The sequence below is a fragment of the Wolffia australiana genome, chromosome 12 (genome assembly GCF_029677425.1).
Source record: "Wolffia australiana isolate 7733 chromosome 12, ASM2967742v1".
Lineage (NCBI taxonomy): Eukaryota > Viridiplantae > Streptophyta > Magnoliopsida > Alismatales > Araceae > Wolffia > Wolffia australiana.
In genome coordinates, this window is record NC_135846.1 from 6,860,726 (window position 1) to 6,927,729 (window position 67,004).

The 67,004-nt window shown below is 38.3% G+C and overlaps 3 protein-coding genes across 12 annotated transcripts; 2 read left to right on the top strand and 1 right to left on the bottom strand.

The window, feature by feature from the left end:
* Positions 1–17,714: 17,714 nt before the first annotated feature.
* Positions 17,715–36,727, top strand: LOC144710027 (Major Facilitator Superfamily with SPX (SYG1/Pho81/XPR1) domain-containing protein). Of its 10 annotated transcripts, XM_078583683.1 has the most exons (13): positions 17,715–17,840; positions 18,901–18,978; positions 19,399–19,473; positions 20,945–21,027; positions 22,049–22,169; positions 23,789–24,100; positions 24,208–24,312; positions 24,383–24,837; positions 25,153–25,454; positions 29,115–29,299; positions 29,965–30,155; positions 35,271–35,404; positions 36,268–36,727. In XM_078583683.1, exons 5-13 carry the CDS (start codon positions 22,071–22,073, stop codon positions 36,504–36,506), a joined length of 2,022 nt encoding a protein of 673 aa, XP_078439809.1. In that variant the 5' UTR covers positions 17,715–17,840; positions 18,901–18,978; positions 19,399–19,473; positions 20,945–21,027; positions 22,049–22,070; the 3' UTR covers positions 36,507–36,727. The 10 variants fall into 10 exon arrangements, with proteins under 10 accessions (XP_078439809.1, XP_078439802.1, XP_078439808.1 ...); XM_078583676.1 differs by lacking the exon at positions 20,945–21,027; XM_078583681.1 differs by lacking the exon at positions 20,945–21,027 and having other exon boundaries at positions 17,759–17,840; positions 18,910–18,978.
* Positions 36,728–45,444: 8,717 nt separating this feature from the next.
* Positions 45,445–54,777, top strand: LOC144710524 (P-loop containing nucleoside triphosphate hydrolases superfamily protein). Its single transcript, XM_078584333.1, has 7 exons — positions 45,445–45,756; positions 46,504–46,628; positions 52,543–52,693; positions 52,767–52,877; positions 53,348–53,486; positions 53,568–53,683; positions 54,360–54,777. Exons 1-7 carry the CDS (start codon positions 45,496–45,498, stop codon positions 54,534–54,536), a joined length of 1,080 nt encoding a protein of 359 aa, XP_078440459.1. The 5' UTR covers positions 45,445–45,495; the 3' UTR covers positions 54,537–54,777.
* An 8,092-nt stretch (positions 54,778–62,869) lies between these two features.
* LOC144710640 (Ubiquitin related modifier 1) lies at positions 62,870–64,922 on the bottom strand. The gene is made up of 4 exons (XM_078584457.1): positions 64,722–64,922; positions 63,486–63,561; positions 63,306–63,388; positions 62,870–63,213 (listed from the first exon to the last, which is right to left on the bottom strand). The coding sequence occupies exons 1-4, from the start codon at positions 64,742–64,744 to the stop codon at positions 63,096–63,098; spliced, it is 300 nt and encodes a 99-aa protein (XP_078440583.1). The 5' UTR covers positions 64,745–64,922; the 3' UTR covers positions 62,870–63,095.
* Positions 64,923–67,004: the final 2,082 nt, after the last annotated feature.

Sequence of the window (67,004 nt, forward strand, 5' to 3'; positions counted from 1 at the left end):
GGCAATGGTGTGAATGGAGTGAGAGGATGAGTTTCATTATCATGCATTGCATTGGAAATGACTATGGATAGGGTTTGGGGATCCAGCTCTGATCCTTATCCAGTTCTGGTATGTAGCATGGACCTAGACCTTATCTAAAGTTCTGTCGGGTTCTGGTTTGGTCTTGTTTGGTCATGATCCTATATCGGTTTGATTATGTTGATTAGTCAAAGTCAAAGATGAAATATTGGCAAAAACTTTTTGTAAAGGAAAAATGCATTACAAGGAAATTTATAGTGTCCATCTTGGACAATAAAAACTCTGTTTAGATATTTCTTCATAGCTTGCATCAATTTGACTATCACACCGCATCAAACATAACATTGTATTAATACCACATTGCTGCTACAACATAAAACATGCATAGACATACGTCAAGATTCAAGAATAGACAATTTTAGAGTGTCATTGTGGGGTTCAATGCCTTGGTTCAATGATGGAAAACATGTTTTTCCTTGAAGCGGAAGCAAATAATCTATTCCAAATTGATCTTTAAAAAAATTGGGTGTCCCTTCCCCTATTTATTTTTTACTTAAGTTTTTCACAAAAACCCCATAAAGTAAAATATATTCACTAATGCCCCTATGATCTTATGTGTGACCCTCTAGGGCCATGTATCATTCTAGTTAATTACTTTAGTGGCCAAATAAAAATGATTATCCAACCTTATTAATTAACTAGGTCAACTCATAGATTAATTAACTACTTATCGATTTAATACAACCGATAGGTTAAGTTTCCAGCATTTGCCAAGCTACACCTCATGCTCAAGAAGATACCGAATAGTTTTTGAATTCTCTCATGGAACCTGTACCATCATCGATTACCATATATGTATAGTACTTCATTTGCGAGAGACTCTCGAACAAATTAGGGTATGGTTGATCATCAAACCCTAATTCATCATTCGATTGTACTAATGCTTAATGTAGATCATAAGAGAACACATTCTCCAATATTCTCACTACCCTGGCAAGGGGTTTGTTCCGTCATTTTACTTGAGTCAATCTCCTCTTACACCGAGGGCGGATGATCCTGTCTTGACCACTGAACCATATCCGTGAGCTTCTTACTGCATCCGAGCCATGACTTGTATAAATCCCGTGGTTAGATACTTGTAAGTTGGTAGTCAAAATGTAGTCATCCATCCACGAGATGTCCTTGGTGTCTCAAGTCAATATATCACTAATATAATTGCAACATGAATCAACCGGATTGACATTTGGGTGTAATACTATTCAAGGATTCTTTGGATCAATTCAGTGGACTCATTCTCCAAAGAGCACCCACTATTTGTCCTTAATGGCGCCACACTAATAGTGATATTCAATCTAGATAGTTCGATGTCCATCTCGAGTATCCATTGAATAGAAATATTTAAAATACCTGTTTAAAGACTATTAATCAATGTATTATGATCTCATCATAATCCACAATATCATTATATGTATTGATGGACTTTATTATAAACATCACATTGGAATAATAATGCATGTAATATTTTATTCATTTAACTTAAAAAGAACATGCTGGTGTGATTTGGCTTGACGGCCACTTAATATCCATTAGCACTACCATAAATTGATCATAAAAGGTTTCAGTCTTCATCAGCACCCTCAAAAATTACATCCACTTCACTCTCTTCCTCTTTGTACTCCTCATTGGCTTTATAATCCCAACATTTTAAATCCATCTGTGTGGATATAAATTCTACAGATATACATCCTCTTTTTAAAGTCACAATTCCTCTTCCTCGAGAAAAAAAACACTCTAAGGGTGCATTCGAAGCAAAAATAGAGAAGAATCCTTTGCAACCACTACAAGCCATGGATATTTTGTGGACCTAACTTATGACCACCATTAGAGTGGGCCATCACGAGGACTAATGCAATGCTCTTTGAAGTATTCATATAATTCATCTCAAGTAGATATTTGACCTGGACTTGTGATTGTTTTCTCATGCTCCACCAACCCAATCATTAATGTTGAGCACTTTTGAAGTATAGATGGTTGATCTTCAAAAATTCTCTGGTTCGTTGAAGTTTAAGAGGTGGATAATTTATGTAAAAATTTCATAATAGTGTGATGATGAAAAAAAAACATCATCAGGGATAAATTCAAGCTTCTTTCTTGGGTGCATTCGATTGGAATTCGTAGAATAAACCAAATAAATTTGACTTTTATTTTCCTGATCCCGAGGTAACTCTCATCAACTAGCACTTCATGTGCTTCAACTTTAACTGTCACAATGAAGAACATATGCTTCAACTTTAATTGGTGCTGATAATCTATCAATGTCTCCTTCATTGTTCCCTTCTTGGAGACATTGAGAGCTCGAGATTTATATCATCCATAACATGAATTGTAGAGTCCTATTAATCAAATAGAAGTTGATGCGCCCTCAAAGTAGTAGATGTTGTAATGGCATGTGACTGTGAAAGGATTTTAGTAGCATCATGAAAGCCTTCTAGTTCATCAGAAAACTTTCTCAAGAGATCATAGTCTTTAGCCATGATCGAATAACAAACTTTGTTTGTATCTAGGTAATCATGTACCATCTTGTCTAATATAGTTCTCTTCTCATAAGCTGCTTCAACCATTTCATAAGTAGAGTTCCACCTGACAGGCACATCTTTAATGAGAAAGTTCTGATTTTCGGTGCCCAAATCATGACATAAAGTACAATAGGGTCAAACTCTGTGTAGTGAAGCTCTAACTGCAATGACAAATCTTCGAAGTCTATACAAAATTTCTTTATGAAAGCTGAATATTACTAGAGCAGAATAATTTGGTTCTCAATGTCTTGACAAAGTGAGCTTGTCTCCCCTATAACTTGAGTCAAAGTATGCACTAAATGTTTTTGATAAGAAGCACTTGAATTACAAAAGCTAATAACCTAAAATACCTAGCTCCATGCCTCATCACAACGTAAAATTTATAACATGTGACATGCAATGGTGCATGATATTGGTCGGTGAAGTCTAAGACAGAACCTATCATGAACCTTTCTAAAGTTTCAACCATGGCTTTATGATTACTAATGTTGTTAGTTGTGATAGGAAGCATCGAGGAAACAACAAAAAAAACATTTCAATTAAGTAATCACTACGCTATGAGTTTTTCATGAGGAGTTACCTTGTTTGTGAGATTACAAACCTTCAGCGTAATGTGTGCTATCTCTGCCATATCTACCTTGATGAAAACCAATTCATTACCAAACACAAATAACTCTTTTCCAAAGTACCCATGTTTTATCAATCCAATGCAGAGTGATCCCAAGTATGGCTACTCGGTTTGAGGTTGTCCAAATGTCCATCGTGAGTGACACTTTTTCTATTTGCTTGAGTACCTCTTTCAGATTTGAATTTTCCTGCGTAAATTTTTTAGCTACTACTCATCTCACAGTTTTAGAACTTAGAATATATGCATAGAAAGATTAAACTTTCTTAAAGTTTGTATGATCAATAACTGAGAATGGTAGATTCACACTTACAATGAGGTCCAACAAAAGTGATTTTGCTTCCTGAGGAGATCTGCCTGAATACTTTGTACTAAGTGTGAAGCTTTAATTCATTGCCTTACTTGGTATGACATGATCTTAGGTGCTTACATAACTTCTATGTGCTCCCAGGTGATTATTCTAACCATTCTTTTACATATTTTGCATTTATAATTACCATCACTATTTTAGTATAATACTGCAGTTCAAGTGATGAATTTTTACGATGGGACACGCGGGCATCATCATAGAGATATCATCCATTATCTCTAAATCAGTTATTTAGTGTACAACACATGATCTTCACCCAGTTCCACGAATTCCAAGCTTCTTAGACTTGAAATTAAAGAGAAAAAAGTAGAGAAACTAATCTGGATAAAATAGTTGCAAGAGTATAAACCAACATAATAAGAAATAATAATACCAAAAAACCAAGTGGAATAGGAAGTAAATATTAGGAAAAAACTAAAAGAAAGGAAGGTGAAAAGAAAACTTAAGGGAAAAATAAAATGAATACTAAAATAAAAAGAAGAAAAGAAAAATAAAGGAATATAAAAATAGGAAGAATAAAAGAAGAAGAAGGAATGAAGATGTAAAAAAAGAATAAAAGAGAAGAAGAAGAAAAGAAGAAATAAGAGATCCAGAAGAAGTAATTAAGATGAAAACAAAAGGAATAAAAGAGAAGAAGAATAAAGAATAAAGTAAGATGAAAATAAGAAGAACAAAACTAGAAAAGAAGAAGAAAAACAAGAGAGGAAGAACAAAAGAAGACGAGAATAGTAGAACGAAGGAAGATAAAAATAAGAATAATAGGAGGAGAAAAAGAGAAAAAAGAACAAAGGAAGATGAAAATAAGAAGAAGAGAAGAAGGAATGAATACCAAGATAAGAATATATAGAGAAGAAGAAAAGATCAAAAAATCAAAATAAAAAAGAAAGATGAAACAAAGAAGAAGAGAAGGAAAAAATAAGAAGACAACAAAATGAAAAAAATGAAAAAGAAAAGAAGATGAGAAAGAGAAGATGAGAAAAAGAAGATAAGAAGAAGAAGATAAGAAAGAAGAAAGGAAGAATGAAACAAACAAGGAAGAAGAAAAGAAGAAGAAGAACAGAAAGAATAAAAATCACAGTTAAAAAAAGAGAAGAAGAGAGGAAGATCAAAATTAAAGGAGCAGAAGAATAAAGGAAGATCAAAATTAAACGAAGAGAAGAACAAGAAAACAAGAAAGAAGAAAAGAAGAATCAAGAGAAGAAGACGACGATTGTACTTTGACTATGGCCAACAAGTTTCTAATCATGGGATAATAAATAGTCTTAGTTCGGGTGCATCAAGAAGTTCATAAAGACGATTGAGTGGCCAACATGGGATCGTCCACCCTTGATATAACAGGTAATAGCTGAAGGAAGACGATGCAATGAAGTCCTTGGGCAAGGTAATGAAATATCAAAGAAGAGTTCAATGATTTCCAAAGACATCAATACTAACTCGGATTAATTGATTAGGGTTTGACAATTGACCATGCCCTAAGTTGTCCTAGGAGCGTCAAGTGGATGAGGGACTATATGTACGCAACAACCGATGGCAAATAGGTTCCATGAGTGAGTCAATACAAACGCCTTTTTATCTTGTAGAGCATGAATTGTAACTTGGCACCCCACGTGTTGGAGACTCAACCTGTCGATTGGGTTAAATCAATCCAACATTAATTAATCCATATGAAGATATAGTTAATTAATTTGGAAGGCCAATAAAGATTATTGGGGTGTTTGAGTCATCAACTAGACTGATACATGGCCCTAGAGGGTCACACGCAAATGGTCTTTAAACGTCGGAAGATATAATTAACTTTGGGGAAGTGGTTATGAAAAGTACCCACTTAGTATAAATAGAAGGAGGCCCAAAAAAAATTCACATAGGCAAGAATTGTTCAGAGGTATTTCCCTTCTTCTCCCTTCTCCCCGCACCTCCTATCCACTCCCAATGCAATCGGGGTGGCGTAACAATGATGACGGAGGGTTAACAGAATTCACAAGTATGAAGGAGGAGAGACGACATGTCGAGGATCACATGGATATGTCTAAAGGGTGCACACTTGAGCAGCTCGACTCATCTCGCTCAGGAATCCAAGAAATCAGGGATGCTTTCCGTGCACAGGTTCTTTGTTTCATGGTTTATTGATCTTGTTCAATTCCGTTATGCATCTTCCGCTGCATGGAATCCTCGTGTTCATTCAAATCTAGGCCTCTAGAACCCTACATATTTTACTACCACCATTGTGATAAAGATTGAGGCAGGTACATGCCAATGAACAATGCAATTGGAGGTGGCATGCCTTATGTGACAACCTAGAATATTGTCAGTGTAACCTATAAAAAAGGATGAAGATCAGACTATCATTGTCATCATGTGCTCTAATGGCCGAGTGGTGCTTTTTCCTCACCTGTCATGTTCATCTTCTCAATTGTTTAATCATTTGACCTTAGAACATGAGAATAGAGCCAAACAATATTATGAATGAGCAAATAACTCAATTTTTTACAAGGGCACATTTTATAATAAGCAACCCTCAAAATTTTAGCCTCTAACTCATGGATCGTCAGATATCACAATTTGAAGTTGGAACAATCTTGGCCCTGCAATTTTCTCTCACCTTGTCACAAATTTTGCTTGGGTGGCAAAAAATCATCAGATTTATTGAACATTTTTTCTTAAGATATAGTAAAAAGGGTGATTTAATAGGGTGAGGATATGTGTGTACCCTTTGATTTTTGTCAAATCTCACAAAGGATTGCCTCATTTCAGAACTTAGAACCTTACACAAACATGTGTCCTAGAAATCTCTGAAAATGTATGAAATGTTGCATATTAATTTATGTGCTTCAAATCACATGGCACCACAAGTACCTGTGGAAAAGGAAAAAATATAGGAAGTAAAGATGCATTTATTGTGCCATTTTCTTGTCGTTAAATCCCATCATAACACGTGTACATGCACCTTTAAAAAAATACAATCAATGTCAGAGTCCATTTGGTTGAAAAAATGAATTATTTTTCTATTTTTCACACTTTAAAATGGTGAAAAATTAAAGTTGTATATTGAAAATGTCATCAAAATCATAGGCCGACATAAATGATTGGATGTTGTCAATCATTCCCCGTATCCAATGATTGGCTGACCCTAATCATTCGATACAATTTGACCAACAAGACTGTACCACCTGGCGGAGAATATTTATTCAAAAAAAGAACATATTATACCCTCAACATTTTAAATAGATAAATATATATATATTTATTCCCTTAATAAATATAACATAGAAATTTATTTTCTTCAAAAATTCCATAAAATCACCAGAAAACTAATAAAAATCAGAATATTATTTTAACTATATATATATTGAAACCGTAATAATAAAAAAATAGAAATATATATTTATGACCAATAAAATTATTCTTTAAAAATTAATGTTTTAAAGTTTTGTTATAAATACCATAAAATCATGAAAAATTGTAAATTTATTCTTAAAAATGTAATAATTTATTTTAACTCTTATAACATGCATGTATGATTCTTTAAACAAAAATAAACACATATAATAAGTAAATTAATATTAAAAATACCAGGTTGGGAAAGATTATTAAATACCTTCCAACTTAATCATTTCTAGTCCCTTAGGAATGCCCATTTTGTTATTTAAAAGTTATACATTCATGTTGAAACGAAAGAAGATGTGCATAAAGTGTAAGAATTATCAATCATGTGTTACGCATTAATACTACTATGATAATTTAGAAACTAACCTTTTCAGAAATTCAGGGAACAGTTGGCGGTCATGAGGACTGAAGCCTACTTCTTGCAGAGGATGGTACTATAGCCTTGGAATTTCTTCACTTCATTCATTGAAATGGTGGGCCTCACACCTCTCACAAACATTATCACTCTCTCAAGGGTGGTGGCTGCTAGGTGTTTGGGATCCCAGCTAACTTCTTCCTTAATGAAAATAGGTAATACATATTGTTGTCCTTATGTTCAAGCACATAAAATCAAATCTGTATTAATGAAACATGGGTGATGAGGTTCCTATCAAACTATGGGTGAAGAAAGAAGCGAACGATTGATGGCTCAAAATAAAGTATTAGGGTAGTAAAGGATAATGGATTGAGAAATGATACACAGATGGTTTACTTCCAAGAATATATAAATGAGCTCAATATAATGGAAGGGTCTTGAGATAAGATGTTGGGGCTGGATAATATAGATGTGTGTCCACCTAAATAAGTAATGACTGAAAGAATGATATAAAATTTCTTTGCAAAAATAGAAATTATATTGAGGTGTGCTTGATGTATTTTATGTGTCCATTAAGCAAATCACACTTCCATATCACGTGTAATTTCATTGAAATAAAGTTTTGTACATCATTATTCCCATGTGATGTTTAAAATCAAGTCATTGAATATATCTAATGACATAGTGAATTATGATGATATCATAATATAGGGATCACTAGTATGTAAACATATATTCTAGGCGTTCCCATTCAAAAGATACTAAAGATAAACATCAAGTTATCCTTTAATAATAACACCATCTGATCCTACGTAAATGATAAATATGGTCCATCTTGTGGCTATTAGTATACATATGCTAAGGACATACAGTGAATGCTCTTTAGGAAAATAGTTCATTGAATTGTTCGATATGAATCCCTGAATGGGATTATACTTCAACATTAATAAGGCTTATTTATGTCAATCAGGTTGTCCTTAGACCGGAGATGTGAAATATATCTTGTCGATGTAAGGCTATATTTTTTTCTATGACTCAGTAGTCCCTGACCAGAGGATTCAAATCAATATTATCTCAAATATAGAAATAAATACATGAAGGTGATTGTGGGGTCAAGATAAAATTATTTTCCCTAGATATATGCTGAGAACTTATCAAGGAAGAAGATGGATTAAATCACTGGCCAGGGTACTGAAAGATATTATATATGACATTCTCCAATGATCCCCATTATGTATTAGTACCGACTAAATGAAGAATTAGGACTTTGACAATTAACCATAACCTAAGTCATTTGGGATTCTCACATGGATGGAGGATTGTACATATACAGTTGACTAATGATGGTAAATTTTCCATTAGAGAGTTAAATTAGTACTATAGATTTTCGAAAACACAAACTGTAGCATGGCACCCCGTGAGCTAGAAACTTAACCTATCGATTGGGTTAAATCAATAATTATTTAATTTATAAATAAGTTGGTATAGTTAATTAATAAAGTTGGACAATAAGTATTAACACAAAATTAAAAGAATTATTTAGACCAATACATGGCCCTAAAGGATCACATGCAGTAGATCTATGGACATTAGTGGTTATACTTGAATTTAAGGACTGTTAAAAAAAAATCCTTAATAAGTATCAATAATGGAGAGCACCCATTATAGGTGCCCATGCCAGCTAGAGCTGCTCCCCATTTTTTCCCTTTTGCTCATTCTGCTTACTCCACCGGTGAGACTTGGTGGTGAGAAAATCCACTAGATCTTTAAGAGGAGTTGGATAATATGAAGGGGAGATCCATTATTGCATTGGTTGTGTAGATAAGTAGGGTTTAGGATGGCTTAGATGAACTTGGATATGTCTACGGACAAATTTGTGCGCATAACTAACTATGATCTGGAAGACAGTGCACAAACCTCAATTTGATGCTTATCCTACAATTAGGTGTCCAGGACCTCCATAACTCCTTGATCCACTTTCAACAATATCTTCTCTAATACAATATTAAAAAAGAATGGAATTATGGAAATATCTTTTTCAAAAAGATAGCCACTGCCAATGGCAAGCCCAAAATATGGCAATGAGAGGGAAGAAATAAATAAATAAATAAAAATGCCTCTTTACTCTCATCTGAAAACTTGGAATGGACCGGATACTAAAGACATTTCTAACCTTCATATCTAAATCCTTCAACTCACGAAGATGTGGATTTTAGAGCCAAGTAGAGTCCAATATAAAGTATTTCAGATCCAACTTTAAGGCTCATTTTGACTACTTCTTGGGTGCCCTTTACTGCCTTCAAAGGGTCTTGGAAAGCTTTGGATGCTGGAATAGGATTGATTTTTGGCCTTACTCATGCATTAAACTCACTTTTCTCCCCCATATTCTATTGAAAGTCCTGATAAAATATTTATTATGCCCTTACATTTGATAAAATGGGAGAAGAATGCCACTTGACTTCAAGGAAATCTGCTGGGGTTATTTTAAAAAAATGAAATAATAACCAGGAAAATTTAAAGATGTTGTATATTTCACGTAGAGTTCATGGTATAATTCATTAAACATCACACAATTGAGAACGTATACTTTAATGAATTTATCATTATCAACATGGATTGATATTGAGTAGAAATATAATGAATTATAATTCTGGTCTCCATTTTTGCTTTTCAACCTAATTATAATTATACAAATTGATAGTGATCTATAACATCATTATAGCTCATTATAATTCCCAACACTTTTCTATCATTTAATACAAGTGAAACAACCTTGATTTATCATACAACTAAATTTTCATGGTCTTCTCTTCAAACATTTTATATGAAATCCTCTAACTTACACATTTTTTATTAAGAAGCTCTCATAAAATAACGGTTTATGACTAAATTTTTATAACACTTAACACTTTTAAAATAACTAAAAAAAAAATCAAATGAGTGGGAACAAAGGAAGTATACATATGAAACATAATTTTTGAAACATAATCTAATGCCTTGGACTTGTAAGATATGTTTTCGCTTTGCTAAGAAATTCCAAATGATAAAATGCATATTAGCAAGAATTTGGAATGTTACCAAAAGTTCTTTATTTAAGTTTTTTTTGTTACCGATAATTATGATTCAATAAAAAATTATTAAATGTGATATATATGTTTATAAAATTGGAAAACTTAGAGTATTTTAATAATATCTTGAATAAGGTTACATGTCAGGAAAGAAAAAATTAAATTAAAATCTGATGACTTTCAGATACATTAAATATATTATTTTAGTTATGTCAAATAATGATCATGAAGTGAATAATATAGGAACATATAGCTTGAAAATATTTCCTTTAATATAATTAGTTAGATTATTTAAAATTAAAAAAAATCCAAACATGTATGTAGATACATTGAAAACTGAAATGATAGATTAATAATTATCACGGTCTAATTCTTCGAAAATATAATATCACAAGAAGTTTATCAAAAATAAAATGTAATCAAGCCTATTGACTCGTGATTTAAAAGCTTCATATTATCCACGTCCATCTCTATATTTAATATAGCTAAATGGTAACAGTATTAGTTATGGGTACATAGGGAGAAAAAGGATAAATATTTTATTTGAATCTCAATAATAAAAGAGAAAAAAATAAGGCACTATAGACCCAGTACAGATGGTACAGAAAACTAGAGTTTTTCAGCTTATTTTTTTACTATGAAATTATGTAATGGTATCGAAAATGAGTAAAATTATGCTTTTGAGATCGAGGCTATCTATGAAAATTTTATTTGCATCAATATCTAGTTAATTTAGATTCAGAAGAGAGATTACAGCATTAAATAAATACTATATAAGTTTTCTGAAATATAAAATTTAGAATATTTATAACTTAATAAAACATCAACAGGGGGCATGTGCTTGGCTTTGATGAACTTTTAACAATCAGAGGTACGAAAGATGTGCTTTTGATAATGCTTTTCTGTAAAAAATATATCCTCAAAAATATGGATAGAAATCTAGCTGATGGGTGTGAACATATGTCAAAAGTAAGCCAAAATTATGCTTTTGATTGGAACATATAAATCAACCTCCACATAAACTTACAATATCATGCTTCACTTAAGTTTAAAGAGGCAAACTGATGGCTTTGACTATGTAACAAAAATAAACCCCATCAATAAACCACAATTATGCGTTAGATTAGATCATCCTTCTTTGAAAACACTAATATCAACATTCACATAAAATATAAATATTATCCCCTACTTAATGTAAATGAACCAAACTGATGATTTTGAACATGTTAAAAGGAAATCAAAAGAATAAACCAATGTTCTTTGCTTCTGATTATCATCATTCACTTAATACCTTAATATCAACCTTCACATAAAACTGTTATTAGCGTCCTTCAGATATTTTTTGGAATTAGTTATGTATACCATAGCGAACACTGATAGAATTTTCTTAAAGCGGAAGCATAAAGACATCCATATTAGATCCAACAAACCCAAGGTAACTAACCCACTTGCTAAACATATTTTCACCCATATCCCTATGAACAATGCCTTCATCACAAACATTACACAATTACTTTAATTGGGATGCTTCACTTTGTAATAACCCTTGATATACAAGTATACGTGTGTTAGACCCCGCATATTAGATCATCAAGTCCTTGGTAACAGACTCACTTTCTGCACATATTTGCACCCATACCTCTATGAAGAATGCCTTCATCCCAAACATTACACAATCACTTTAATTGGGATGCTTCGCCTTGTAATAACCCTCAATGTACAAGTATATGTGTGTTAGTCCCCACTTATTGGATCCAACAAGCATTAGGAAGCTGAGCCACTTTCTACACATATTTGTACCATACCCCCCCTATGAACGATGCCTTCATTCCAAACTTTACACAATTACTTTAATTGATATGTTTATCCTTGTAATAACTGTTGATAAATAAATTTAGGTGTGTTAGTCCCCACATATTATATCCAACAAGCCATACATATCTGCCCCAATTTCTAAACATATCTGCACCCATACCCTATGAATGACGCCTTTATCCCAAACTTTACTCAGTCACTTTAATTGAGATGGCTGACCTTGTAATAACCCTCGATATACAATTTTATGTGGGTTAAGTCCCCACATAATAGATCCAAGAAATCATAGATAACTGACCCTATTTCTACACATTTCTGCACCTACACCCCCCAATGATTGATGCCTCATCCCAAACTTTACACAATCACTTATACTTATGTTAGTCCCCACAGATTAGATCCAACAAACCCTACTGAACTGACCCAGTTTCTACACATATTTATCCCCATTTATGAACAATGCCTTCATCCCAAACATTACACAATCACTCTAATTGGGATTCTTAACCATGTAATAAGTAATAACCATTGATATAAAATTATACACATGTTTGCTCCCCACATATCAGATCCAACAAAACCCATCAGTCCATCACCATATACTCGTCCACCTTCATGCTAGGGATCGGCAATCGTCATCCGTCACGTCACGCGTCATCGTGACGGTCACGTGACGGATGACGTGACGGTGACGGTGACGGTGACGGTGACGGATCGCCCGTGACGGTGACCTGACGGTGACCGGGTGGTCCGGACGAGTGACGGTGACGGTGACGGATCGCCCGTGACGGTGACCTGACGGTGACCGGGTGGTCCGGACGAGTGACGTGACGAATAATCCGTCACGGATGACGTCCGTGACGGAATTTTAATAAGTCTCTCTCTCTCTTTTGTTCTCTCTCTCTCTCTCTCTCTTTCGTTCTCTCTTTCGTTCTCTCTTTTGTTCTCTCTATCTCTCTCTCTCGTTCTCTCTTTCTCTCTCGCTCTCTCTCTTTCGTTCTCTCCCTCTCTTGTTCTCTCTTTCTCTCTCGCTCTCTCTCTTTCGTTCTCTCTCTCTCGCTCTCTCGCTCTCTCTCTCTCTCTCTTTCGTTCTCTCTCTCTCTCTCGCTCTCTCTCTTTCCCGATCTCTCTCCCTCTCTCCCGATCTCTCTCCCTCTCTCTCGCTCTCTCTCGCTCTCTCTCTTTCCCCATCTCTCTCCCTCTCTCCCGCTCTCTCTCTCTCTCTCTCTCTCTCGCTCTCTCTCTCTTTCCCGATCTCTCTCCCTCTCTCCCGATCTCTCTCCCTCTCTCTCTCTCTCTCGCTCTCTCTCTCTCTATCTCCCGATCTCTCTCTCTCTCAGTCCCTCTCTCCCAATCCCCTCTCTCTATCTCTGTTACGGGAATTTTACGTCACTAGTGACGGTGACGCCGTCACCGTGACGGTAACGTGACGAAATGAGAAGGGGAGGACGAGTGACGTGACGGTGACGGATTTTTTGAAAATCCTCGGACGAGTACGTGACAGTGACGTGAGAACATTTCGTCACATCATTCGTCACAACCCGTCACCGTCCCGTCACGTCCGGGGCGTCACATCCCTACTTCATGCCCACGTCTTCCCACGTCCAGAAAACTATGGCCAGAATTCCAAAGAACTCACCGCCCACGTTCTAATCAACAGCATATATACTTAGAATCTCGCTGGCCGATCTCTTCTGACCCACCTCCGTTTCGTCGTCTTCCTCTTCCTCTTGCTTACGAATTCAAGATGAGAGATTCCAGCCTGGCGATGGTTTTGCTGGTCTCTCTCAGCGGTTTCCAGTCACTCGCGGCGGAGCTCACCGCCCTTAAACCCTGCGACGAAGTCTACGTCGTCGGCGAAGGGGAGACACTTCACACCATCAGCGCGCGGTGCGGTGACCCCTTCATCCTCGACCGCAACCCTCACGTTGAAGACGCCGACGACGTCTTCCCTGGCCTTGTCCTCTTCATTTGTTCCCACCCTTCTTATTCCCATTGAATTATGTTCTTTTGAGCTTGCATGTGTAGAAAAAATTATAAAGTTTTTATCAAAATAGTTGGTGTTGCACGTCTAAAGAGATTTGAGATTATTCTTATCCGGGTATTTACCAGTGGAATAATTTTTGTGTCTGCATATTTATCAGTTTTTTGGCTTATAAACTTTTCTCTCTTATCCCTATTTATTCTTATTGAATTGTGTTCCTTCGAGGTTGCATGTGCAGAAAATTTTGTTTTATCAAAATACTTGGTGTTGCATGTCTACAGAGATTTGAGATTATTCTTATCCGGGTATTTACCAGTGGAATAATTTTTATGTCTGCATATTTTGCCATATGTTGTCTCACTTGTCTATAAAGAGAGAGATTGACCAAAGTTTTATCCACGGTATGAGTATATTTACCAAATGTTGATCTTGGGGTGATAACACCAGCGCAGTTGTTTTGCGTTGTAAATTTTATCTCCTCTCCTTTTTTTATTCCTAGAAATAATTTTTAAACGTGTCCGTGTAGACGTAGAGAGAGATTTATAAGATGTTGAGCTCGGGGCGATATCACCCGCGGACTTGGTGGCATTTAAAGTTTCTCATCTCCTTTCTTATTCCTAGAAATATATGTTTATTCGAGTATACAGAAAGAGAAATTTGCAAAATGTTCATCCTTGTTATTCGAGTAAACTTTCTTCTCTCCATCTTTATTCATAGAAAAATTATTTGGATATGTATAAAGGGTAATTTGCAACGTTTTATCCTTACCCACTTATGCACCAAATGCTGAGCTTGGACCAATATCATAAACACTCTCGGTGTCTTATAATCATTATTTTCCATCCCTTTCTTATTTCTAGAAAAATATATTTATAAGAGTAAGTATAGAGATGGGCAGAAGTTTATCCTAACCGAATGTTGAACTTGGGCTGATATCACCATCGCGCTTGGCGGCTAATAAACTTTAGTCTTCTTGCTTTCTTATGTCTAGAAATGTATGATTATATGAGAAAGATTAGCAAAGTTTATCCCGTCTTTTTTTATTTACCAAATGTGGACTTTGGACAGATATTACCAGCTCATTTGGCGGCTTATAGACGACATCTCCCCTCCCTTTTTGTTCCTAGATTTATATATTTATGTATTTTTTGTGTTCATAAGAGAGATTCGTAGAGTTCTATTCTTTGTTCGCTTACTGTCTAACGTCGACCTTTTTCCAAAATAACCACCGTACTACTTATAAACTTATCCGCTCATCCCTTCTATCCTTGAAATATACATGCGTATGTGTTGAATGAGAGAGAAAAACGATTAGTTTTATCACGTCTTTGTATATTATAGAATACTATTCAAGGCCGGGCCGATTTTCTTGCACATATGGTGGCGTACAAACTTCTATCCATTATACTCCTAGATATATTTATTTTATTACAGAAGGGTAAGTTTTATCTTTTGGCATACTTACCGCAAGTTGAGGTTGAGCCAATATTTCCTACTTGATTGCATATAAACCTATTTTCCCACTCCATATTCAGATAAATATTTGAGTTAAGAAAGAGATTGATAAAACTTTGACCAGGGTCTTTGGCCACTTTCACTTGCGTATTTGGTGGTTTATCAACTTACGTCACCAACATTTTTACTCCAAGATTTATTTATGTAGAATTAATTCCTAGATTGAGGGCCCAGAAGTTTTACGCTTCATTCTCATAATTATCAAGTTTTAAGCTTGGGACGGTGTCAGCTGGTTTGTAAAACCTAGAATTTATTCTAGAATAAAACCTAGAAGTTTTATTTTTCGCATGCCTATTTATCAAAAGTTGAGTTTTCATAAAATGTCTTGTAAAATTACCTTCCCTGGTCTTACAAGGCCCCAGTAGGACCCACCTCAATTTTCTCCTGACTCCTCACGGCCCACAGCATGTGACTTTCTCCCCCAAAGATAATCTAATATAACATACAATTATAAACATTTGTTTATTTTACAAGTTGTCCTTATCTGAAGAGTAAGTGAGTAAACATATATCATATATAATACATTCTGGAGAGTGAGTGAGTGAGTGAGTGAGTGATCGTGTGTGTGTGTGATATATAGTATATATACAGAGATAGATATATAGACAGATATATATATATAGAGAGATAGATAGATAGATGGCTAGATTAGAAAGATTACATGGGGTTGCTGTAGGGTAATTTTAGATGGAGAAGTCCCTGGAAACGTTTATCAACAAAAATAATTAGTGGGTTTTATGTGCCATCGAATAAGCTGGTGATACTCTGTGGATTTTATCAGCTGGTCATCCTTTTTCCGAGAAAAGACAAAAAGAGGCTGCATTTTTTGCCTTTAGAGATAGATTTATGTCTATCTACTATACATGGAGTGCGTCGCTGGTGAAAAATCCACTAGAGAGAGAGGAAGAGATAAAGAGTGAAAGAGATATGACAATCACATGGAATACCTGTTGGATAACGAATCCACAAGGTTTTTCTTGTCTGCAACATAATTTTGAAATCTATGAGATCTTCCCATTCTTTTAAATATATATATATGACAATCACATGGACTGCCTGTTGGATAAAGAATCCACAGATTTTTCTTGTCTGCTACATGATTTTAAAATCTATAAGATCTTCCCATTCACTTATAAATAGAGATATATATATGGATAGATTGATGGATATAGATAAATAGATAGATAATCACACTGGGTGCATGTTGGATAAAGAATCCACAAGGTTTTTCTTATCTGATTCATGATTTTGAAATCTATGAGATTTTTCCATTTCATTTGAAAATAGAGATATATCGAGAGAGAAAGATACTCACATGGGGTATCTGTTGGATGAAGGATCCAGAAGGTATTTCTTGTCTGCTTCATGATTTTGAAATCTATGAGATCATCCCATTCGTTTAGAAATAGAGAGAGATAGATAGTCACATGGAGTACCTGTTGGATAAAGAATCCACAAATTTTTTCTTGGCTGCGACATGAATGTAAAGTCTATGAGATCTTCCCATGATCCCATTCTTTTAAAAATAGAGGGAGAATGAGAGATAGATAGATAGAGAGATAGATAGATAGAGAGATAGATAGATAGATAAATAGATAGATAGATAGATAGATAGATAGATAGATAGATAGATAGATAAATAGATAGATAGATAGATAGATGGAGATAAATAGAGAGAGAGAGGCATCCATGCAACGCGTCGGCTTTGTATGTGGCACACACAAACTGTTGGATAACCCTGTGAGATTTCTTATTAGACAAATACATTAATTGTGATCAAAACTCTTTCCTTTTATATTTAGAGATGTCCAATTCCAGAGGCGATAGATGTTCCCCTTTTCCACCCTGAAACGACGTGTCCCATCCCTGTCCGTCGGATCTGGAGATGGACTCGGAAACCAGAGCTTTTAACTTCTGTGGAGATGTTTCTTATAATATCTAATAAAGGACCCTGCAAATAATTGTTTAAGTTTGGGAGGGGCTGACGGGAATTATATTTTAGCAATTATGAATGTAGATGCGGCACTGCAGAGTTTATCGCGCCGCGTGGCTGGCGTCGTCTTCCTCGAACAGCTCCCGCATTTCTCTTTCTCTCCTGCACCGATCGCAGTGGCCGCTTCCAACACTTCGGTATAGCTTTTCTCTCTCTCTGTATCGCTAGGTTTTTCTCTCTCGTTCTCTAGTCGTAGTGTAGTGCATGTCCATCGTCGCGCGGTGGCGATCTTGGCGTCGTTCGAGGTGCTAGTTTTGGAATTTCAAGGTAGAAGATGCAAGTGAGAATTGCGTTTCCTTGCTGAATTTTAGTTTATTATCTTCCACTTTGTTGATCGGTTCCCGCGGTGGCGATCTTGGCGTCGTTCGATGTGCTAGTTTTTGAATTTCAAGGTAGAAGTTGCAAGTGAGAATGGCGTTTCCTTGTCGAATTTTAGTTTCTTATCTTCCTCTTTGTTGATCGGTTCCCGCGGTGGCGATCTTGGCGTCGTTCGATGTGCTAGTTTTGGAATTTCAAGGTGGAAGATCCAAGTGAGAGTTGCGTTTCCATGGCGAATTTTAGTTCCTTATCTTGCTCGTTGTCGAACGGTTCGCACTGGTGACGTGGCGTTGTGATTTTTGTGTGGCTGTCTCTTGTTTTGTGCTTTGTTGCCTGATTCCCCGTCTTTTTATGCATCCGGTATTCACAATTCAACTTCCGAAACTTCGATCGTGTCGAATTACTGAGTTTTAATTCGGAAAAGGTTGAAGTAAAGACAGAGATTGAAAGTCGATAGTTTGCCTTGTGGTTTTTATGTGGCCATTGTTTGTTTTGGGCTCTGGTACCGGATTCTCCGTCTTTTTATGCGTCCGGTGTTCACAATTCAGATTCTGAAACTTCGATCGCGTCGAATTGATGAATTTCAATTCGGAAAAGAGAGAGATAAAAAGTCGATAGTTTGTATTTTTTTGTGTGGCCATTGCTTATTTTGTGATCTGGTGTCGAATTTTCCGTCTTTTTATGCATCCGTTGTTCACAATTCAGATTCTGAAACTTCGGTCGTATCAAATTAATGAGTTTTAATTTGGAAAAAGAGAGAGAGACTAAAAGTCAATACGGAGAAAGTTTCATGGACGATGCCTGAAAGGCGATCCTCATCTCTTTATTTTTTATGGCACTTGATATTGTTTCTCATTGAATGCCGGAAATGGCTGGCAGAGGTGACAGTGATGCAGGAGAAGCCATAGATTGCTCTCTCGAGGTATCTCCACAAGGTGTACGCAAGCTTCGTTGAAGGTAATGATGGCCTCATCTCTCTTCTAGTGTAGATGATTTTTTGGCCTTTTTTTCGGATCAAGCTTTCTGCTTTCTTAATTGTTGCATAGTTTTGTATTTATCTTAGAAACATGAGGTAAATATGGTTTATATCTCGATTTTTACTTCACTTACTGTTGGTAATTTTGCCTTGAGATAATCATACGTGTTATGCCAAAATTGCCTTACAAAGCATTCAGCTGCCATACTAAGTCACTTCAATTAGTTCTCGGATAGCCATACCCAACAGCAATATTGACATTTTGATAACCTGCGAGACATGGAATCTCTCCGTTCTTGGAATGTTCATTATTAGTTTTATTTTTTTGTATTTTATTGAATTGCTCATGATGTCGAAGATATTTCTTTTCATAAGTCTGATAGACATTAGTTTGGTTCTAGATTTGGTTCCTCATCAGAAAAAATGGTTCAATTTGCGAAGAAGTTGAAAGCTGATCAAATTGAGGAATGGAAAGGGTAATGGCACCAACTTTTTTTATTGCATTTCATACTCAGTGTAAAACATCCTCCTGTCCGGTATTTCAGTAAGTGAATTTTTAGGATGATAGCTTGATGTGGTAATTGTTAGCTTCGAAATCCTTTATTTTTTATTTTTAAAAAATTTTAATTTTAATTTTTTTAAAAATCAATTTTTAATTTGTTTAATTTTTTATCTTTAATTTTATTTTATATTTTTATTTAGATTTTAAAATTTTTCATATACTTTCTGGAACGAAGCTGCCATCTGCTTTCTGGAAATTCTTAGTTTCAGAATGAAAAGTTATCCGCTCCTGCTCATAAACTCGCTTTAGCTTGTGCTGAAGAAGACCTCCTTTCTCGGCAGACCAATAATCAGTTCACATATTCCAATGCCTTTGATGAAATTGTGACTCGTATTGGAGCCAGTCATGTAGGATTGGACTGCTCCTTCATTCCTGTAGTGGAATGAGGACATATTTTATGGAGAGCACATTTATAAAAAGTGGTTTGTCACAGTGCAAAGCCACTTCTGCTTCTATCCTTGTTGTGGTTTATTTAGATCTGGTGCAATTGACCTTAATTTTTTTTTTGAACTATAATCGACCTTAAATAGACGGCCCCTCAATGTTCATTGGCTGTAGTATTCAAATGTGAAGATCATACATTATTAATGGGGCACATTTTTTCTGACTAGTTTGAAAAAAGAGAGGATTTCAGTAATTTGGATGTCGTAGATATATTGATCTCAATATTGTGGTTCCTCATTAATGTGTGAGGCTTTCTACTACAAAGGGCTTTTCCGAGGGAAAATCTGTTGGTTGTGAAGTTACTTCCCACCAGAATATAAAATTAGGTACTTGAGTTATTTGGACATTTCCCAACCTATATCTCACTGTCGGCAGCATCATAATATGGTGTCAGCTGCCAGCTAGTTGACCAAGAAAGTATAAGGTCCATTTCTAAGTGAGATTGGTTTAAATACTGGTTATGATGGTAATGGCTTGGCCCATTAGAAATTAAAACCAAGGGAACAACTAGTGATCTGCATTATACGTTCTCAGATTCGCATAGATATACAAGTAAAATAAAGGAATCAGAAAGGATAAAGATAGTACAATGATGAAAATTAAGATCTTAGATATTCCATGAATATCTAACACTCCCCTGCCAAGTTGGGTATGGATGCTAGACATGCCCGATTTGGACATCAATTCATATAAAATCCCAGTCCTGGTAGGCCTTTGTTAATATGTCTCTCATCTGCTCAGAAGATCCAACAAATGGACTCTATTGTACAAATCAGGAACTTCAATCTTCTCTTTGATACAGTGACAGTCTATCTCAATGTTTATTGTTATTTTATGTTGCCTAGAATAATTAGTCATGGATATTCCTGATTGGTACAATAGAGTGTGGTACATCATGATGGACACACTCCGATTTCTGACACTAGCCTTCTTTTACACAGTCCGTTATAGATCCTGTAAGCCATTGATGAAAATTTGGCTTCTGCTTCAGATGGAGAGGCTACCTTTACTTCTTACATGCCAGGTAATCGAATTCCCGCCAATAAAGGAGCAATAATCAGAGGTTTTCTTTTGTCAATGGCTGATACTACATAATAAACATCTGTATACATCCCAACATCGAGCTTTCCTAGGTTTGTATGACATTATAATTGGTCCTTACTCTGTTTCAACATGCCCAAACCCGATGGGTGAAAAGCTTTTGGAGGGGAAACCTTCCAGAGAGAGGGAGGAAGAAATTTTGGAGGTCTTGAACCTGCCAGATGGAGCAGGGCGTCTTCTAGCCTTATGCAGGTTGGGAGATACAGAAAATAAGCACAATACTTCTTAGCCAAACCCTAATCGTCCTTGCAGGGTACTTATAGCCAAAATAGAAAGAAAGGGAAAGAAATAGGGTTCATGGGCCTTTTTGCTTGGCCCAGCCCAACAATTACTGTAGTTCAATCCGGTGGGCGCCGGCAAGCTCCTCTGCCTTCTTTCTGATAAGTCCACCAAAAGATCTTATGAATAGGCTGCCAGGAAATATACCTCTCTAGGCCCAATACGCCCGCAGCATATTATACATAAATTTCTTCAAGAAAGGCATATTCTATATGAATTTGAGCATGGCTCAAGTATATTAGTTTCCCCATCAACCTCCAGATGGAATCAATATTGAACGCAAACTGAGTAGGAATGCCCTCCTGACGATGATGGAGAATCTCCGACTTCTGCCAACTGTAGTTATCTTGAAAAGTGTCCCCTCTGGTAGCTCCACCTTTAGTTATATCAAGAGGCTCCCGCCCAGCCTTATTCGAAGACGGCACATGTGGCTTCAGGTTGCACGTGCGGGATGACGTCACCTCCTATTAGCCTCATGATAGGTCCTTGGAGGGACCTTGTATCAAATCATCAGGATCATTGGAGCAGTACTCAATTTGATGTGTCTTTTTGAATGTTTATGCCTCTAATGATAATTTTGAATTTATGTTAAACCCTGTTTTGGTGTGTTTCATATCTTTGAGAGTGTGCCAAATCATTTAAGATTGGAAACATATTTTCTTCAGATTCTATATTAATTACAAGCTGATGAAGAAGAAAGTGAAGCAATATTCTCAACAATTAAAAGTTGGGGCTCTAGATCGTCGGCATGTTGTAAAGGAGTTCTCCAGGATTTTAGATGATCAGGTATTTGATGTTTTAATATCTCTCCTTTTTACTTCACATGCATCATTTATTTCAGTGCAACGAAAGCTCAAAGGCATTAGTATAAGCCCTTTTTGCTGTTATAATTCAACTTAATCCACATTTGATATTCTTAATTTTTCTCATCTCACTTAGTTGTCGGGTCTTTTTTTTTTTTGAAGAAAGATAGGAGAGATCACACAAAGTACATAGATAGCCAATACTGTCGGCCCGTGCCCTTGTAATGGGTCTTTAAACCATGCAGAGGTAAAACACGTCATTGTGTGTACAACATCGTCCGTTGACGCTTCACGTTTGTTGATGATGACTTCATTCCTTTGGAGCCATAATTCCCAGAGTACTTTGAAGGGTCGTCCATGGCCCTCTCGCCCCCTGCATATACTGCCTTGTATAGAGTCCCAAAAGGCCTCTGAGGAGACATCCACCCCCGGGATCAGCTGACGGGTCCACATGACTTGGCCAAATGAGCACTCAAAAAATAGATGGCCACAGTCTTCTTCGCCGCTTGTGCACGAAGCACACTCTGTCGAGGCGTTTGGGAGCCATGTCTTCCTGGTGAGCTTCGTCGAAGCAGAAGCCAACAGAAAAATCTCACCTTAAAGAGGAGCTTTTGTCTCCATATGATGTGACACCTGTGGAGGATCCTCGGTTCTTCCGCTATATGGCTGCCGCAAAGTCTTGCATATGCATCTCGAACAGAGTAGGGTGTGCCTATCCACTCCCGCCTGTCCTGTGTTCCTCCCAGGGGGCGTAGGTGGATCAAGGTCATGTTCAAGGTTCAAGGTCTTATTTGAAAATGTTATTATTGATATTATGTGAGAGGTTAGAGAGTTTGTTTCCTTCTGGATAAACTTGGTTCTTAACTCTTCAATTTGCTTCCTTATTGGGTAACTTGGTTCTGCATTTCGTGAAAAATGTAAAAGAAATCATTATTAAATTCCTTGTGCATAAGTCATTTCTCTTCCTGATATTTTTTTCTGATCCACACCTACTAGTTTGTGCAAGGTTGCAAGTCATTAAGGTTTGGGAAGGAACGATGTTCAGTCATCCATTATGGGGCTTGTGGTTTAGTTCTGTTCCTGTCTAAAGAGTTGGACAGAATGGATGACAAATCGGATGGAGGGACGATTGTAAAATTGATTATTTTAGGAGAGTTTAATGACATGATGGAACTGGATCCAATTCTGTTTTTTTTATTGACAGATTGGGTTACGGCTCATTCAATTTGTCATCTGTCCACAAACTTTACTAGTCAGTAATATCCAGCTGAAGTGAATATTTTAGAAAACATTTATCTTTTGTCAAAAAAAGAGTTTGTGATAACATTATTGAATTGCATAGCATCAAGATGACATTGACGATTATTGTGAGGGGCACTTAGGTTTTTGGATATTTTATAAGCTTTTCGTGGCGTGTTTACTTTTCTATGAATGAAAAGAATACCTTGGCTTGATTGTGTTATACATATCATGGGGAGTTTTGTTGCCCTAAAATGGAACTGGGAATTTATTTGACAAGGACATCTCTTTTTGGTCTAAGCTTTAGTGACTAGGCAAGCCATTGAACATCCCAAGAAAATGACTTATGCCCTTTTATTTCAGATTGAGAAAATTGTTCTTTTTATGCTGGAGCAACAAGGGATCCTTGCAAGCAGAATCAAAAAATTGGGAGATTATGGTGAAGTTCTTTTACAGGAGCCGGAAATATCTAAGATTTGTGAACTACGAGAAGCATACACAGATGTGGGTCAAGATCTTTTGAAGTTGCTGAAATTTGTCGATATTAATGCTACGGGCATCCGAAAAATTCTGAAGAAATTCGACAAAAGGTTTGGCTACAGATTCACAGATTACTTTGTGGCAACCCGAGCAAACCACCCATACTCACAGCTACAGCAAGTATTCAAACATGTGGTAATGCTTCTTTTACTTTACTTACATCATATAATTCACTTGTTGTTTAGTACGTGAGTCTTCTATTTGGCCCTCCCATTTTTTGCATTTTTACTGTGAAACTTCAGGGAATAGGAGCTGTAGTTGGGGCCTTATCTCGTAACTTAGCAGATCTTCAGGATCGTCAGGGAAGCTATCTTTCGATTTATGATCAGCCGTCTGTAGTTCCTAAGGTAACCTGTGGACCAAAATTTTCATTATATGTTTTATTTACATTAATGTTATGCTTTATTTTAATTTTAGGATCCTATAATTGACTCCATACAAGTGGCTGTAGATAAGGTGACACATACAACAAGTTTGATTCAGTTTTTAGGGCAGCATGCTCTTATCATCCAGGAAGAACTTCCGATTTCAGCGGAAGAACAGATTGACGATCAAAGATATCACTTTATGTCTCTTCTTTTGAACTTGGTCAACACTTTCCTGTACATGGTGAATACTTATATTATTGTGCCTACGGCTGATGACTATGCTGTGAGCCTTGGAGCAGCAGCTACTGTCTGTGGTGTAATCATTGGGTCAATGGCAGTAGCTCAATTGTTCTCGTCTGTTTACTTCAGTGCTTGGTCAAACAAGTCGTACTTCAGACCTCTTGTTTTCAGCAGCATTGTTCTTTTTCTGGGGAATATCCTATATGCTGTGGCATTTGATCTCAATTCAATTGCAATTCTTCTTATTGGTCGCGTGTTATGTGGGTGAGTCTTATTTTACTTGTTTGTGAATATGCAAAGCTATCTACTTCCTCCATTTAAGACTTCATAGAATATACAAAAGAACCCTGGTTCCAGAACCCATCTTTTATTCCTTTTTTGTGGTAATGATATTAAATAAAAGATTGGATAATAAAGGCAATGTAACTTAGTTTTTATTTAAGAAGATATTAAATTCGTGATTCCTTTTTCATGTGACATAGTTTTTATTTTTGATGCTATCCTTGACCCATAATCCACATAAACATCTTTCCAAATTGATAGTATGCCGCTTATTTTTATTGATTTATGACTTGGCAGTTTAGGATCAGCAAGAGCAGTCAACAGGAGATACATTAGTGATTGTGTTCCTCTTAAAATACGTATGCAAGCGTCAGCAGGTTTTGTCAGTGCAAGTGCTCTGGGAATGGCATGTGGTCCTGCACTCGCTGGATTGCTTCAAACCAATTTCAAAATTGCTTCCCTGACATTCAATGTAACCACACTGCCTGGATGGCTTATGGCCATTGCATGGCTCAGTTATTTGGTTTGGTTGTGGATTTCTTTTAGGGAGCCTATCCCTCATGTCGATGTTATCCCTAACCAAGTTCAAAACAACTCAGGTAATGTGTTTTCTACTGGTAAAACCTAATTGTTTCAGCCTTCCCTTCTTAAAATTAGGGGTTATTTCCGAAAATGTCATTTCCTGTTCTCTCAAATGGACTATTCATATGATAACGAATTTCAGAGAACGAACTGTGCTATTTGCTATTATAGCTAGATGAACTTCAATGGTCATTACGGCTTTGAGAAAAAAGGGAACTATTTGTATTATGTGTGAAAGTGGAGTTGAAGTACAATTAAAAAGGCAGAGGCGGTGGAAGACACGTAGATTTAACCAAAAAAAAACATTTCATTACTCGCAAAAGGAAAGAATATATGCAGGCACAGTTACTACAGTCAATTATGATGGTAATATATAACTGATAACACTTCCCTTCTGGCTGAGAAATAATATCCTTCACTCCCAGCTTGGGCACTAGAAGCGCATGCTGGTCCATAGGAAGAACTTTAGTCAGGAGATCTGCAACTGTTGCTTTGTAGGCAATTTCAAGAATCTTTGCCTCCAGCTTTTTCTTTGGTGAGATGGTTGTCAATCTCAACATTTTTGGTCCTTTCATGTTGAACAGGATCATGGGTAAGGCTAATGGCAGGTTTATCACCTCAAATTGGCTGGGCCCAGAGTGTTGAACGCCTAATTCCTGGAGGATACCCTGAATCCAGAGAACTTCACTGATCCCTTGTGTGAGAGCTCTAAATTCTGCTTCTGTACTAGAGCGAGAAACAACATTTTTCTGCTTGCTTCTCCAGGTAACAAGGTTGTAACGTAGAAGGGAGCAACATTTTTCATGCAAGCCAGCATTATCAGAATCAGTATAAATTTCTAGAGCCAAAGGTTTACACCACTGGAAATTGAGGCCAAGCCCGATTGTCCCCTTCAAGTACTGGAGCATTCTGTGCACAGCCTGCAAGTGAGAAAGTTTCTGTTGATGCATAAATTGGCTAACAATACTGACAGAGTAGGAGATATCCAGACGGGTGCGAGCGAGATAGATTAGGTTATGAATCAGGCATTTATAGTGCCAGAAATAGGTTTCCAAGAGAGAGAGAGAGAGAGAGAGAGAGAGAGAGAGAGAGAGAGAGAGAGAGAGAGAGATGCAGAGAAAGGGAAGACAAGTATTCTTTTAGGGCAAAAATAACTAATCTACTATTAACATTAGACTTGACCTATATATAGGTACATGGTCCGACGGATAGTTTACACTGAAGGAGATATCACGTGGCAGACACGTGGTAGATACGTCATAACAGATAGGACAATGGATCAGTATCGGGTTTAGTTTCATCAAAGTTAAGGTATCAATTTACATATATAGAGGTGACCTGATTTGTCTGATAAATCGTAAATATATTTCTGTTGGGAGAGAGTGATACCACAGGTCGAATGGGACACCTCGATGCCAAAAAATATTTAATGGGGCCTAAGTTCTTAATATCAAGCTGGGAATGAAGATGCTGACCCATTTTAGTGATTCCAAGGGAATCATTTCCAGCAATTATAATGTCATCTGCGTATACAATAAGGATGAATACATTCCCAGGCAAGGTAGGTTGATAAAAAGAGTATGAACGCTACTGCAGTGGTGATAGTCAGGCGTTCGCATGGCTTGAGTTAATTTCTCGAACCAGGCTCGAAGAGATTGTATCAGACCATATAGTGCCTTTATCAAATGACAAACTTGTCCTGTGGATGTATCCTATCCAGGAGGTGGCTTCATATAAACCTCCTTGATTAAGTCACCATGTTAAAAAATGTTTTTTACGTCAACCTGTTATAGTTCCCAATGTTGATGAGTCTCTAAAGAGATGAGAATTCTGACAATGTTTGTCTTGGCAACGGGGATGTTAGTTTGGGAGAAATAGAGAGATGTTGAGGAGAGGAGAAGCTCCAGCCAAGGGCGGCACCTGAGACAAAGTCTTGTAGACAAAAAGAACAAAACAAAGAAGTGTACTCTTGATGGCTAGGGCTTGGGGCCTTTTAAGAGGCCCCATTACAAGGTCCCACGTGTGAGTCACTTAAAGGCTCACACGTGGGATTTTACTTAAGTGAAATTCGAATAAAAAGGAAGAACTCCCACGTGGGCCACTTATAGAACGTGGCCCACTCACAATGGAGAAAGAAATAAAGTGAAAAAAGAGAAAGAGAGAGAGAGAGAGAGAGAGAGAGAGCCTCGGTTCAACAGGGGAGAAGTTTCCACATAGTCAATGACATATTTTTTGGTGCATCTGATATGACGAAATCAAAATTCTGGTATCACGACCAAAGAAAGGTAACAAACATGGTTTATCTCAATGTAGTTCATCTGCGCGTCTTGCTTTCCTGCCATTCCGATATTTGTTGAATGACCTCTTGCTATGCCCGAGATCAAGAACTCCGAAAGCCTTCATCCCCCTCGAGCGCTAGGGGAATGCAGCCTTGCTCCCAGAGAACGCCTGACTTCCCCAATTCTTGAATCAGCATCCAAAAGCTCATTTTCCCCCTCCCACTCAGGCCCGAATATTCTCTTATTCCAAGCCATTTCTCCTTACTGGGCCTGTGTTGGCCCATCTTAATGGGCCGGTCCATCGCCCTTTATTCCTATGTCATCACATGTGGCCTCACTCGTGATGACCTTCTACAATTCTCTACGTTTTTGGCCTAGGGTCAACTGCTACTTGACCCTCATGCTGAACCCACATTGACCATTGCCTTCTCGTTATACGCCTGACTTTTTCGGCCCCTTCTTCGATCTCTCTTATATTCAATGTTTAAGTATGTATCATTCCCTTCCCATTGACTACCACCTTGTAGGTGGATCACTGAAACTGGCTCCCAGGATCCATCTGTAGTCTGTAGGCCTTTCCATCTGATTAAGCATTCTACCACTCCTGACTTTTCTCTGGGCATTCAGTACTTTTTCTGGTTGTAGCTGCCATTCCAACTCAAGAGATAGTTCAGGCAGAATTTCTTGTGCAGTCTCTGTCAGACCGAATGCTTTCTTCATCTATGAGATATGTGGATCACCGGGTGCAAAGAGCATCTTTCCGGTAGCTCTAACTGGCAGGCCACTCCACTCACCTTCTTGACCACTGTGAACGCTCCAGAATTTTTGGAATAATTTCTCATTTATCCTTTTTTGCCAACGATTTCATCCAATAAGGCCTTCATCACAGGTAGACTTTTTTGCCAACACAGCTAGAGATCACACCAGTGGCGATCTGCTTTTTTTCATTTAAGTCTTCCTAATGGAGTCAGGTATGTGAGCTCTCTCCAATAGAAGGCTGTCTACATACGCAATATGGCTCGATGGTGATCCATAACGGAGAAATTGGTGGGGAGTCCGCCCATATAGGACCTGAAATGGTGTAGACTTCAAGGGCAACTGAAACGAATAAATCATATTTAATGCTTTACAAACAACTTGATGGTTCTTCATTGATAGACTTAACTCAGCCAAAGGACAGTCTTCGATATGTTTATAGCAAAGTATCAGAATGTCACTAATCATTGAAGAAAATATCAAAATTTCTCTGTTTTGTTCTATGCTTTACAAACTTGAATATATTTTTCATAAAATTTGCATCACCGATTGTTGTGTATCCGTATTGTACTGTGTTATGCATGAGTGAAGATATTAATGCGTTCTATGGGCATTCAATCATAAAATGTTGGATATTTCTAGGAGATGTCGAGGGTGGCCAAGTGGAGGAAAATCTTGTGCAACCTTTACTTCTAACGTTGGAGCAGAAGCACGATGATGCCGACGAGGATGCAGATTTCGAAAACCATCAAGAAAAATATGTGCTTTCACACGGCCCTGCCAATTCTATTCGATCCGCTTATAGATTGCTCACTCCATCTGTAAAGGTTTGGTTGCTTTCCCAATTTCTTCAATTTTTTTAGAAAACCACATCCTTTTTAATTCGTAGTGATGGCATGGATTACAATGACTAAGAATGATCTTTTCTCTATGGGTGGTATTCTTCCCTGAAATGAATCTCCATGAGACTACCAGTGTTAGTTTTTTTTCTTTGTACAGCCTTAATGATGAATTTAACTAACGGATGATAAATTCAACTCATCGTGAGCCTTGTGTTGCTTCTTTGATCAACCACAATAATGATGAAGAATTCAAATGATGGAGGATGATGACGACGAAAACCCCTGGAAACAGGATAACGGTGATGACGACATGATTAAATGCTCTATCTTAGCTTGGAAACTGATGGATGACTATGAGGGTTCATCAACCAATGGATGGTGATAATGATGATGATTCATTATTGACTGATGGAAGACAACGACGATGAGGAATTATGATCATCATCGTCCACCTGAAATTGTCTTTATTGACGCCAAGCCTCACCATCTATTAAATTACAAAGACACAGCGTGCCTTTGACATCCCTGATGGATAACGTCAAATTAATTTCAGAATAGTGAATCACGTGGGATTTCTCACAATAATAATTTGGTTTCAGATTGTTATCATTTTCATAGGATTTGACTTTCTTCTGACCTTTTTCTTCCAGGTACAACTACTGATTTATTTCATGCTGAAATATGCCATGGAGATTCTGCTGTCAGAGTCCAGCGTCGTCACACTTTACTACTTTGAATGGAAGACCAGTGCGGTAGCCATCTTTCTCGCATGCCTTGGGTTAACTGTTCTCCCCGTCAACATCATCGTTGGCAGCTACATCAGCAACATGTTTGAGGACAGGTACCTGTTTTATAACTGCTGAATTATTTTATAGCATGTTGCCATGGTTTAATCAGTTCAGCTAAATGTAATTATATTAGTTATACTCTATGACTTGGCCCTTTAAATTCTTCTTTGCATGAGACTGTGGTTTAATTTTATTAGCAAAATCTGATTATATTAATTTTACTCCATTACTTCTGTCTTTTAATAAAGTTAGAAGATTTTGATTAAATTTGTTACACTTGTTGATGCCTGCTCTTTACAATTTTATTGGCCTGAGATCGTAGTAATATTTGTAGTACTCAGCCTCAAATTTTCCCACTCAGCCCCTTTTCCTCAATCTGATTGTCACTTATCTTCGCATAAACACCCTAGACAAAAAGGGGGGTAACGCCCACTTCTAATCATCTTGTGCCCCGTTGTCACGCGGTCAAATCCGTAGCTAAGAACAATGCTCAGATCAAACGCATGCTGGCCTCAATGCTGGGGCAGAAACGCTAAGCAGTCTTTGCTTGTGCAGCGAAAGTCTCTTGAGATAGCTTTAGATTGCTTGGAGGATAAGGAGAGAAAGTAGGGCTAGGCCCCATACATAAATTGGGACATTGCATTATAAGGAACAAGATTACATCGCAGGTCATAGCCATTAAATGGGGGAAGACCAGGGATGATACTAAAGTAACGATTCGAGGCACAAAGTGCACTTAGGTAGTGGCGCTCCTGCGCCTTGAGGCTCACAGCCCCGCGTGCGCGCCTGCCGACTCCGCCGCCACAAGAGTGGCCCTGGGCCTGGTGCTGTGCGCCTGTGAGTCATGGCTCCCAGCACACCCGCCAGTCTGGCCTAGCCTTGACGCTCCACCTGCCACCAGCACCCGCGCTGAAACCTCCATGCTCAGTCCACAGTGGTGCCGCCGTGCTCAGCGCCAAATGCCATGACGCTGCACACCACCACACTACACGCAAGGACGCTTGGCTCCCTGCAGCCATCTCGGCGCTCTCTGGGCCAATGCCTTAGCTGTCTACCGCCCTGCGCCCCGTGTGCAGCGCATGTGGCCTGCCCTGATCTGCCACGCTTGTGTGCCAACGAGCATGAGCACCTAACTGGCATTGGCTTTAAAGATCAGGGTCGGGTGTTGCCTCCCGTGATGCATGCAGTGTCCACAATTGCGGACTCGATCTCCAATTTTGAGTCCATGTATACGGAAAGAATCCTTCACAATAGATTCCACATGCCATCCCAAGAATCCCAAACTATGGCCCAAGGGTCATGTGCAAGGGCTAAAAGCAGAAAAGACTCTTAACATAGGATTCCCCTAGTCGACAAATCTTCAAGCCAGTAACAGAATTGTGAGCCATCCCCTAATTTAACGTCGAAGAACTCCCACACTCGAGGGAAGATCTGCCTCAAACCCTACGAAAATGCAAATGCCCTTCTGACCCGAGTGACCCGGCCCTAACCTTGCTGCCTGCCATAGGTGTTCTTCAGGACTCCCAACGTACATCAGATCCGCCTAATTTTTCAACGTACATCAGACGCACTTTGTCAGAAGCGCCAGGTTCATTGTTCAGAATTGCAGAACCCCCCAAACCCCCTAGGTTGACAGGTCTGAAAATCACATCCCAATAGACCAGAGCATCAACCAGCTTCTTTCCAACTTCCGCTGGTAGCTTAAAGACTGAGAGATAGAATATAGGGATCGTAGAGAGGACCGACCACTTTCCTCTCCATCTTTTCGATCACTGACTGCCATTACATGCTTGAAAGCCGACCCCTCATCAGTGGTAGGCCCAAATAGTGCATGGGCAATGTCCCGATTGGCATCCCTAGGCCTCAGAGTATTAGATCACCTCCCCTTGCAATAGTGCAAACCCTAGGAATGTTGATTCATGGTTAATTTGGAGACCTGAAAAAATCGCAAATAGATCCAATAGCATGGGGAGATTCTTAGCTTTCTCCAGGAGCCCTCCACAAAAAATGTGGATCTGCCTAAATAATGTAGCACAGGATATCCTCTGGGAAGCTTGCCCATTGGAAACCCCTCAATAAACCGTGTGAGCAGGTCTTAGTCATACTTATAACAAAGGCATCCATCGCCAAGACTAGCAACAGTGCAAATCTCTGACTTTTTCAGGAAGAATAAGTGTAATCCATTGTGTTAAGAACCCAATCATGATGTATCAAAGGCAGCAGGGGACCAAACAGCCCTCTGCATTGTGGCCCATTAAAAGGGCCAACCCCAACCCAGCCCACTAAGGGTTATGACCCGCGGTGCGCCGTGAGTCATAAGAGAAGGCAAGATCTATCGAGAAGGCAGGAAAGACCCTTACGAGTACTCTGCCTCCTCTTCCCCGTCTTCCCTTGCTGCATCTTCTATACCGGCTCAACCCTAACCCCTCTGTTACTTTCTTTACCCTGTGCTCACCTTCAGGGGTATCGACAGTGCAGACGCGGGCACCCATGGCCACTCAAGTAATCAGTGGCGGCTTCCCCTGGACGACTATTTCTCTCATTAATGTTAAACACCTAGACGACTGTCGGACATTGGTCGATTGGAGAATTCAAGTGTAATCTTGTATGAGCGAGAAGGGGGTTCTATCAAATTGATACTCTCCATTCTGGAATTACCATTCCTGAATTCCTCCAATGTAGTCTTACCTCTGTCTTAAAGGATTCCCAGAACTTGCTAAAGAAAAACATGTGAAAGCCGTTTGTTCCTTGAGCCCCTTCTCCATTAAACCCCTTAATGGTCGGCTGAATCTCGTATGCTGAGAAGGCCCTCACCGGCTGAACCTTGTGTCACCCTGGTTGCACCCCTGACACACCACCTCTAGGAACTTTGTGCCCTTCATTGTAAAACCTCCGATAATGATCTGCTAAAGCTCAACTGACTGCTAGAGTGCCCCTTCTCGGCCCTTTGCACCCACTGCAACCTCATTACCGCTGCCTTCGCCATGGCGCGACAGTTTGTGAGAGGATCCTCCTCCACCGCTCAGTCTTGTCATCCGCTCTCAACCCCCTTCTTGATCACCTCCTCCATGTCGTCTGCAACTGGATTGGCCTCCATTTTCCTCCTGTGACTCGTCCTAGTTTCCTGAGCTGCAACCCCTCAACCTTGCAGATCTGCACTCTTACGCTCTTCACGGAATCCACCCAAGCCTTTACCCCATTGTGTTCCTCAACCCTAACTTTTACCTCTTTGACACCAAGTCTTGCAGCACAGATCCTTCTTTTCAATCGGCTTGCCCACCTGAGGCGTTTTCAGTCTCTAGTCCCTGCGGACCCCTCCAACAGTCTCGTCGCCTTTCCTGCCACCACAGAGAAGGCAGTTCTCCATGGGGTACCATCACTGTCCTTCGGGGGCTCCCCTTCGCCACTACTACCTATGAATGAGGCTACCCTTCTGCCAACAGATGTTCATGCGTCCCTAGTCAGCTGTCAAGTGGAGTGCATAGGAAATTTCTCTTCATTGGCATGCTCATGTCGATATTGAGATTCAGTAATGTCTGCCTCATTGACCCTGACTCCTGTAGAGCTAGATCTGACTAGATGGGTCTGGTTTCGACAACTGCCCCACTTGGGTGTGTTGCATATGCTAGCGGTTGCCTCCCCATGTGCCCCTCCAAAGTCTTGGAAACCTTCGTCTGATGAGCTGCTGAGGATCTTAAAGAATCCCATGCTGTCATCTCCTTTTGCCCACCCCCAAGGATATATCCTTTCTAAGGCTCCCCTTCGGCATCCTTAATCCCATGGAAGTAGCGGCACTGGCGAAGGCAGCCACAAGGACAGACGAATCTTGAAGGTTCGTTCTGGTCCTCGAAGAGTAGGCACAAGTGGCCGCTAGAGGCTCCTGAGGGTCTCCACCTCCAGCACCATGATGTTGGGGTCTATGGACTCTCACCTCCTTGAGAGAAGTTTGCGGAGCCTCCAGAAAGCCTCAATCATAGTTTCCATCGACCTTCAGGAAAGCTCCAAGACTAATGTGATTGGCTTGCCTCCCACTGCCCTGTCAGTCATGCGAACGCATTGCCACTGTACCTCCACATTCTCACTAACTTTATGGTACCATTCGGAAACAGATATATATGCCACCATGGATACCCATCACATGAATAAGGCACCTTATCCAACCTCAAAAAGTCTGCCCAACTCGGCCCTGGGAACTTGGTCAACATACCATGCGTTACCTCCTATTCCCTTGGGAGACCACCCATAACTTCCCCTGCCAGGCAACCCCAGAGGAGGCTGCAGCATGGATCCATGTCCCCCTCCACCGCAGAGTCTGCCAGCGGTACTCGGGACGCCCCCCATCCTTTTCCTGTATTCACGTGGACTCCCTTCCCCTTCTCATGTTGTTTCTCCCTGGGCACAAGAAGTGGCAATGGCCAACACCTCTGCATCTCCTGTGTGCAGTGCCCTGGCGCCAAACATCGGAAGCATGACTCCTCAATTCAGCCTTATTGTGCTACTTTGGTCTTCGCGTGTTCCCCAAGCTCCGCTCAACCTCACATTCAACCACCCCTCCACATCCGTTGTGCTAGAGAAAGGACCAAAGAAACTTTGCCTGATTGCTTGACTCAGCTTTTCCAGGAGCTCACCCATGTTATACAGTGCCACTCCACTGTAATTCTTCTTGACCTGATACCGTGGTTTAATGTTTTGAACATTTTTCTTATTAAAAAAAAAAAACATTATTACCACTCATTGACATCTGTCGTGTAATAAAGCTAGAAGATTTTGATTACATTTGTTACACTAGTTGACGCCTGCCCTTTAAATTGTCTTTGGCCTGAGACTCTGGTCCAATATAATTTTCTAAATTTGATTATATTAATAGTACTTGTCAGCATGTGCTGTTTAATAAAGTAAAAAGACTTTGATTATATTTTTTACACTAGTTGATGCCTGCCCTTTAAATTCTTTTTGGCCTGCGTGGTTTAATAAAGCTTGCCAAATTTGATTATATTAGTACTGATTGACATCTGCTGTTTAGTGAAGTTAGAAGATTTTGATTGCTCATGTTACACTAGTTGATGTCTGCCGCTGAATTTTTTTGTGATTTGAGGCCTTAATAAAATAAGAAGTATTTTAAATCACCTTTGTTCTTATTCTCTTTGTCGCCTGGTTTCTATGCATAGGCAAATTCTGCTGGCGTCTGAGATCATGGTCTGCATAGGCATTCTTCTGAGCTTTCATGTCACCCACCACTACTCGGTGGCGCAGTATGTATCCTCTGGTTTCATCATGTTCGTCGCAGCTGAGGTCCTCGAAGGTACACATAATAAAAAATCTTTTTCTTGGGGTTTATTGACTTTTCGATACTATAAAATATGTGAAAACACTTTTAAAAGTCTCTTATAATTTTTGATGGAATAAAAAAGCATTTGAAATTTTATTACGAGGTGTAAAATTAATTTTGTAAGCATCCGAGAATTACTTTGTACAAACAAATAAAAAAAAGCCTTTTAAGGGTTTAATAGAGTTGTAGCAAATCAATTGTATGAAATATTTTTTGAAAAATTCTACATAATCTCATGAATCTTGTAGGAAAGCTTTTGATAATACTTTAATAATTTTTTAATAGATCGACATTTATAGATATTGTTTTCTTAAGAGTGTCTCGATATTTATATAAAATAGTTTGTCAAGAGTTACTGGTTTTTTTATTAGAATAAAAATTAAAGATAAAACATTTCATGAAACTTTAATTTATGTTCGTACGACACCATACAGACATGTTTTTTGATGAGTCTACTAATTTTTATGAAACAAAATGTATTTGAAGCTGTTTTGAGGTTTTTGTTTCTTCTAGTTGAATAAAGTGCTTGAAAGACTAATTAATTTTTTTAAAAGAGTTCACTGGATTGCGTGACATTTAGCTCGTAACATAAAACGTTTTCCCAAGAGTTTCAAAATAGATTGACGTTTATATAAAACGTTCTGTTAAGAGCTATTTGAGTATTTTATTATAATTTAAAAAAACTGTAAACCCCTTGTAAAATTTTAGATAAGTAATGGAACCAAAGACATTTATAAAAAAAAAACTATTTCAATGTGTATGATAATCGTTTTTTAACTAAAAAAAAAAGCTTCTTTAGAAATTCTAATCTTTTGTCAATATACTTTGATCTAAAGGGGTCAACTTATCACTCCTGTCGCGGGTAATGTCGTCACGGTTGGCCCGTGGGACGTACAATGGGGGGCTGTTATCGACAGAGGCAGGGACCATAGCGAGGGTGGTTGCTGATGGGACAATCACGCTAGCCGGGTACTTAGGCCAGGGAAAGCTCTTAAACACTACTCTGGTTCCTTCCTTGCTTATATGTGTTGCGTCCATCATAGCCACCTGCTTCACCTACAACTCCCTCTACTGAGCTCACCGAGGTCAGTTGTGCGACTTTCTCTCTCAATTTTCTCTATTTTATGCTTATTTTTATATTTATTTAGTCCTGTGTATTTCTTTCTCCGCCCTTGTAATTCTTTGGGCTGGAATGTCTTCTTCGGTGGCGCATTTTTTTTTGAATTTATTTTTTACAGATATTCTGTAATAAAGCATGTTTCTGTTGTTATATTTTGTGTGTTTGATTTGGAATGAGCCTGGTGTGCCTGTTGGATGAATTATTTCTCTCTCTCTCTCTATGTTTTCTTTCTTTCCCGCTTTCACTCTCTTATTCCCTATTGATCCCTCTCTCATTCTTCTACTTTACTCTCCCCACTCTATATCTATTTCTATTTACTCTCCTCCTCTGTTTCTCTTTCCATCTCTCCCTCCCTCTTCCTATTTCTCTCTATGAGTGTACTTATATTCAAAGGCATAATTCATTTGATTCATTTAAAACTGTAAACTACTGGTTCTGGATCTTTTAAGCAGTTATGTATTGAAGTATCCATTAAATATCAGGAAATGTGTGAAAAATTGTGACAAATCAGCAGTTTGATCGCTAGGAACTCAATGTAGTTTTAGTTGAATTTTGCATATTTTTTTCAATCGGTCTATTATTTTTCACAATTTTCCAAATTAAAGCTAGCCCTGAAATAACTTGGAAAAAAACTAAAAACAAAAGTTGGGCGCTCAAGTCATGTTAGCACAGGCAAAAGTAAAAGTTTGGGTTGAAACAGAATAAAGTGTGATAGATGAATCTAAGTTCGAATGTATAATTTCATATCATCAGAGTGAGATAAAATTATAGAGATTCAGGAAAATTCAGGTAAGTAATTGTACAGCTCTGCGATATGCGATCTGTGATATTGTTAGTTGGTGATTTGCCATTTTTCAATCATATCTTGCGCTGTCATTTTTGTGCTTAATAAAATCAAATTAATAGATGTTTGATGGTTGGAAATCTCTCATTCTTATTCTCTAATAGGACCAAAAATATTATCTTACATTAACATGGAAGTAAGTCCCTAATAATTTAATGTCTTTCTTTTAACTTTATACTTCAAAAAACTTTATATGATGGATCTTTCGATAAAAAGGTGTCCGTGTTAAAAAACTTTATATGATGGATCTTTCGATAAAAAGGTGTCTGGAAGAAGTTTCTAACCTTCCAATAATGTCATAGTAAAATTAAAACAAATAAATAAAAACTTTAAGGTCCAACATCTTTTATTGTATTAAATTGATGAAATATTTTTTAATAGCCTTCTAATCTATGAATATATTACATTCATATAAAATAACATTTAAGAGTACGCTAACATTTAAGAGTATGCGTTCGTAGGCCACATTGGATCATCCTCATTGTGGGCTTCACCACATTTGACAGTGACCCACTAGCAGTTAAAGGTTTTTGAAAAGAAAGAAAACTTTATTTAATGTGTGTATAAAATCTATATGTTATCAAATAGTTCCTAAGGTCAAGATAAAGTCTTCATTTTTTCATGTTAAATAAATTAAAAACCTTTTTAAGAATTTTAGAAAAATTTCACTTGTTCAACTCTCCCTTCTCTGTTTTTTTCATACCACTCGTACCTGTACATTGAAGATTTGACTTTTATTATTAAATTGCAATAAATTTATGTTTCATGAGGGAATAAGTATCACATAAATTGAGTGTTTTTTACTAGATTAAAAATAAGGTTTGAGAAGTCAATTGATGTGTCAACAGAAAAACATTGAGAAGTTTTTGGGGGAAAATAGAATAAATTATTTTAATAGCAGCAAAATCATTTTTCCTCAGGGATTATTTCACAAGAACATCCCTAGAAAATTTATATCATTGGTATATCAAATATTTATGCCATAAATAAATGCTGTGTTACTTTATGTATGCAGCATTCTATTGCGAGAAAAATAGGGTCAAAAATTTTAATCTCTGAATAGCCATGCTGACTACAGAAAACGTGTATGTTTAAGTGTAAATGCAGAAAAATGGCATTCTCAATCCTCATCTTTGGTCCCTATTTCAGTCCTTGTGCCAGCATGTTTTGCACTCTGGCCTCAAAGAGCAATCTAAATTTTCGGATGGTCAATTCAATTTAAACGTCTATTTTTAGATCATAGTGTTTCATATTGTCCGAAATGTACATTCCAAGATATAACCCATCTAAAAGAAATAGGAGGGGCATTTTAGAAGCTATCAGATTTTCCATCATGAACCAATGATATTTCTTCGGGATCTGAAATATATGATATATTATTATCAGAGAATGTATTGAGGAATTGATGAATTTGGTAATTTTTTATATGCATGCAACCCCTATATTTGAAGTGGAACAGATTCAAATCCTAAGTCTCCAAATGGCCAAATTTGTAAGCATGTATTTTAATCTTGAATTGACTCTTTCTGTTTATCTCAAGTACCTTCAAATATTTCATTTAGATAAATATCTAGTAGTTAAATTTGCAGTATATTTTTCTATGAACTAAAAAAAAGTGTTCAAGAGATGTCTTATGTGGCGTATTACTATCTGTTGCTCAAGGACTAGTTCATTTTTTGCGCAAATGAGGTTTAGCATGTTTTGAGGAGTCATTATAAGTAGAAAAAAATTTTGTTGATGTATGCAGAAATATATCGCAAAAAATAGGTTTAAAATATTAATCTTTGAATAGATATTAAAGTTTTAAATTTAAAACAGTATTAAATTTAAAATAATTTAAAATTTTATTTTAGAGGTTTATTCTCCTTTCCTTGATAATCTCTCCTGTGGCCCACTAATGAAGTTCTATTGTTGGGCTAAATTTGGCCCAATACTAACCAAGGTATACTCTAGGTAATCCAGTCAAGACATTGAACTTTCTATAAATTTTCAAAGTGATCTGTTAAATTTTCCATGTGATCTGTGATTTCAATTATTTTATGCCCAAAATAAACTAAATGTAAATTTTCCAATAAATATAGTGGGAGTGCACTCATTTTTGCAACTTGCTTCATGGCAGTGCACTTATTCAAGTAGTGACATGAAATTGAGTGATGAATCAAATTTAGAATGTTTGATGTTTGTTGATTTGCTTATGTTTGGAAGTTGAACAACAATCTCAACTATAATATATCTGTGTGGATAGAATATTCATTATCCTATGTTGGTACTGAAAATCATGTGTGTATTTCCATAAACATATCTATTATGAAAAGATTGTTTATCTGGATACCTAAATTTTAGCTGCAGTTTCCTATAGATAGCACGCTAATTATTTGGTTAAAAGTTGAAATATATATGTTCTTCTGCATTAAAATGATTATGTTTTTGTCTTGTCATGCCTAAAATGATTAAATATATTTCAGAGTGATATTATTATTATTATTTTGGATTTTTGGGTATTTCAATGATTTTTTGACATCATATCCTTAAATAAAGTATTTTCTAAATCAGGATGATTTAGTCTATATTGTTCTGACATTAAATCCATATAAATAATAATTTATTACATTATAAAACTTTGAATTTATTTCATGGAAATTATTTTAGAGTCCATGTTGTTATGTTTCCACCCTACTATGTATCACCATTTGAATTGCTAACATGGCAATGAAACGCATTTTTCTGCAATGTTTATTACAGGTAATCATTGTGAAAATATGTCATTATGGCATCGCAAATAACGAAGTCATTATGACCAATCACGAGTTGATGCATATTTTATTTTTTATGCATATGGGTTGATGGAAATATATGTGGCCAGCAAGCCAATCACGCATTCCACATCTTGTTCCATGTTCATTAGTAGAACATATTCATTATAGTGCATGTGTGATGCGTATAATGAAGTCCATAAATACATGATCGAACTTAGTGAATTATGATAAGATCGTAATACGGAGATCACTAGTCTTTAAGCATGTGTTCTAAACATTCCTATTCAAAGGATACGTGAGAAGGACATCCAAGTATCCGGATAGAATAGCACTATCTAGCCTCACTCATATGATGAGTATGGTTGCTCCCGTAGCCATTAGTGTGGAGACACTAAGGATATATAGTGGGTGCTCTTTAGTGGAAAGAGTTCACTGAATTGATCCATATAAATCCCTGAATAGTATTATACCGAAATTTCAATCAGGTCAATTCACGTCACGGTTGTGTAAGTGGTCCTTAGAACTGAGACACCAAAGATGTCTTGTGGATGGACGGTTGTACTTTGACTATGGCCAACGAGTCTCTAATCATGGGATTCTAAACGGTCTTAGTTCGGATACATTAAGAAGTTCACGAAGATGATAGAGTGGACAAGATGGGATCCTCCATCCTCAGTATAAGAGGTGACAGCTCAAGGAAGATGATGCGATGAAGTCCTTGCCCAAGGTAGTAAAATATCATAGAAGAGTTCTTCGATGATTTTTGAATTCATCAGTACTAACTCGGATGACCGATTAGGGTTTGAAAGTTGACCATACCCTAACTCATCTAAGCAGCGTCAAGTAGATGAGGGATTATACATACACGGTAACTGATGACGAACAGGTTCCATGAGCGAGTCGATACACACTCCTTTGTATCTTCTAGGACACGAGGTGTAGCTTGGCACCCCACGTGTCGGGGACTCGACCTATCAATTGGGTTAAATCGATCCGACATTAATTAATTTATATGATGATATAGTTAACTAATTTGGAAGTCCAATAAAGGTTATTGGGCCATTGGAGTCGTTAACTAAACTGATACATGGGCCTAGAGGGTCACACGCAAATGGTCTTTTGGACGTTGGAAGATATACTTAAGTTTTGGGGTTTTTTATGAAAAATACCCACTTAGTATAAATAGGGGAAGGCCCTGAATGAAATTCACCCAGGCCAGAATTGTTCAGGGGCCTTTCCCCTTCTTCTCCCATCTCTCAACACCCCCTCTCCCTCCCTGATCTGATCGGGATGACGTAACGAAGTTGACGGAGAAAGAACGGGGCTCGTCAACGAGAAGGAGGAGATCCGACGTGCCGAGGACAGCATGGATACGTCTAGAGGCTGCACACGTGAGCAGATCGACTCGGCTCACTCCGGGATCTAAGAAATCATGGATACGATCCGTGGAAAGGTACGCTGTTTCATGTTTTTGTTGATGCCGTTCGATTCGTTCAAGTCTTTCGCTGTGAATCGTTTTGATTTATTCATCCATGTCAAGGCCTTTAGAACCCAACTCGTGTGACATGGACCAAATGAAAAAAAAGGATTGATTAAAATTGCTATAAATGTGACATCAAAGAACCAGAAAGAGGGACGCATGCCGACACTTAAAATATGTGCATTAATTTGTATTGATTTCTCCACAAGTTGTAAATTTCATAATACAAATGTATTAGGTTATCATTTGTAGAAAAGGGAATGCGCCATGATGTGGCAGGTGCAAACAATGTCAGAACCGCATTCGTTTATTATTTAATCATTGCACACGTTTTTTGTATGACAGCAACACATGGCCCCATTTTATCCGATACTATCACATAACACATAGATGTAGAACATGTTGACACACTGCCATGCACAAATCCAATCATTTTTTACTTTGTCTTTTTTACTCTGGGACACATGTCATTTTTTTTCGTCGTTAATCAAGGGAGGCGTGTAATTTGAGACCATAATTGGAAATAAAATTTCAGGAATACTAAGGATTTGGAACTATCAAACTGATAAAGTTAAGACAACAACGCCATTGACGAGGAGGGATAGATTATTTAATCAAATAGACTGTCAGGACTTCTCTAAATTTAAACCTTGATATATGATGGTCCAAAAGGCAAATGGAGCTGAAATATTGAGGTCATCTCTGTATTTCTCCCCTATTTTATTTATGTCCTTGAATTTGTAAATTGAAGTGCTGGTAGTCGTAAAAAACATCCTTGAATTTTCTTCCTACATTTCTAGGCATTTTGAAGGATAGTGACTTTAGAGATCCATCAAGTGATTTCTTGGTGTTTGGAGAAATTAAGTATGAGAAAAAAGAAGTTGAGAAGCCAACAAAAAGCCAAAAAAAGTTTTGGTCATGGCACAGCGTAAAAACCTAAGGTAAATCTTCTTGTTTAACATTGATCCATCCTTGTCATCATCATAAAGTTATATCTATATCATGGTATTATCACATCATTTCCTATCACCTCCATTAATCCACTTAAATATATATCCATGCACACCTATCTCTCTGTCCATGTTATCCAATCATCATAACCTCACTTTATCCCCCTTCTCTCTGTCATTCCCTCTCTGTTATCAGTATATACAAGAGTATATAATTCATACCCATATGTCTCATCATCCAGCCATTATCCCACTTGAATCAGTATTTATAGCCACACATGTCTTCTTATCTTGACATTGTCACTTCGTCCTTAGTCTCTCTCTTTCTCATTCTATCTCTCCTATCACTATCTCCTATCTACTATCTTTATATTAATTCTCTTAATCTTATTGAGTATTAACTATCACATTTTCACCGTGTCATTTCCGTCACCTCACTGTGATGTATTTTATAAGTAATCTATCTCATCTCTTTAATCATCATTTATGGGGTGCTAAATTCTTAATCAATTTTTCTTGTGAAGACAATAATTACACATTCCAACCTAGATCCTTTTTATGTAAGTAAAGGTTTGCAAATTTAATTGATTAAAAAAATGATATAATTTAAACCCTAAATTGAGTTTATGGCCTATAGATAAATATGAATGCATGATTCAAGTGTGCCTTATAAAATTAGTATTCCTAAGTTTTCAAGACTACTGGTCTAGTAAAGTAATAAAAAATTTGATATCTTATAATACCATTTATATATATTCAAGGAGGACAAAAGAGCCAGTCCAAAGAATATTCAATCATAGTTTAATCACATTCTAAAGGTACATTATATAAAAACAAGATATGTGGATTGTGATAGATATATTGTCTTAAGATCGATATGTTATCATTCTGGATTCAATTTTCTAATGCGGTTGGAATTTCCTTCATTTAGGATATAATATTTTATATTAGTGAAACTGTATTTTCTTACTTGGGGTTTCTTCCTAATACACTCATCCCAATATTACAGCACATCTTCATCACTTTGGAGTCTCTTTGTAAGCCAAAACCAGTATTATAATATATTTTTAATTTCATGCGATAATGAGTATTTTAAGGTGTATTAATTTGAATGAATTTTTTATGTTAGAAAATAATTTTATTCTATGAATTTATCAGAAATTAGGTAGAATAATTTTCACTTAATTATTTTGATTAAAACATTATTTAGACATAATATTTATTTATTTCATTTGTAAGTACTTGAAATTTATTTCGTTCTCCATCTTAATTCTGTCTTATTTTTGTAAAAGTGTATGGAAATCCAGATTTTAGATTATCTTGTAGCCTTTTTGAGATAGTAAACACATCAAAAGATTATCTCAGAACTTTAGCATGTTACAATTATAAATTATTGAGATGTTGCAAACTTTTGTGTAAGCCTTTTCCTACATGTTACGATTCGAAAAATGCAGATATCGTGGTTTTTGAGACAAAAATGAAATTCTCAATACCCAGTGTTGGTGCTCAATTTCACACCCTGTGCTAGTATGTTTTTCACTATAAACTCTAAATCCAGTATAATGATATAATTTTTTTCATCTTTTGGCCTGGATATCTCTATCCCGTTAAAAAGGATTTTTTAGATCATAATGCTTAATGTCACTTCAAATTTCAATTCCAAGTTATACGAGGCATTTTAAATAATTATGAGGGCTTGTAGAAGTTATTGGCCGGTGTTAAATTTCATGATGTTTGTCAACAAAGCTTTTCTAATTTTGGGGTCATTTTTGCATAAATGGGTTTGATCATGTTTTGAAGAATCAACAAAATTGGTAAAAACTTTTTGATAATGTATGCAACCATTATATTTCAAGTATAGTAGGGTCAAAATCTTTGAATGTCCAAAGAATATGAAATTTATATAGTGTAGTGTATTCTTTAATTTCCTCTTCTATTTGTATACTGTCTTGAAAACATTTTACGCATGTATATATACTATTCTTTCTGTTTTATACGTAATTTTAGGCTGGTAGCTGATTTTTTAAACAAATAGAGCTAAATTATGATTTATATAATTCTTTTCTTTTCTAATGATATTGTGCTTTAACTTTTATAGGGAAAATTCTTCAAGAAAAATACAACATGAAGTAAATTATTTGAATTGTATAACATATTTATACCTCCACACTGTCTCTTTTTAATTGTTCACAACGCTGGTAAAGTTGTTTTGCTAAGAATAGAGCAAATCAAATGAGGAATGACAGGAATAGAATCAAATTGCAACACAATTAGATAAGGGTATTCGGTGAAAGAACCCTTTGAATTCATAATTGAAAAGCTTTTTAAAATGTCCTACTGCGTACCCTCCACTTCCATCAATAATAGCTTGATTAAAAAAAAATTTAATAAACAAATAATTCAAATTTTGACCATTAGTTTAAGCTCTATCACTGCTCAAGAAAGGCTCTCTTTCCCATTTACCATGCAGTGTGGCACTTCCATGTATTAAGTTTTAATTCTAATAAACAAGCAGTGACAATGAACAATGCTTTTTTGTAAACACCCTTCCATGAACAAGACTATTAGTTTCAAACACTCTCACTACAGAAAAAGAAGGCAATCTTTCCCATTTATCATATCTGTACATAAAATTTTAATTCTAAGAAACAAGTACAAGTAATGACAATGAACAATCCTTTTTTTAAGCACAATCACTAAAGAAAAAAAGCCACTCATTTCCTTAATAATTGCTACTGTTGTTGGGCTAATTTGGCCCCATACTTGTTACCCAGTTTATAACTCCTCCCTCTTGTCCAGTTCAAGAACATCTAACTCTCTCTCTCTCTCTCTCTCTCTCTCTCTCTCTCTCTCTCTCTCTCTCTCTCTCTCTCTCTCTCTCTCTCTCTCTCCCTGTGAGATTGAGAAGGCGGAGATGGCGGCAGAGGCGACGGCGCCGGAGGGGACGGTGGGAAACCTGTTGAGGCAGAAGAGTCTGAAGTGGGTTTTCGTGGGGGGGAAGGGAGGAGTGGGAAAGACAACGTGTAGTTCGATCTTGTCGATCTTGCTGGCCGCCGAGCGACAGTCTGTTCTAATCATCTCAACCGATCCCGCTCACAATCTCAGCGACGCCTTCCAGCAGCGGTTCACCAAGATCCCCACCCTTGTCAATGGTTTCACCAACCTTTACGCCATGGTGAAGTCGCCAGCCGTTGATGAATTCGACCTCCTGTTGAATTAATCGCGTTTTTTGGGGAAAACCCAGTTTTTATTTAATCGTTTGATCTCTTCTCTCCTGGCAATCACCTTTTTTTTTCGTGTTTTTATGTTTGCCTTTGCTTGCCAATTCTCTTGTTCAGGCGTTGTTGTCTTCTTTAAAGAAAAAGGGTGTTGGTATCTTATCGTAGTTTCGCAATGTTACATCTGTATGTACTGTTCTTAACGGTTGGAATCCCTGATCTTCTAATCATCAGTCTTCTCTCCTGGAAATCATCGTTTTTTTTTGGTTTCTTTACATTTGCCGTTGCATGCCAATTCGCTAGTTCAGGTGATGTTATCTTATTGTACTTGCGAAATGATTCATCTTTATGTACTGTTCTAACTTTTGGAATCCCTGGTCTTTTCAATGAAAGGATTGTTCACCTTTCACTTATTGACTTTTTTAAATTCAACTTTCCTTGCTGAATTAGATATTTGATGTTTTGGATCTTCACGCATTCCTATGATATAAATATCATCGTATCTTAGAAATGCTTCGGTAGGATTAAAAGAGAAATATTTTTTAATTGTTTACACACTGCTAGAAAGGCCTGCGGACGATTAAGAATGCTGACGCTTCGAAACCCCCAAATTTCTCATTTACATGAATGCCAAGAAAATTCGTCGTCTTCTTAAGTATAGATTGTTATGATAGTTTGGCCTCTGAAAACTATCATTAATGCAGGAGGTGGACCCAAAGCTTGAGACTGATGAACTTCCCAACATAGAAGGGATGGATAGCTTTCTCTCTGAATTGACGAATGCAATCCCGGGGATCGACGAGGCTATGAGTTTCGCTGAGATGCTGAAGTAGGTTCTTCTTGTCCAAGTTCTATGTGGATATACGATTCTTCCTTCTAAAGTTCCACTCGAAAATTTTGTTTTGCTGCTCTCCAGTTGAATGCATCAATGGAATACATTTCGTGGAAATTTTGTATGATTTATGGTAAAAATGGGAGATACTCGTGGAGTAGTCAGCAGTACCATGAGTTGGACCTGAACTCGAATTTTTTTATGCTTTTCATAAAATATTGCAAGAAACTAGTACTTAAATGAGGCTTGTTATTTTTTTTTTAAAGGATAGTATGGCTTGATAATACTTCCCTTTCGGCTATTTTACTGGTTGACATACCTTAAAAAAACTGAACGCTCATGGTAAAAATAGGACTTTGATACGATGCAGTCCCAAATGGTAAAAGCAACTGCTGGAATTTAAGACTTACAGAAGGATCTTGATTCCGCTCCTCGTACTCTGGTACAAGTCCACGTCGCCTTCGAATCTTCTTCTCAAGATCACCGTAGAGGCAGCTCGCCGAATGCAGCTCTGCTCCTCCCGACCCCTTGCTCAAGAAACCCGAAATGCTCCGTCCCTTCTTCTCCCCCTTCGCTCCTTATTTATACTCTTTTATTTCCTAACTAACTACCCTTTCAAGAAGGGTTGTTATTTGGCCAGCTCAGCGCCAGCTGGCCCGCTGCCTTTCTGGCCTCCTCTCTTTCTTCTTTCATATACTCTTACTGGGATCGTATCATTTCCCCCCTCATCGACTATCACCTTGTCCCCAAGGTGGATGTCGGGGAATTGCCCTCGGATGACTGATAGAGGTTCCCATGATGCATCTTCTTCTGGAAGCCCTTTCCATTTAATCAACACTTCCACTTGTCCATTCCGTCTCCTAGCCGACACCACCTCTGCTGGAGATAGCTGCCACTCAAAATCATCAGTAAATGAAGGAGGCAGTAATTGCGTGACCCTGCCTGGACCCACTGCTTTCCTTAGTTTAGATACATGGAACACCGGATGTAGGAACAACTGTCTGGCAGTTCTAGTTTGTAGGCCACAGGCCCCACCTTTGTAAGATCCGAAATGGACCAAAATATTTTGGAGATAACTTTTCATTGATCCTTTTGCTAAGGACTTCATGCGGTAGGGACGTAATCGAAGATACACTTGTTCCCCACCTGAAACTCAAGGTCTCTTCGGTGCTTATCCGCAGCGTTTCATGCTGGATTGCGCCGCTAGTAAGTTGTTTCTTATCACTTTCAGAGTATCATCTCTCTCTTTTAATAGAGTGTCGACAGACTCAAGTGGAGATGAAGGGGTCCCATAGTACAAAAGTTTTGGTGGGTCCCTCCCATACACTGCTTTGAAAGGTGTCATCTGAATGGATGAATGGAAAGCTGTATTATAAGAGAACTCTGCCCAATGGAGCCACTTGGACCAAGACTTCGGTTTCTCACCAGCAAAACAGCGTAAATATGATTCCAAACATCTGTTTACCACCTCTGTTTGCCCATCTGTTTGGGGGTGGTACGAGGAACTCATGCATAATGTGGTGCCTTGCAAGCGGAACAACTCCTTCCAGAACATACTGGTAAAGATTTTATCTCTGTCTGAAACAATTGAGGAGGGTATCCCATGCAAGCGTACAATTTCTCGGACGAAGATGTCAGCTACATCTCGGGCAGTAAATGGGTGTTTCAGTGGTAGGAAGTGACTATACTTGCTCAGTCTGTCCACAATCACCATAATGCAGTTGAATCCGTGTGATGTTGGCAGCCCTTCTATGAAATCTAACGATATGTCTTCCCAGATGCGTTCAGGAATGGGTAGAGCTTGTAATAACCCAGCAGGTGAGAGGGAAGATATCTTGTTAGTTTGACAAATATGACACTGATTCACATATCTCTTTATGTGATCTTTCATGCGTGGCCAGTATAAGTCTTGAGCAATGCGCCTATAGGTTCGTTTGCATCCCGTATGCCCCCCCAGTGCTGAATCATGATAGGTCTGTAACACTTTTGGTAGTAATGAAGAAGTCCCCGTAAGCACCAGTCGTCCCTTGTACAGTAGGGTATCCTTGTATAATTTGAACTTTGGATAGGAAAATGGACTGAGTCGCAACTCCTTAATTACTTTTTGAAATTTCAGATCCTGACCCACCTCCTGTTGGATGATCGCTTGGTCTAATAGCTGGAACCTGGACACTTGCAATGCATTGACTTCCAATGATGATGGGGCCCTGGATAATGCATCAGCTACAACATTGCTCTTCCCTGGTTTATATTTAATTTCGAAATTAAACCCCAGTAATTTGTAAGCCCATTTGCTGTACGGCTCCTGAATCTGCTTCTGACACAATAAGTATTTAAGACTGTACTGATCGGTGCGGATAATGAAAGGCAAATGTGTCAAATAGTGTCGCCATTTCTGCACGGACAGGACAATAGCCATCAATTCACGTTCATAAGCAGATTTGACTTGGCTCCGCTTGGGAAGGACCTGACTAAAATAAGCGATGGGTCGTCCATTCTGTATGAGGACAGCACCAATGCCTACTCCTGATGCATCCGTCTCGATGGTAAAAGGTAATTCAAAATTTGGTAAGGCCAACACTGGAGTAGAACTCATTGCTAGTTTAAGTCGATCAAATGCAGCTTGCGCGTCTACATTCCACCCAAATGCATCTTTCTTCAGCAATGCTGTTAAAGGGGCGGCCTTCAAGGAGTACTCTTTGACAAACCTGCGATAATACCCTGTCAAACCCAAGAACCCTCGCAGTTGCTTGAGATTCTTCGGTACGGGCCAGCTCACCATCGCCTCCACCTTGCTCTTATCTGCCATAACTCCTTGATGAGAAATCCAATGCCCCAGGAATTCCAACTGATTGCAAGCCAATTGACACTTTTTGGGATTCACATGAAGATCATTATCAGCCAGGACAGTAAAGACTTGTTGCAAATGTGACTCATGGTCTTCCAATGACTTACTGTAAATCAATATATCATCAAAAAACACCAGTAAGAATTTTCTGAGGTAATGGATGAAACAGGTGGTTCATAAGAGATTGAAATGTAGCTGGGCGTTCATAAGCCCAAAGGGCATAACCGAATTCATAATGCCCTTCATGGGTTTTAAATGCAGTTTTATGAACGTCCTCTTCTTTCATCCTGATCTGATGATACCCCGATTTCAGATCTAACTTGGAAAACAATAATGCGCCATGGAGTTCATCCAATAATTCTTCCACCACAGGAATTGGATATCGATTTGGTATAGTTATTTTATTAAGTGCACGGTAATCAACACAAAATCGCCATCCGGCATCTTTCTTCTTAACCAGTAAGACTGGGCTTGCGAAGGGACTATGTGACGGTCGAATGAATTCTGCCTTCAACAGCTCCTGTACCAGTTTCTCAATCTCATCCTTCTGCAAAAATGAATACTTATATGGTCGTTGATTGATGGGCTGGGCCTGGGGTAACAGTTGTATAGCATGATCTGTTGGTCTTTCAGGCGGTAAAGCCGTCAGTGGTTCAAAGACCCTGGGGAAACTTAGTCTGAGTTTCTCTTCTAACCCCTTCTCTGATAGCGTTTGTGGCAAGGTGACACAATGGTCTAGGCGATATAATTCCATCATCAGAAATTGACTCCTCTTCATCTCTTTATCGGCCGAATGAGGATTTATGTGCGTCTTGGTCAACCTCTGATCTCCTCTTAAGGTAACCACCTCTTCCCTTCTTCTGAATTTTAAGATATGTTTCTCCCAATGGATATGAGTCCAGCCCAGAGAGGATAACCACGCCATACCCAATATCATGTCGATGCCCTTCAATGGGAAAGGTAAAAAGTCACTACTCATCTCTATCCCCTGAAGTGTATGCTTGACTCCCAAACATAGACCTTGGCCTTTATTGGTCTCCCCATTGCCCAAAGTTACCTCAAACAAAACAGAGGTATCACATTGAAATTGAAACTCCTCCACCAGTCCTGTACCCAAGAAATTGTGAGATGCCCCACTGTCAATAAGCACTATGATTTCTCTGCCATTCAATTTCCCCATCAATTTAATCGATCTGGGATTATTCCATCCTAACATGGAATTAAGTGAGACATGTGCGGACAATAATTGTGCTTCTGGAGAGTTGTCCTCTTCGACTTCTAAGATAGCAACTGCGTCTGGTTCGCCATTGTCACGTTCTTCCTCGCTCACAATCACAATCTGTAAGGTCTTCTTGCACCGTGACCCGGACCAAACTTCTCATTACAGTTATAGCACAGTCCCTTCTCCTCCTTTTCTGGAATTCCTCACCAGTGAGCATGATTTTCTTCCTGTATGCGCCTCTTGTTGGGTCTCTGATTCTCTCCACTTAGTCGAGGAAAAGTTGCCTCCACTCGCTCCTGATGGACCGATGTTGGTAGCCTTACTCCCTTGGAAACGTGGACCACTGCTCGATGTTCTCCTCTTGCCATGCAATGGTGCTCCCATGCTTGCCATAAGGCCTTCAATCTTTTCTCTGTCTTCAACGCCAAGTCCATCAATCTTCTCAGTCCCAAGAATTCTTCAACGTCCATTTCTGTCTGGATTTCGACCTTGAGTCCTTTCAAAAAACTGTCATACATTATGTCCTCAGGCATGGGTGGCAGATAAACAGATAACCTCTCGAACTCTTTTCTGTACTCTTTTACGGTCCCTGTTTGCTTGATGTCCATGAACTGATGCTTGATATTATCGCCCAGTGTTTCGTCGAACCTCCTTCCTATTTGAATCTTAAAATCGTTCCACCCTGTAAATGTGTAACGATCCGTCGTCCACAGATACCATTGCAATGCTTCACCCTCGAGGTTGGCCATAGCCACATCAATAAGATCTTCCTCTAGCACTTCCTGAACCTGAAAAAATCTTTCCATTCCTCTTACCCACCCTTCTACGTCATCTCCCCGAAACTTAGGTGCTTCCATCTTACTTCTGGCTAGCTGCATTTGTGCTCGATTTGCATTATCTATGGGCGCTTCCTTCCTGGTATCCACGTATTCCATTGTAGGACTCTTCCCTTTCTTCTTACTTGTCTGGCCGGCGTCCATACTCGGTCGTTCTTCTGGTGCATTACCTTGATTCAGCATTGCTAGACTTCTGAGCACTTGCCTTAGCATTTCACCATTTTCCTTTGCTTCATCTCGCAACAATTTCATTTCTTCCCCTAACCTCTTTTGTTCCTCTTTCATTTCGCCCATTTCCACCTCCTTCGCCTCCAATCTCGCTTCCACCTCTTTCAACGTCATTGGAAAGCCAAGATCGCGGCTCTGATACCAATGATACGATGCAGTCCCAAATGGTAAAAGCAACTGCTGGAATTTAAGACTTACAGAAGGATCTTGATTCCGCTCCTCGTACTCTGGTACAAGTCCACGTCGCCTTCGAATCTTCTTCTCAAGATCACCGTAGAGGCAGCTCGCCGAATGCAGCTCTGCTCCTCCCGACCCCTTGCTCAAGAAACCCGAAATGCTCCGTCCCTTCTTCTCCCCCTTCGCTCCTTATTTATACTCTTTTATTTCCTAACTAACTACCCTTTCAAGAAGGGTTGTTATTTGGCCAGCTCAGCGCCAGCTGGCCCGCTGCCTTTCTGGCCTCCTCTCTTTCTTCTTTCATATACTCTTACTGGGATCGTATCAGACTTATACCTGTGGAGGAGTTAGTACTCTGACTTGGGTCCGAACTTTAATTTTTTTATGTTATTCGTAAAATTTGCCAGAAAATGAGTGCTGTGAGCATCAAGTTTTTAAGGAAAATATTTGATAAGTTCACTAATCAATGTTGAAAAAAAATTGCCAATTTTTTCCATTCATACCTTCAATTTTTCTGTTTGGAGACCAAAACTTTGGTTATTCTTTTTCTATTTGGAAATTCTATTTTTTTATTTACATAAGTCCTTTTATTTAATGCAGATTAGTTCAAACAATGGATTACTCAGTTATAGTATTTGATACAGCACCAACGGGCCATACTCTGCGACTGTTACAGTTTCCATCTACGTTGGAAAAGGGATTGTCAAAGTTTATGGCCTTGAAAAACAAATTCGGTGGCTTGTTCAGTCAGGTGCTCGAGGTTTTTTAATTTTCTATTTTTGGCATCTTATTTAACTATTTTTTTAATTTGGTTCCTGTGGTAGGTTTCTCGGCTCTTTGGAATGGAAGATGAACTGAGTGATGATGCGCTTGCAGGCAGGCTTGAGGGAATGAAAGATGTGATTGAGCAAGTGAATAGGCAGTTCAGAGATCCAGTGAGCTTTCTCTATCTCGATCTCTCTCTCTCTTTATCTCTCACCCTCCTGCATTCTTTCTGTATATATATCTCCTCCTCTCATCCTCCCTTTATCTCCCACCCTCCCGCACTCTTCCTCCCTACATCTCTCGTCTCTCATCCTCTCTTTATCTCTCACCCTCCCGCACTCTTTCTCTCTATCTCTTCCCCTCTCATTCTCTCTTTATCTCTCACCCTCACTTTCTCTTTCTCTCTTTATCTCTCCCCTCCCTCTCTCTTTCTCTCTCACCCTCCCCCTCTTTCTCTCTTTATCTCTCACCCTCCCTCTCTATTTATCTCTTCATCTCTTCCCACCCTGTCTCGCACTCATGCACATCTAGAATGATGAAGGCCGACTTCCCTTTGAATACATGCGCTACCTAAGCATTGGATAGAACCTGAAATCGAGAAATAATTTGTCGGTGGCTTGGGTTTGACATCGTATTTCAGGACATGACGACCTTCGTTTGTGTATGCATTCCTGAGTTTCTCTCCCTATACGAAACAGAGAGACTTGTCCAAGAACTCGCTAAGTTTGAGATAGATGCGCACAACATCATCATCAACCAAGTCCTCTACGATGACGAACGTAATCAATTATCTCCCTTCTCTTATTAAATCTGTATTGATTTTTTCTATTCTCATATTTCGTTATTTTCATTTTTTGAAGCCATCCAATCTAAGCTGTTGAAAGCCCGGATGCGTATGCAGCAGAAATATATCGACCAATTCTACATGTTATATGATGATTTCAACATTACAAAGCTACCCTTGCTCCCAGAAGAGGTTCTGTGATGCTATCCCTCTTTCTATCTCTACTTGGTAGTGGGTGTAGGGACAATGTCTCTTGTATCTTTCTTTCTATCTCCACTGGGTAGTAGGTATAGGGAGAAAATCCACCTGTATCTTTCTTCCTCCGTTTATTTGGTTGGGGCACGGGGGAAAATCACCTTATATCTTTCTTTCTCCCTTTACTGGGTAGCAGTAAGGGGAAAAATCCCTTTGTATCTTTCTCTCTCTATTGCCTAGTGGGTACAGGGGAAAATCCCTCCTATCTTTCTCCATATTGGGTAGTGGGTACCTGGAGGAAATCATTTTGTATCTTTCTCCCTCTCTCTACTGGGTATTGAGTACCTGGGGAAATTCCCCTAGTTTCATTCTTTCTCCCTCTACTGGGAAGTAGGTACTGGGAGAAATTCCTCTTGTATCATTCTTTCTCTCTCTACAAAGTAGTGGGTACAAGGAGAAAATCCGCTGTACCTTTTTTTCTCTATTTACTGGATTGTGGGTATCCAGAGAAAATCCACTTCCATCTTTTTTCTCTCTCCATTAGTTTGTGGATATAGGGAGAAAGTCTGTTGTATCTATCTTTCTTTCTCTACTGGGTAGCAACACGGAGAGAAAATCCTGATTATAGCTTTCTCTCTCTACATTCTGGCCTCTGATGAAAAGTTCTGGGCAGGTGTGTGGGGTTGATGCGCTGAAGAGATTTTCAGTTAACTTTTTGACTCCATACAAGACATCGTTTGTCAGAGGCACTGTCCAGGAGCTGGAACTGCGTATTTCTATGCTTAGATCACAGCTGAAGGAAGCCGAGACAGAGTTAACTGGTCTTCAAAAAGGGAAACGAAAGGTATGAGAGAAATGATTTTATTCCTTCGTTGAAGAATTTTTCCTTGTCTCATTACATTCCAGTTAGTTTTATTCAAGTGTACGTATCCGTGTACAATAATTTTGGAACACATTTTGCCAGTTCTCTCTCTCTCACGGTAGACATCCTACGTTTGTGGACTTGCTGAGGTTTCAGCTTTCCATCCAGGATTGTCACCTTGAAGAGAGAGGCGTGGTTAAGCTAAAATTGATTGGGTGGTGATTACTAATACACCATTTGCCGGTAGGGTTGGATCTGATCCAGAATTTCTATGCTTAAATTTTAGTGACACGAAATAGGGGAAATTTAGATGTATTTATTGGGCAATAAGTAATTACACTCATCGGACATGTGCATGCTATATGGATGGTGTAGATCAGGCGCCAATTATTCGTAGTTTTTTTCCTGAGATATGGGTGTTTGTGTAATATGCTGGTCAAAAGTTGAAGGTAGAGGAGAATGAATTATGCCTGGGAAGAACACGATTGAAGTGAAAGGTTAAAAAGGTATACATTAAGGCCCACTTATCCACAGTTTTTTCTGAATTATTCATTATTTGGTCACATCCACAAAGAGATCCGAAGGATAATAAATTCTCCAGCAATAAAGAAGTATGTGGTTGACACATGCATATGAAGAACTATGCCCTTGCAGGTAGTAAATGACAATACAGTTTCCTTTCTCCCCCCCCCCCCACTTTCCTGAGCCCACTATCTCAGTCATCGCCCCGTCCGCCGCCTACCCCTCCCCTGGCCGCTGCCGCCGCCTCCTCCCTGCTGATGTTAGCATTATAGAATGATCATCTTCAAGCTACAATAGACAGCAGCTAAGGGCTAGAGAAGTGGATCATGGCCCATCGTTCATACATTTTTTAATGTTCGTCTGAGAGGTAACTTGCTGAAAGTGGGAAGAGAAAGAGAGTGTGATTGGTCTGGTCAAAACCACAGGACCTGAAGAGCAATCCATTTAGAGGGACTATCAATAAGGATCATATACTTGAGCAGATGACTGAATAATGTTACATATCTGATAAAAGTTTGATAGAAGAGCATTGTATTTGTTAGTCTGATTTGCAACGTCAAGAAATCTAAATAGATAAGGTCACTATCACAAATTTGTCTGAATAATAATTGAGTTGGGTTTGACCCTGGCAAAGAACAATATGAGGACATTGTCTTGAAATGTATGTTAACTCCTGATTTCATTCCAGGAAAGACATAACAGAAGTCATACATTAAAAGTAAAAATGACTTGAATTGGAAATATCCCCATTTATAGGTCCAAGATTCATATTTTAAGAAAAAGATCAAATCCGCATTTTACTTCCTCATGTTATACAAAGTTGGCATGCCCTCTCTTTTTTCCTCTAGATTTGTCTAATGAATTGTGCTGAAACCTAGTCACCAGGACATCGTCTTGAACCCTAGGATATCTGCACTCCCATATTTCTGTTTCATCCAATTTGGCCTCACATTTATGAATTTTATAAAATGCAATTTAGATTTAGTTTTTGTAAATTTATCCCAGAAATATACTATTTTTTTTTAATTTATGAGATCAATTATTTCTTCATCCATAGTTTGGTTCATTAGTGCATTACAGAGAAAAATCTTAAACGATCACTCCTTTATTACAATGGTATGTCTAGCTAGATAAGGCTTACATTGTTTAGCATCTATCGGTAGTGGAAAGAAATTAAATAGTGAATGTCATTGATCTGTAAAAACGCCCAACTTTCTCAGGGGAAAATGTGCACTTTTCTAAATAAAAATGAAACAGTACGGATGGGAAAAATTTTAAGTTTTGTTCATTCTCCCATGTGTGAACAAACACGAAAGTGTAAAAACCATGACGATTTGCGAACAGGCAAACCGTTTTTACAGTACCCTCTCTCCCTCCCCCCTTCTTCCCGCTCCCTCTTTCCCTCCCCTCGCTCTCTCCCTCTCTCCCTCCCTGTCTCTCGCTCTCCCTCTCCCTCTCTCTCTCCCTCGCTCTCGCTCCCCCTGCCTCCTCTCTCTCTCTCTCCCTCTCTGTCCCTCTCTCTCTCCCTCCCTCCCCCCCTCTCCCCCCCCCCTACTTTCCCTCCCCCCCCCTTTCTCCCCCTCTTCCCCTCTCCGCCTCCCCCTTCCCCTCTCCCTCCCCCTCCCACTCTCTCACTCTCTTTCTCTCCTGTTAGAAATAGAAACGATAGAAGAATAGAAGGCAGGATTTAGAGAATGTTCTGTAATTTATGAAGAGTAAGATGTGCAGGTATTTATAGGAACAAAAGTTCCTGAGTTTATGAAATGGGTTGATTAAATTCAAATGAAGTACGGAGCAGCGGCGGCAGTGTAATCATGGTGGTGCCTGATTTCATGTTAAGGGCGGCGACGCTTGGTGTCAGTCAGTGGCAGAAAAGGTGCCACCTCGATATTGTTGAAGTGACACATCTCTTTAACCACCCCCCCCCCACAAGCTCAAGCCTGGTTGAAGATTGAGTTTGGATAGAAGAAGACGGAAGCAAGTGCGAGCAAGAGGTTTTGTAAGACGATCAGCAATTTGATCACGTGTGGAAATGACAGAGACCTGCATTGAACCTTGTGAAACATATTCTCGGACAAAATGATAATCAATTTCAATGTGTAGTGTGAGCATGCAATACTGGATTTTTGCTAAGATAAGTGGCGCCAATATTTTCGCACAAAAGTGTGGAAGTTAAGATGGTTTTAATATGTAATTCTTGAAGAAGAGATTTTACCCAAATAAGTTTAGTAGTGGCGTTGGCTACATGCTTGTATTCCGCTTCAGTGCCGAAGCAAGCAATAGTAGTCTGCTTTTTGGAGGCCCAGCTAATAAGGTTGCAACCTAGATAAATTAAAAAACTGCTGGTAAATTTTCGACCTGTATGGTCACCAACCTAGTCTGCATCGCCAAAGATGTGGAGCGTATTTGGTGAGTTAGCATAAAATTGTAGGGAATAATGAAAAGTACCTTTAATGTAACGAACAAGATGTTTGAGATGTCTCCAATGACATGGTTGAGGGCCATGCATATATTGGCATGCCTTATTAACCGCAAATGCAATATCAGGATGAGTAATAGTCAAGTACTACAAACTACCCACAATTTTGCAGTAGGCAGTGCTATCACATTCGAGATTTAAGTTTAGTTCTCATTTAGTTTGGTTCATTGATGAGCATGGAATGCTAACGGGTTTTCAGTTGGCCATTTTGGCCTTAGTATTTTGATGACATAACTTACCTAATAGAGAGAGAGACCTACCTGATTGTGCTGAAACTGAATACCAAGAAAACTTTGAGCTGGTCCAAGGTCAGGTACTGCAAACTGATTATGTAAAGCGTGAATTTTCTGAGAGATGAGAATTGAGTGAGGACTAAGAATTCAAATATCATCTACATAAATAAGAATATATTGTGGTATCGTGCAAGTTATTTTAAAGAATAGTGAGGAATCAGTACGAAATCTAGTAAAAGCATGAATGGAAAAGAATGAACTTAACTTTTGAAATTAAGCTCGAGGTACTTGTTTCAATCCATATAATGATTTTCAGAGATGACAGACATGGTGATGTGTTGAGGAGATACAAACGCAGGAGGTTGGCGCATGTAAATGGTTTCAGCAAGCTCACCATGGAGAAAAGCGTTAGAAGTATCAAGTTGATGAATGTGCCAACAGTGACTGGCAGCAAGAGAAAGAAGGATGTGAAGTGATGTCATTTTCAGAATTGGATGGTAACTTTCGTGATAGTCAATATCTGGGGTTTGACTAAATCCTTGGGGGACTAGGCGAGCTTTGCACCGATCAAAGAAGCCATCTGGTTGCAATTTTGTATGAAACACCTATTTACATCCAACTAGTTTTGTGTTGGAGAGTGGAGGAACAAGATCCCATGTATGATTGTTAATAAGGGCATAGTATTCTTCAGACATGGCTTTATGCTAGAGAGGATTCTAGAGAGCTGAGTTTATATTCATGGGTTCTGTGGGAAGATTGATGGATACATGGCATGAGTGAAGAGGATATTTGATGGAGGTGTGATATAGCTCAGAAATTCTTCGAAACAGTTTGGGATGTGTTGATGTAGGTGGTGGTGTGAATCGAGGTTTCTGGTGTAATGTTGGATGGAGCAGTGTTGGGTGAAGGAGTTTTTGCAATGGGCAACTCTACTTCTAATGGTTGAGACTGAGAGGTGATATGGTGTGATGATTCACTTTCAGTGGCTAAAGAGTGTGATGTTGACCAGGGCGATACAAAAGAAGGGCTTGAACATGAATTGGGCAGGGGTGCTATGGAAGGGGTACCAAAAGAAAATGATATATAGTTTCATCAAAAAAGATGTCTCTAGAAATGATAATTTTATTTGTATGAAGATTGAGGTACCTTTACCCATGATGGGAGAGCTATGACCGAGAAACACACATCTTTCGGATCGAGAGATCAACTTGGAAGCTGCATAGTGCCTGAGATTGGGAAAGCACAGACAGCCAAATTTTAAAAAAAAATTGTAGTTGGGAGGTTGATTGCAAAGTACATCAAAGGGATATCTGAACTGTGACTGTGTCATTGGAAGGCGATTGATAAGATAGGTTGCAGTAGCTTCATCCCAGTACCACTATGGAACGGGTGCATGATGCATTAGTGAGAGAGCAGTTTCAATGATGTAGTGATGCTTGGGTTCAGAAACGCCATTTTGTTGATGAGCATGGGGGCAGGAGATACGATATTGAATGCCCTCCTTGTGCAGTGCTTGGTGTAGAGACTTATATTCTCCACCCTAGTCCGATTGGAGAGCTTGAATTTTTCAATTGAATTCCTATTCAACTGATTTTTGAAATAGAATAAAGGCGTCCAATAGATCACTCTTTCTTTTATGAGGAAATAGCCAGGTATACCTACTGAATGCCATCAAAATAGTAACATAATAAGAAAATCCAAGATGAGAAGTAACGGGAGCAGGCCCCCAGAAATCGACGTGGATAAGTTCCACAGGTCTCTAAAAAGCATGATGAGAGCGACCATAAGGTAATTTTTTGGCCTTCGACATAGCACATGATTCACAAATGTGTGGTCGAGGCAAGTTGGTCAAACAAAAACCAAAATGTGAGATAATGTTTTTCAAAATGTTTGAAGCAGGATGACCAAGTTGCTGGTGCCGAAGCTCCAAGGAGGCTTGTCCGACAAAATACTGTGGATGCGCTGGAGATGCCAGGTGATGTAAACCATTCCGGATGTCACCCTTGACTAGAGTGGCCCCTGTTCGTTGATCTTTGACAAAGCAATCATGCGGATAATTCAACGCAAACATTATTATCAAGGGTAAGTTGACGAACTGACAATAAACTCTTAGTGATTTTAGGAACATGTAAGATATTTTGAAGAAGAATATTGTGCAATTTTGTAGAGAGAATTGAATTTTCGGTAGCATAAATGGGCAAACCTTAACCATCACCGATGAAGAGTTTGTATGATCCTTGATAAGGTGTTAATTGATTGAGGACTTGAGGATCTGCAGTGACATGGTGAGTTGCTCCACTGTCTAGATACTAGTGTGTTTGTGAAGGAGTCGATGTAGAGGATGTGGCTCATAAAGAGAGAAAATACGTCTGAACTGGAGGATAGTTCGGCCTTGTGCTTGGTAATGGAGGCACATTACAGGGAGTGTGTGGTCCAAAGCGATCATAGCATACATCCACGCGATGTCCAACTTTTGAACAAATCTGGCTTCAAGGATCCGCACTCATTGGCTGGTGGGAGGTTTGTGATCCATGACGACCACGTCCATGACCTGCACATCCTTCATTTGGGTGTGTTTGATGTTGATCCGAAGGCAGCTGCTCCTCACCGTCCTCCAAATCACCAAAGGTTAGCATATTTTCTTTGGATCTTAGCATAGCGACTATGGCATCAAAGGAAGAAGGCGAGTGTGTGTTCCCACTAGTTCGGAAGGCCTGGTATGTTGGGCCAAGTCCCCGAAGAAGAACAAACTTAAGAGTGCATTCCTTAACAATGCATCCAACTGCGCCAAGGGAGGTGCCAATGCTTCGTATTTCCTGAAAAAATTTTCAATAGTTCGTGTACCTCGTCAAATGTTCTGCATCTTGTTCGTTAGCTCCATGACTCTTGACTCCAAGGAGGAGAGTTCAGTACTAAGAGTTTTCCTTGCTTGAAGAGAAGTCATACTTTCTTGTATGGCAGGAAGTACCTCGACGCTCATAGACGACATCATGATGGCCATAACCGTCACGGCAGCTCCTGAGTTTATGAAATGGGTTGAATAAATTCAAATGAATTCTAGAGCAATGGTGGTTGTGTAATCATGGTGGTACCTGATGTCAGGTAAAGGGTGGCAACGCTTGGTGTTCGTCAGCAGGGAGTCAGGTGTCGCCTCGATATTGTTGAAGTGACACGTGTCTCTAACACTCCCTCACTCTATCTCTCTCTCTCTTCCTCACTCTCTCCCTCTCCCTCCCTCTCTCTCTCCCTCTCCCTTAATAATATAGGTCTGCCAAAATGTAGTCCTTTCGCAAACAAACCGAACACGAACGTGAATACAGATTTTCACTTGTTCGTTCATCAACGAAGACTGTTTGTTCAGCAACAAACAGTATGCGAATTATTAACACAGTACCTACCTACAAAAACACTGATGTATGTACATTATTCTTCAACCACAGGAAATAATAAAAGAAACCTAGTCATTTTCCTACCAAATGGCAACCCCCATAATAGGTTAACCTTCGTTGTAAGCTTAATTTATGACACTAAATTGCTTTTACTCTTTTGCTTTTTTATAGTCTTACTTATTCGTGAGTTTAATTTCTTAATTTATATTTAAAGTTCTTTTTCTCCAAAATACACCACTTTCTGTATTATATTCAAAAATATCGTCCCGTATTATATAGTCAAATATTTGGCATATTGCAAAAGCTACAGTCCCCTCAAATAAATAAAAAAATAAAGCCGTGGAAGGGTATTCATATACATTTTCCCAGTCCAATCAAACCCAAATTGGGCTTTCTGAATAGCTAGGTAGTTCTATCTTTACCATACCTGTTCTTTAATAACTTTTGTTTAATTTTTTCATTTTCACGTGTCTCATTAAATTAATTTTATACAAGTTAATTTTGATTTTTAATATAACTCAAAACCATATTTAGACGTTAAGAAGAATAAGTATAGCAAGATAAAGTATCAAGAAAAAGCCTCTTAGGCTTGATTCTTGCTTTACACAGGAAGAAGTACTTAAGTCATTTTTTTTACTTTAGTCCTCCAACATTTGCCACTTTGTGAAATCTAGGGCATATAATAGTAAAATCAACTCATCTTGAAGCCCCAAAAATCTTGAGTGGTGTAAGAACCAAAACCCCTTCAATAATAAATCAGTTGTCCATAAATCTTGAGCGGTGCTCTTTGATTTTCCCTCGTTATAAATTAATCCTGCACTCTCTCTCTCTCTATATCTCTCTACCTACGTCTCTCTACCTTTCTCTCTCTCCCTCTCCCTCTTGATGATACGGCCAGAAATACATCATCCTGGCTGTATCATAAAGTTATTATTTTACTTTTGTCCACAAATTTCACTGGCATAAATGACATCAAAATGACGCCATTATTTAGTGAACCCATCTTGACATCCAACAAATCAAAGTCCATGGTTTTAAAACCATAAACACACACATATATATATATATCACTTTAAAAAATAATTAAAAATTAGAAACTAATAATTATCAGTCCTTCATGGATATATAACCACTTATCTCTAGACTGAGAATATGGAAGAATTTATAATATATATCAGCCAGCATAACTTCCAGTTATAAGTGAACCAACAGCCCTTCACTAATACCCTCTGGAGATAAATTCATGAAGAGAATTGATATTTAATTTATCTTTTACTTTAGTCATCGAACTTTATTTAGCATTTTTCCCTTTTGTGACATCTAAATGAAGTTCTGAGGCGCGACTTTACGAGCAATGAATCATATTCTTCAAGAAAACACAATGTATAAATGAAATAAAGATTCTAAAGTCAAAAGTAAAAAAACACTGCAAACTCGATAAGACTTTAGGAGCTGATAAAACATCTGAAAGAAAAGAACAGCATCTTCAATCATTTTCAAGAACGTCACAAAATGAATCCCAAAAACCCCAAAGACAGCGTTGTTTAGTATAAAACTCTTCAGGAATATCCCAATTATCCATCCTTTTCAAGAGCTCTTCCATTTCCCCAAGATATAGCTTCATCAGCCTTGACTTTACTTTGTATGTCATTATTAAATACCCCATCTTGAAGCCAAAAAAACCAAAACACACAGATATTAAAAATAAGTCACATTCTCTAATAAGTTATCTATTTAGCCTTTTGTTACATCTGTGCAATGTCATTTTAAAGTGAGCCCATAATAAAGCCCAAACAAACCAGAGCCAGTAGTTTTTAAACTAAACCACTTCACTTGTGCAATAATTCGATTTTCTATTCATTTTCTGAGCTATTCATACCTTCCAACAGAGTTTTCATCAATTTTGAAATTGAGTTCTTCAGTTTTAGCCTCCATGAAGTGTTGAGATGAACACCACCACATCTTTGTCCTCTAATTTTGTGTCGAGATTTCCACTCAGCTCCCAATCACAATCGTTCACCAGGACCAAAACACCAGGTCTCCTGCTTTGAATCATGTAAAGATTAAGGATCATTAATGACAAGACGGTTAGCGTCGACTGTAGCAAAAAATAAAGAAATAAGTATTAATTTACACTGAATCTCCTTTCATGAACATCTCTGGCCTCTCCTTGATCACATTTGTATGGATCCATCCCAGCAAATCTCTCATAATTAACTGATGAACACGCGAAGAGCCAAATTTATTGGAAATTAGATGAGAAAACCACGGATCAATATTTTGGGTGTGCATGTATTTCTGAACAATTTCTCACCTCGTCCTCTCCAGTTTCCGGGTTGATTTCGACATGATGAACCTTCTTGGATTCGCAAAGTAGTTCTAGCCCGCCACTTCAAGAAAATAAATAAACATAGAAAAGAGGTGAATATTACATAATTATACAGATATTAACATGATAATATCTTCCTCTGAGAATCACAAAGTTGACATTTTCCTCTTTCTGGATAGTTTGGACGCTTATTGGATTCCATTTTCAAGGATGTTGATGAACATTGGGAGCAGGTCACTGCCCATAAAACAACTTCCATCGATTCAGGATTCATGCTAACGACGCAAAAATAATTAAAGATCGAGTATGATAAATTATTGAAAGTTGATCATCCGATAAACAGCAATAAAATTAAAGTCATGGCGATGAAGACGGTCATACACGAAAGGAAGCTTTTTTTTTAAAAAAAAGGCATAAAATAGCTTTCATCCATTACGTGATTCAGGCTAATAACGCAAAAATAATTAACGATCGAATATGATGAATTGTCGAGGGCAGATCATCAGATCAACAATTTGAAAGATGAGCAGCGGTAAAATTAAAGTCACGATGATCATTGTAGTCCTCGTGAAAATAGCAGCAGTAAATGAGAAACCTATATGTCTTCATAACTTTGACGTCGAGAGATCACTTGAACCAGTTTTTTCAGCTGTCCAATTTTTAAGTGAGTCCACTTGATCATGCGAAAGAACGACATCATTACTCCAAAGAAAGCTTCCAATTGTTTTGCCCCATCAGTTTAAACAGTTTACAAGACCTAGAAGAGTGCGACGAAGCAAGCTAACAAAGTTTTGGAAGAACTAGGGTTTAGAAATCTTAAAAACAAATTGAAGAAAAGGACGGAGGTTTCTTCAGACCACAAGCCACTGAATGTTGCCCCTCCAGTTTCAGATTGAAACCCTCATTTTCGACAGAGTCGGATTCCGATTGCACTAATTGCAATCCATCAAGACGGAAAAATTGAAATCCACTGACGTCGTTCCATCGTATGAAACCCTATTTGACGACAATTCCAAGGCTACTTCAACTAAAACTAGCAGAAATAGGCGCCCAAATGCAACTTGACACGGTTCCACATCAGAAACCACAAGGAAAACTATAAATCATGAAAAGAGCAGATAATCAAAGCATAACAACGCATCGCCACAAATGACAATCTATACAGAAAGGCAAATGCTAATAAAAAGAGGAAGACAACAGAATTGGACGCTACTGGCTCACCCGAACTCGAGTGTCAAACGCATTTTCCGAATCTAGCCCTTTCAGATAGAAGAATCGACCGTTCTTAGCTCCTCAAAAGCCCTGATTACGCCAGAGGCAGAGATCGGCCTCCAAATCTAATTACTTTGGCAACGAATCAAAATATTTATTGCTCGATGTCTGTTTCCTCCAGAAATTTCAAGCCAATAGTAGAATTCGAAAGCAGTTTCAAGCTTGAAATAAAGTGCCACAAGGATTTGAAGCGGAAGGGGTAAACGTCATCCGAATCAATCGTCAACCGTCTTGAAGATGTATGGAATTATATTCTCTTTCTATGCATTGGTCTTGGTATTGGTCTTGGCATCTGTCCCATCATCGGTCTCGGCATTGGTCTTGGTATCGGACTCGGCATCGGTCCCATCATCCGTCTTGGCATTGGTCTTGGTATATTGGTCTCAGCATTGGTCTTGGTATCGGTCTCGGCATCGGTCCCGTCATCTGACTCACTCAGCATTGGTCTTGGGATTGGTCTTGGTATCGGTCTCGACATCGATCCCATCATCTGTCTCACTCAGCATTGGTCTTGGTATCGGTCTCGGCATCGGTCCCATCATCCGCATCGGCATTGGTCTTGGTATCAGTCTCGGCATCAGTCTCGGTATCGGTATTTGACAAAGACCTAAACCTCGGTAAATGTCATCCGAATATATTGTCCACCGTATAAAAGATATACTGAATTGATCTTAGTGTTGATCTTAGTGTTGGTGTTTGGCAAAAACCTAAAACTCAGTTTGATCTCTACTCCCTTACGGACAGAGACCTGTTGGTCTTGACCACTGGTCAAAGTCAAAGTCAAAGCTAAAAAGTGTATTTGGCAACAACCTAACCATCAGTTCAGTCTTAGTTCCGTAAAAGATGTATTTCTATTTGGTCGGCCATGTTTTCTAGTTCAAAGCCAAAGTTGAAGAGTAAGATTCATAGTTTGGATCAGATAGTTAATTCAAAGAGTTTAAAAAGGAAATTAAATAGGTAAAGATGGCATCTGTTTATAAATCGTAATAAATCAAATAAATTTACTCATGTCCTGTACATTCAAAGCTTCATAAAAAAAATAAAGTAAAAATAGGATCTGGGCCCTTTAAATACATAATATTCCCATTCAAAAGGCACCAGTACAAGATGAGGCCTTTGTCTCTGTTTTCAACTTGGTGCCCCTTGGTTTAGTGCAAAGCGGTTGTAATTCTTTTCAATATGCAGCAGGCATATAAATGCATCATGGGTACAAGGCATTATAGTGAAATTTTAAATTTCAAAAAGATGATAACTGTAACCCAAGCAAATAGAAACATGTTAGAAGATACGTTTTTTGCTCTTTTAGTGCATGCTTGGCTGATGATCCAAGAATGTTGTAACGGTGAACAAGAGGCTAAAAAGCAATTGTGTTCGCCCTCAAGAGAGGACAGGAATAATTAGCACAGGGGAGACAAGGGAAGAAGGGGAACTTGAGTTATTTCAAAGTTGAGGAAAAGGGTGGAAGCAGAGTCAATGATTTATTATTTTAATATACTATGAAATATTGTTTAATATTTTATCCATTTGTTGTTCAATCAGTGGCTCTCATTTAAATAGTCTTCAACTTTCATTTTCCATCACATTAAGGAATTACTGTCTCAATTCATAAAAAAATAATCCTAGAACTAAATTTCACTGTGGTACTGGTTTTGTTAATGACTAGTTCATTCCAATATATATTCATTCAAGTCTATCAGTAAACATTGAGTTTCAAGCAAAAAATCAAAAGTCAATGTGGTAATATAAAATATTAAAAACATAAACCTATAATTTTGGCTGTGGACCAAATGCAATATGTCAAGCCATTTAGATGTCTGGCCTCCAGACATAATTATGCACTCTTTAGAGTGTTGATATCCTCTTCTTTCCCCGTGGTCAACTGCCAGAAATATGATTTATACATGATCCAATCTCCCTAGAAGCATCACTTATGAAGAAAATGAAAATAAAGGGGGCACTCAAAACGGCTTGCATGGGTATCAAAATGAGGGCGCCATCTTTGAAAGAAATTTTCATTAAAGTCTGGAAAAAATTGTATAATATTACCTTAACGTTAAGTATATCCACCAATGTCCAAAAGTCTTATGTGTGTAACCCTCTAGGCCCATGTATCAGTCTAGATAATAATTTCAATGGCCTAATAATATTTATTGGCTAAGTATGTCAAAGCATGGATTAATTAACCAAGGATAGAATTAACCTAAGTAATTGATTAGGTTTCTAGAAGTGGGG

What these genes read in the sequence shown, in the direction of transcription:
- LOC144710640 (XM_078584457.1), bottom strand. Translation starts at nt 64,744, where the DNA reads ATGCGTTTGACACTCGAGTTCGG. An exon ending in CGGAAACTGGAGAGGACGAG is followed by an intron (nt 63,389 to 63,485) that starts GTGAGAAATTGT and finishes CGTGTTCATCAG; the next exon opens with TTAATTATGAGAGATTTGCT. An exon ending in TTCATGAAAGGAGATTCAGT is followed by an intron (nt 63,214 to 63,305) that starts GTAAATTAATAC and finishes GATTCAAAGCAG; the next exon opens with GAGACCTGGTGTTTTGGTCC.
- LOC144710027 (XM_078583676.1), top strand. Translation starts at nt 19,421, where the DNA reads ATGGTTCAATTTGCGAAGAAGTTGAAAGCTGATCAAATTGAGGAATGG. An exon ending in CAAATTGAGGAATGGAAAGG is followed by an intron (nt 19,474 to 22,048) that starts GTAATGGCACCA and finishes TATTTTCTTCAG; the next exon opens with ATTCTATATTAATTACAAGC. An exon ending in AGCCGTCTGTAGTTCCTAAG is followed by an intron (nt 24,313 to 24,382) that starts GTAACCTGTGGA and finishes TTTTAATTTTAG; the next exon opens with GATCCTATAATTGACTCCAT.
- LOC144710524 (XM_078584333.1), top strand. Translation starts at nt 45,496, where the DNA reads ATGGCGGCAGAGGCGACGGCGCCGGAGGGGACGGTGGGAAACCTGTTG. An exon ending in TCACCAACCTTTACGCCATG is followed by an intron (nt 45,757 to 46,503) that starts GTGAAGTCGCCA and finishes TCATTAATGCAG; the next exon opens with GAGGTGGACCCAAAGCTTGA. An exon ending in AGTTTCGCTGAGATGCTGAA is followed by an intron (nt 46,629 to 52,542) that starts GTAGGTTCTTCT and finishes TATTTAATGCAG; the next exon opens with ATTAGTTCAAACAATGGATT.